Source organism: Netta rufina (genome assembly GCF_964035555.1).
Source record: "Netta rufina genome assembly, chromosome: 18".
NCBI lineage: Eukaryota > Metazoa > Chordata > Aves > Anseriformes > Anatidae > Netta > Netta rufina.
In genome coordinates this window covers 2,968,472-3,029,419 of record NC_140142.1, presented here as the reverse complement: position 1 = coordinate 3,029,419, position 60,948 = coordinate 2,968,472, and the positions used below count along the sequence as shown (strand labels likewise).

Below are 60,948 nucleotides of genomic sequence, written 5' to 3'. Positions count from 1 at the left end.
TGTTCCTACCATGTTGCTGCCTTGAGCTGTAGTGCATGACTGATTCTTCCATTGCCCACAGAAGAGCACTCTTCTCCCAGACAGACTCAGTATCAGCTGGAAGTCATTAAAGGGAACTTCAAAATAACTGCCTGCAAGTGGAAAATCTTTTTGATGGTTTTAAACGAGAAAATTGAATTTTCCTCTGATAAGTCTGCTGTACGTTATTACTATTCTTTCTCTTTGTGCAGGACCACTTCACAGAAATAACAGATGCCCAACAGCAGCTCAGTCACTGAGTTCCTCCTGATGGCATTCGCAGACACGCGCGAGCTGCAGCTCCTGCACTTCGTGCTCTTCCTGGGCATCTACCTGGCTGCCCTCCTGGGCAACGGCCTCATCCTCAGCGCCGTAGCCTGCCACCACCGTCTCCACAACCCCATGTACTTCTTCCTCCTCAACCTCGCCCTCCTCGATGTGGGCTGCATCTCCACCACTCTGCCCAAAGCCATGGCCAATGCCCTCTGGGACACCAGGGCCATCTCCTATAAAGCATGTGCTGCCCAACTCTTTCTCTTTGTTTTCTTTGTAGTAGCTGAGTATTGCCTCCTCACTGTCATGGCCTATGACCGCTACGTTGCCATCTGCAAGCCCCTGCACTATGGGAGCCTCCTGGGCAGCAGAGCTTGTGCCCAGATGGCAGCAGCTGCCTGGGGCAGTGACTTTCTCAATGCTGTCCTGCACACGGCCACTACATTTTCCCTGCCCCTCTGCCACAGCAGTACTTTGGACCAGTTCTTCTGTGAAATCCCCCAGATCCTCAAGCTTTCCTGCTCAGACTACTACCTCAGGGAAGTTGGGGCACTTGTGTTTAGTTTTTCTTCAGCCTTTGGTTGTTTTGTTTTCATTGTGCTGTCATACATGCAGATCTTCAGGGCAGTGCTGAGGATGCCCTTTGAGCAGGGCCGGCACAAAGCCTTTTCCACGTGCCTCCCTCACCTGGCCGTGGTCTCCCTCTTTGTCAGCACTGCCATGTTTGCCTACCTGAAGCCTAAATCAATCTCTTCCCCATCCCTGGACTTGGTGGTAGCATTTCTATACTCGGTGGTGCCTCCAGTATTGAATCCTCTCATCTACAGTATGAGGAACCAGGAGCTCAAGGAAGCCTTGTGGAGATTGATGACTTAATGTGTTTCAGGAGAATAAGTGGTCAGTCTGCTTCTGCAGATGAGTCATAATGTCACTTATTGGAACAGCCCATATTCTGTTCCTTTGTGTTTGTGTGTTTGTGTGCATTTTATTAATAGATTTCCTTAGTTTTAGTTCAGTTAATGTTACCCACTAAAATGATATTGGTCATCCCAATTCAACTTCAATATGTATTTTCATGTCTAGCTCAGTGACTATACACAAAGAGCCCGTCTGTCTGTGAACTTCAGGAAGGAGCCTGCACTGCCTGGTCTGACGTGCTTCCTCTGAGACCTGGCCTAGTTCTGCAGGGGCAGTGCCTGTGTGCAAGGGTGCAGAGGAAGAGAGTCCAATCCCAGCAGCACGGCCAGGGAGCACCAGTATTTGGGGCCTACCTGGCTGCCCTCTAGGCCACCAGGGCCATCTCTTATCAAGGATGTGCTGCACAGGTCTTCTTTTTTTTCTTCTTGGTTGGAGCAGAGTATTCCCTTCTCACCGTCTTGGCCTACGACCGCTACGTTGCCATCTGCAAGCCCCTGCACTACGGGAGCCTCGTGGGCAGCAGAGCTTGTGCCCAGATGGCAGCAGCTGCCTGGGGCAGTGGATTTCTCGATGCTGTCCTGCACACGGCCACTACATTTTCCCTGCCCCTCTGCCAAGGCATTGTTGTGGACCAGTTCTTCTGTGAAATCCCCCACATCCTCAAGCTCTCCTGCTCAGACTACTACCTCAGGGAAGTTGGGTTTATTGCATTTAGCTTTTGTTTAGGTGTTTCTTGCTTTGTTTTCATTGCGCTGTCCTATGTGCAGATCTTCAGGGCTGTGCTGAGGATGCCCTCTGAGCAGGGCAGGCACAAAGCCTTTTCCACGTGCCTCTCTCACCTGGCCGTGGTCTCCCTGTTTGTCAGCACTATCATGTTTGCCTACCTGAAGCCCAACTCAATCTCTTCCCCATCCCTGGATCTGCTGGTGTCACTTCTGTACTCCATGTTATCTCCAGCAGTGAACCCCCTCATTTACAGCATGAGGAACCAGGAGCTCAAGGATGCACTGAGGAAATTGTTTGAATACATATTTCTTAAGAAACAATAGTGTGCCTTTACATTCTGAGTTTATTTCAGAAACAGTTAGGAAAGTAATTTGGTGTTATTTTTCTTGATAAATATGTTCTTCAAGTTGTGGAGTGGATTTAATTAATGTCATTGTTAGCCTCCTACCTGTTCATTTATCTCCTTGCTTTTCCTAATCATCTCATGTGTATCTAAAGCCAGGCTTTCTGTGTAGCTATAGACAATAAAGAAACAAGCAGAAATTCATAGGTCTCAGCTGCAGTGTATTCCTATCTCCTGTGAACTACCAAAGAAACTATTAAAAAAAAAAATAGCAAAAGCTATTTGTGACAGTGATGCTTGACAACTTCCTTGAAACAGGGCCTCAATAGATATAGCTGATTTTTAGAAGGACAGACATTTTCATAATGGGAGCTCAGCTTTCCCCTCTCCTTCCATTTTCCACCTTCTATTGCTGAGTGTGACATCATATGATATGGAATATCTCTGTGGCTGGTTTAGGTCAGCTGCCCTAGTGATATCCCTTCTCTGTCTCTTGCACACCCACAGCCTGCTGGCTCTTTGGGGAGGGGGGACTAGAGGGATCCCTGATGCTGTGAAAGCATTGCTCAGCAGTAGACAAAACAGAACCGTGATACCAGTGCTGTTCTAGCTACTCAAGCAGAGCACAGCACTGGGTGGGCTTCTACAGGAAAAGGTAACTCTGTCCCAGACAGAACCAGTGCAGGACCACACACCGGACAAGAAGGCTCCTTCTGAGCTCTGTGGGGAGTCAGGAAGATCCTAATAAGCACCAGGATGATGAAGGAAGCCCAAAGGCCCTTCTGAAGGTTGACTTATTCCCACCTGGGAGGCAGTGCTGGGCAGTGGGAAGGGTTATGAGAAAGACATGCGAGAAGGCCGTGAGAAACAAGGAAATATCACTGCCATTAACCCAGGCCTGCAAAAAATCACTCTCTGGCCTCCTCTGTCAGGCCAGCGTGAGCCCAGGAGACAGCAGTGAATGGAGCCCACGGACCAAAAGCCTGTCTGAGGTGGGCTGACCAGAGCTCAAGTGCTCAATCCGCTGTGAGCAGGCAGAGGAGAGCTCTGCAGCCCCAGGGCACGCAGCAGCCCCAGCAAAGGAGCCTGGCGAGTGACTCCTTGCAGCCCTGGGGCAATGGCAGTGACCCCATGAGCTGGGTCTGCCTCCCAGCCTGCCCAGCATGGCCCTGCAGAGTGCCCCCGTGCCCCGGGCACCACAGCTCCCTCGCTCTGCAGAGCAGCACCTCTGGTTGTCATGTCAGAGATCTCAAATTTTGACTAAACTCATACCTCATAGGTGTTTTTAGTTTTCTCCATAGGGGTGGCTACTGCCTCCAAGATGCCTGAGAGGAGGTAAATCCTGCACGAAGGCCTGCAAAATGTTACCCTGGATCCATAGGAGTCATTCTGGAACCAATGCTTCTTCATAAGATGTACGCTTTTGTGGAGGTGTGGAGTGGATGGGAATGTGCAGGATGCTCCTACAGAACTTTGTGCCCTTTTCCCTACCGACTACAACACCACTTCTGTCTCAGGAACAGAGTAGCCAACAGAGTGAGACAGATACTGTGAGATTATGAAAGCCAACAGAAAGCTGATCCCAATAAGAAAACCAATATGAGGATGACAGGAGAAGCCTGGCCAAGAGGGAAGTGAGATTTAGGGGAGGGAAGAGGAGCTTGGGAAGCAGAAATTAACGATTTTGTAGAGGTAAGAGGTTTCATGCAATATTGATGGTGCTTTAAAACTGGCTTAAAACAGTCATGTAAAACCCTTACCCTGTTTTGACCAGTAACCCTAATCCCAAAACCTGAATGTTGCTCCAACACCTTGACAGAAATCCCCTGCAGTAATACCTGACCTCAGAGTATCCCTTCAAGCAGAACTCAGCCCATAGCCCCTTTCCTTACCTTTACTCTCTTGCTCATCCTAATCCCTTCCCTTAACACTAGCATTAAAACACTTTATTTAACCCTAGACGACTTCTTGGCAGACCTAAAGAAAACCATAAACCACAAAGCTTGTCCATACCCCAGTCACAGACCTGACACCCTATGCAGAACACCAAATCCTCCCAACAAACCGTTGCTTAAACTCTAACACAGATAGGTGAGCCCTAGTTCAAGGCCAGTTGGCAGGTGACTTTGGGCAACCTAATCTAATGGAAATTGTCCCTGTCCCTAGAAGAAGGTTTGACTAGACGATCACAGAATCACAGAATCATCTAGGATGGAAGAGACCTCCAAGATCACCTAGTCCAACCTCTGACCTAACACTAAGCAGTCCTCTACTAAAACATATCACTAAGCACTACATCTAAACATCTTTTAAAGACCTCCAGGGATGGTGACTCCACCACTTCCCTGGGCAGCCCATTCCAATGCCTAACAACCCTCTCAGAAAAGAAGTTTTTCCTAATATCCAACCTAAACCTCCCCTGGCACGACTTTAGCACATTCCCCCTCATCCGGTCACTGGGCACGTGGGAGAACAGACCAACCCCCACCTCGCTACAGCCTCCTTTGAGGTAGCTGTAGAGAGCAAAAAGGTCACCCCTGAGCCTTTTCTCCAGGCTGAACAATCCCAGCTCCGTCAGCTGCTCCTTGTAAGACTTGTTCTGGGTTACACGTACTTGGGTAGTGTCAGGCACAATGCAATTCTTTTTGCCTTCTGCATCTACAGCACAGGAAGTAGGACTGCCCTACTCTATTGACTGGACAATAGAGTAGGGTAAAAAAAGTAAATGTCTTTACTTTTCATCCTGAGTTTTCTACAGAAGACCCAAGAGAGACAATGGATGACCAGGTACCTACTAATATTTAGTCTGAATTTCTCTGGTTCCAATGGTCATTTCAATTTTCTTTTCTTTTCTTTTCTTTTCTTTTCTTTTCTTTTCTTTTCTTTTCTTTTCTTTTCTTTTCTTTTCTTTTCTTTTCTTTTCTTTTCTTTTCTTTTCTTTTCTTTTCTTTTCTTTTCCTTTCTTTTCCTTTCTTTTCCTTTCTTTTCCTTTCTTTTCCTTTCTTTTCTTTTCTTTTCCTTTCTTTTCTTTTCTTTTCTTTTCTTTTCTTTTCTTTTCTTTTCTTTTCTTTTCTTTTCTTTTCTTTTCTTTTCTTTTCTTTTCTTTTCTTTTCTTTTCTTTTCTTTTCTTTTCTGTTTTATTCTATTTATTTTATTTTATCCCCCCCAAAAAAAAACGTGACTTGTTTTAGAAAGGGTTTCATGTGCTGGGCTGGGCTGCACTTACAGGGACAAAGACCACTGCTGGCAGTGAAGGTGTCAGACCTCCAGACTCTGCTCTTCCTCCCTATGGAGGTCTCCAAAGAAGTCACCCTGGATGAATAGCAATAGGAGAATGATACTCAAAACTGAAATGCAACAAAATTCAGCCTTTGAAACAAGAAAATATTTTTATTATGTGCTTTGTGAAATCTTTTCCCTTAACTATGTTGTGCAAGCTCTGCAATTAGCTGCACAAGGCGTGAAACCTTAAAGAAAACTATGGAAGAGATGTTAGGAATTTCTGCATTTTAATGAGTTCCATGGTGTATTGTAGCGCTTAGTCTATGAAGCTCAGGTACTGAGAGGAGAACGATGCAACTGCTAGAGAAAGTAAAGTCAGGAGGAAAAGCTGAAGTGACTTGGAGTATTAATGGGCCCCACTGAGGGCTGTTACTAACGAAGCCTCCCCAGGGATTAGTTAAGGTAGATAATTGTTGCAGACAAGCAAAGCACTGTGCTGAGAAAAGTCTTTGTTGGTTTTAGTGAAGCAGAAGAGCCAAGGCCTGACCCCAGCCACTGGAAGGGGAGATCCTTCACCGCCATGTCTGGCTCAAGGCTTTTCCTGGGGTCTGTGAGATGTGGTGGGCAGTGTGATGCCATGAGAAGAACACTGGTATGACACCTCTGAGCTGCTGCATAGGTTTGCAAGGAATCAATGAGGCCCCATTGCAATGGGTATAACATCTCTCCTCATAAGCTACTGCCAAGGGGAAAAACCTTCAAGGCTGTTGGGCCTTCCCTTTTTACCAGCACCCTCTGCCTTCTCTGCAACCTTTCCAATACTGTCCCAGATATTGCCCTGTTTTCTTGAAGTCTGGAGACACACATCTCTGTTCACCACCTTGCTCTCATGCCTTACTTTCACCAATGTCTCGTCAGTCCTCCCCAGCTGTTCCTTGAAACACAAAGCCAGGGTCTGATCAGAGGGTGACCTCTGGCACCACAGCATGACCCTTTGAGGGATATATCTTACTCCTTGTGACCAGTGCCAGCCTTCCTGGAACACTTTGTGGCACTTTTTTCTCTCCTGCTCTTTCCTACTACCAAAGAAAGCTCCATCAGGGTGGAAACCCCTCTATCCCAACCCAGCAGGTTCCCTGCGGCCTCTCAGCCAACCAGACACAAGTCACCTCAGCAGCAGCTTCCAAGCCAGGGGCCTGCTGCTGGCCTTGCAGCTTCTTGGCTAGACACAGCCAAGCCTTGTGCCTCATAGTATCTGTCTCATAGTATCTGTCTCATAGTATCTGTCTCATATCTGTTGGCTACTCCTTTCTTGAGACTGACGTGGCACCTAAGTCAGGATGGAAAAGAACACAAAGGCTGTAGGTGAACCCTGCACAATGTGCCCAGCAGTTCTTGTACCACCCCAAAATTCTGTTTCCTGCCTCCAACTTTTGGATACAGAATGGCTTCTGTGCACCCAGGGTACCTTTTTCCAAACCCTCATGCATGGCTCAGTTTGCCCCAAGCGTCTTGGAGGCAGTGGCCCCCTCTGTGTCGAAAACTGAAAGCAGTCCTAAAGGATGACTTCAGGCAAAAGCTGACACCTCTGACATGACAACCCCTATCCAAGACCTCTTCCTCTATGGGGCCTACCAGCTACTTAGAAAGAGCCGATCTCAGAAACTACATGCACAGCAAGTGCCTTCTGCTGCCCTACCATGGACACTGGCAGATGTGAGCCTAAAGGCACAGATCCCAGCCAGGAGTCAAGGGTGACCTGTCAGCTACTTCAGAAAGCAGTCACCTCACAAGACGTTTAACAGCCATTTGCTTCCTGCTGGACTTAGTGTTTCTGACACACCACTGAGCTTATAATACCACACCTACAAAACACCCCCTTTTTGCCCCAGCCCCAGCCCCAGCCCCAGCTGGCGGTGCTGCTCTGCAGAGCGAGGGGGCTGTGGTGCCTGGTGCACAGGGGCACTCTGCAGGGCCGTGCTGGGCAGGCTGGGAGGCAGACCCAGCTCATGGGGTCACTGCCATTGCCCCAGGGCTGCAAGGAATCACTCCCCAGGCTCCTTTGCTGGGGCTGCTGTTTGCCGTGGGGCTGCAGAGCTCTCCTCTGCCTGCTCACACCAGATTGAGCACTTGAGCTCTGCTCAGTCCACCTCGGAGGAGATCCCCCTTTAGGAGGGAAGTGCTGCAGTGGAGGCCAGCTGTGCCACTGCCGTGCCCACTGCCTGTCCCTGCCTGCAGTCCCAGCTCAGCCCCACAGCAGCACTGGCACCAAGGAGCAGCCGGGACTGACCCTACCAGCAGGGCCCAGCAGGAGAGGGCAGCAGTGGCAAGAGAGCAGCTCTGCATGCCCCAAGCGCTGGTGCTCCCTGGCCGTGCTGCTGGGATGGGACTCTTTTCCTCTGCACCCCTGCACACGGTCACTGATCCTGCAGTGCCAAGCCTGGTCTCAGAAGAAGGATGTCAGACAAAACAGGCAGTTAAATCTTAACTTCCTTAAGGTTATATTCACAGAGAGCATGGCTTCATAATCATAGAGTCTATGAGCTATATTCAACAGGTACATCCATTTCATTTTAATGGGTGTTCATTAGCTGAATTAATTTTATAAGAATATGCACAAACACAACCACAAAACAAAACAAAACAAAACAGGTATACTGGCTATTATGCCAATTATTTGTATTACAAGACATGTGCAGAAGCAGATCAAAAATTTCTTGCATCCAAGACACATCTAGTCATCTATTTCCACAAGGCATGCTCGAGCTCCTGGCTCCTCATGCTACAGAGGAGCATATGCTCTGCTGGAGGCACCACCGCGTACAGAACTGCCACCACCAGGTCCAGGGATGGGGAGGAGATGGAAGGGGGCTTCAGGCAGGCAACCATGACAGGCCTGAGGAAGATGGACGCCATGGCCAGGTGAGGGAGGCACGTGGAAAAGGCTTTGTGCTGGCCCTGCTATAGAGACGACAGGACTGTCACCTACATCCACAAGGTCTAATCCAAATACACTGCTCCTAACCATGGCAGCTGGGATCTTGGCCCTGAGCCCCTCCTGGATGTTGGGGCTGCTCCCCCAGCTCGACAGAAGATGGGAAGAAAGGGATACTAAGACCAATGAATTTTTGCTGACATCTTTATTATCTTTATTTACCAAGGAAGTCCGGTTCTATATGTACATTAGATGATGTGGTCAAACCTAATACAAGAAGTAACATTCAGAATGGTAAGAATGAGATTATTAAAAACAAAATGAAATATTGTTCAAATACTAACAGAGAAAAATGATGTAAAAAATGTTGTGTCATTTTCCCAAATACCCTTTGATTTCTCTTGGGATTCTTATTAATGACAATGTTATGATAACACTAGTAATGATAAAAATGATATGATATAATGTGAATCAAAATATTTGCATATTATTAAGAATACATCTTCCAAACACATCATGGATGCTTAAGAAGAATGTATGGAAACAGTTTCCTCACTGCATCCTTGAGCTCCTGGTTCCTCATGCTGTAGGTAAGAGGGTTCAGAGCTGGAGGCACCACAGAATAGAGAAGTGCGACCACCAGGTCCAGGGATGGAGAGGAAATGGAGGGGGGCTTCAGGTTGGCAAACACGACAGTGCTGACAAACAGGGAGACCACGGCCAGGTGAGGGAGGCACGTGGAAAAGGCTTTGTGCCGGCCTTGTTCAGAGGGCATCCTCAGCACTGCCCTGAAGATCTGCACATAGGACATCACTACGAAGACGAAACAACAAAGGAGTAAAGAAACACTAAGCACAAGCGCCCGAACTTCCCTGAGAGAGGCATCTGAGCAGGAGAGCTTGAGGATCTGGGGGATCTCACAGAAGAACTGGTCCACAGCAGTGCCTTGGCAAAAGGGCAGGGAAAATGTGTTGGCCGTGTGCAGGACAGCATTGAGAAAGCCACTGCCCCAGGCAGCTGCTGCCATCTGGGCACAAGCTCTGCTGCCCAGGAGGCTCCCATAGTGCAGGGGCTTGCAGATAGCAACGTAGCGGTCATAGGCCATGATGGTGAGAAGGGAATATTCTGCTCCAATCATAAAAACAAAACAGAAGACTTGTGCAGCACATCCTTGATAGGAGATGGCCCTGGTGTCCCAGAGGGCATTGGCCATGGCTTTGGGCAGAGTGGTGGAGATGCAGCCCAGGTCCAGGAGGGCAAGGTTGAGGAGGAAGAAGTACATGGGGGTGTGGAGGTGGTGGTGGCAGGCTACAGCGCTGAGGATGAGGCCGTTGCCCAGGAGGGCAGCCAGGTAGATGCCCAGGAAGAGCGCGAAGTGCAGGAGCTGCAGCTCACACGTGTCTGCGAATGCCAGCAGGAGGAACTCGCTCACTGAGCTGATGTTGGGCATTTTCTGACTCTGGACACAGCTGTCTGCTGAAGACGAGAAGGGAGAACAAAGTTAGAAGAGGCTTCTCTGAGGAAAACCTATTGCAAATTTAGGAGCACCACCCAGCCAAACCCCTGTCTATGCAGCTGAACCTTTCTGCATCTCTCTTGCTTGAGCTGCAGCTGGTGCTGGCTGAGAGTGGCACTGGGAGCAAGGGCTTCTGTGGGCTGCACAGGACTCCTTCCTGTTGTGCAGCAGGGGGAAGCAGGAACATGGGGGAAACTCTAGTTCAGTCCATTTCTAGATCAGGTCAATGGAATTTGCAGTGCTGTTTCAAACAATGCATCTCAATGCAGAACAGAGCTTCAGATGCCACTGCTGAACACTGCCATTCTCAGCTGCCCTGTGTAACCCATCTGTGACCTTCAGGACTATCCCACACAGGTGTTTCCCTGAGAAGAAACTGAAGACAGTTGAGAGCAGAGAAGTCCCAGTCCCAGTGCAGATGGACAGAAGCCTCACCTTGTCAGTGGGTTGTGAGCAAGTTCTCAGCTCTTCCGTCCTAGCCAGAGGTTCCGAGGCTTCACTCCAGCCGCCCTGCATCCTTCTGGAGAGCAGCACGCAGCCCAGGAGGATGCCCCACAGACAGAGCTGGATATTCGCAATCTGGGGTGTCCCAATATCCAATCTGCATCCCCTGCAGTGTCTGACGGAGGCTTGGCCATCACACTCTTGGCTTACTAAGGGTAGCTAGGTTATTACACTCCAATGGCTTCTGCCAGACTTCCACACCTCGCACTGCAACCCAACAGGACTCTCAAAGCCTACTGCATTGCCCACTGCCCTCCCGGAAACAAGACCCAGCACAAGACCCTTCCAGGAGCTGCAGCTGCACGGCCCTGCAGCCAGACCCTTACCTTGTCAAGGGCTGTGCAGGTTTCTCCTGCAGGCAGCTCTCAGCATCCTCCCACTGCCAAGTGCCTCCAAGCCCTCTCTCCTTCTCTGCTCTCCCCATGCCAGCTGCAGTCAGAGCCCCCAGCCCTGCTGCGTTGTGCAGAGGAGCTGCTCCTGGGCACAGCTGTCTCTGTGCTTCGTGGGACTTTCTAAAATGTGTTTTCTCTGTCCCACGAGCCTGGCCCAGATCAGCAGCAGAGCACCAGACCAAGGCACTGCAATCACCCTTCTGGGGGCTTTGCTGATGAGCCCAAGAAACTCAGGCACTCAGAGACAATTGAAGACGTCTCTCCAGAAGTCCAAGTCAGAGGCAAGTTTCCTGCAGTGTCCCCCTGAGGGCCAGCACTGACACAGCCTCTCTTGGAGCTCGTTAGAGCAGAACCCTGGAGGCAGTGAGGACAAGGAGACAAAGGCAATGGGAAGGTGACACTGATGTGCAGGAAAACTGGATGTGTGTCACCAAGCAAAAGGGCCAGGCCTTGACTCCCTACTCAAGGAAGAGAGATCCTTTCCTTTACAGGTTGCTCCGGGCTCTTTGTGGAGCAGTAGGAGATGGGGATGTGCATGGCCAAGTGCAGGAGAATGGTACGACCCCTGCCTGGTTCATGGTGGGGGTGAGGAGGCAATGAGGCCCTGGTGCATTAAGAATAAGCTGTCTCCTCATAGGCCTCAGTGACAGTGACAAGAGCCATCACCATGGACACAAAGACCTCAATCCTGTTGGGACTTTGAGTCTTGCCATTCTCATTGCTCCTCACCACATGAGGATGTCCCAGTGACTCCCAGACCTGCACCTCTTTACTGGCTAGTTGTTGGCACTTGTTCGTGTGGTGTCCCAGGGGATCTGAGCTGAGTCTGATAACTCAGATCTTCTTGGTGGCCACGTTCCTCGTAAGGCAGCTCTGTAGGAAGCTGGTCTGGTTCCTCGTGAGCAGGCACCACTGCTCGTATGGTATCCCTCGTGGTGCCCAAGCCCTCCTCCACCTCGCCACTGCACACTCAGCAGGGTCCCAGTCTGCCCTAATGCATGAGGTTACTCTTCCTCTGGTGCAGGACAGGGTCCTTCTCCTTGTAAACATCAAGAAGTTACTTTAGGCAAAATCCTGCAGTTTCTCAACATTCCCCCACACTGATGCTCCTTTCTGTCAGCCGTTCATATCTGCAGGCAGATGCTTCAACCTTTGTGTGACTGTGCTATCTCTGACAAGATAGTAGCACTACGAGCATTATGAACGTTTGGATAATACAGGAGTAACCAGCTGAATGGAACTGTATCACAGAGTCACAGAAAAACAGTGGGTGGAAGGCTACCAGATTCTACTTTTTCTGTTCTTCGTTCTCATGCATGCTGTCAGTTTGTCTGGAGCTGTGTCCTGAATGTTATGGGGCTGTGCAGGTCAAAGTCGAAAGGCCAAAGCCCAGCTGGAGCTCCATCTGTCTATTACTGTCAAAGACAATAAAGACTGCTTATAGAAATACTTTAAATAAAAGAGAATTAAGCAGAATCATCATCCTTCATTGGACACGGGGGAAATCTGGTGAAGATCTAGAGATAAGGTAAAGGCTGTGGTACTTAATATCTTCTTTACCCCTGACTCTAACAGGCAGACCAGTTGTTCCCCTGGATATTTCTTCCTCCTCATGGCCAGTGCCAAAGTTCCAGGGCACGCTTCGTGAGTGTTTCTCCTCTCCTGCTCTTTCCTAATGCCACAGAAAGCTCCATCAGGGTGGAAACCCTTCCTTAAGTAGGCATCCCAACACACCAGGCTCCTTGAGGCCTCTCAGCCAACCAGACACACCTCAGTGACATCTTCCAAGCCAGGGGCCTGCTGCTGGCCTTGCAGCTTCTTGGCTAGACACAGCCAAGCCTTGTGCCTGCTGCTGCCCACTCATGGACTCAAGCAGAAGGGACAGGACAACCCATCTTGGGGCCTTCTTTCTGCCTGGGTCGTCCTGGCTCTGGAGGCAGAGGGGATCCCCCAGTCAGCATGCCAAGCAGGTGCCTTCTGCTGGCCTAGCAGGGCCACTGGCAGCTGTCAGCCCAAAAGTGCAGCTCCCAGGGAGAAGTCAAGGCTGACCTGCCACCTCCAGACACAAGTGACCTCACAGTCCCTTTCTGTGACACGTTCCTGCTGCTGCCCTATCAAGTGCAGAGACAGAAGTGACCTCACAGTCACTGTCATGGTCACATTCCTCCTGCTGGGGCAGAAGATCCTGAGGCAGAGCTTGCATCTCCCTAGTCCCTTAGGGACTCGGGCTCACTTTTCTGTGTTAGAGAGTAAACAGAGTTTTATTGGGAATGTTTGGTGTTCTTCTGTCGTTAGGGTATGGATAAGTTCTGTGGTTTAGGGTTTTATTTAGGTCTGCCAAGAAATCTAAGGATCAGTAGAGCATTTTAATACTAGTGTCCACGGAAGGCATTTGGGTGAGTAAGAGAATAAAGGAAAGAGAATGGGGCTATGGGCTTAATTTTGCTTGAAGGGATCCTTTGAATTCAAGCATTAGAGTAGGGGATTCCTGTCAGAGTGTTGGAGTAGCATTTAGGTTTCAGGATTAAAATTACTGCCTAAATAAGGTAAAGGGTCATACATGATTCATTCAAGTCATTGTTACTACAGCGTCAACATTACATGCACCTTCTTATCTCTATGAAATCATTAATTTCTGCTGGCCATGCTCATTTTCTCACCCCAAATTCTCACATTTCTCTTGTCCATGCTTCTCCTAACCTCCCCGTATCTTAGTGGGGTCAGCTTCCTGATGACATTCATGATCACAGAGTATCTTTTTCACTTCTGTTGGCTCCTCCATTCCTGAGAAGGAAGTAGCATTGTAGTCAGGAAAGAAAGGACACAAATGTCTTTAGGAGCATCCTGCACAATGTGCCCATCAGCTCTGCACCTCCACAAAACTGTGCTTCCTACCTACAAGTTTTGTTTCCCAAATGGCTTCTGTGGATCAAGAGTTACTTTTCCTAGGCCCTCTCACATGTTTCAGTTTTGGGTGTGCAGGGATGGGAAAAGGAAAGCCAAGGCATGAATGGAACCCAGCTTGGAAAGGGGTTCAAGGAATAATAGGAAGAGATTCTACAGGTATATTGCTCGGAAAAGAAAGGCCAAGAAGAGTGTACCCCCTCTGATGGATGACAAGGGTTAACTGGTAATGACAGACATGGAGAAGCCTGAAGGACTCAACAACTTCTTTTCTTCAATCTTCCCTGCCAGTCAGGCTTCCCAAGTCTTTCATTCCCTGAACCCATAGATAGAGGCTGGGGGGTGCAAATTCCCACCTGTTTTAAGTGAAGAGAAGGTTTGATGCCACCTGAAGAAGCTCAAGAAGTACAAGTCTATGGGACTTGATGACTTGCATTCCAGGGAGTGGAATACTTTTGCTGAGGCTGTGGATGTTCCATCCTTGGGGGTGTTCAAGGCCACGTTAGATGAGGCCCTGAGGAACCTGATCTAGGGGGTGGTGTCCCTGCCTCTGGCATTGGGGTTGGAACTAGATGATCGTCGAGGTGTTTTCCAACTCAACTGTTGTATGATTCTCTGATTCTGTGATTGTGCTTCAGAGGCAAAGTAATAATAACAGTAATAACAGTAATAACAATAACTATAATAATAATTATGTATAATTATTATAAGCATGGTATTGAATTTCAGAATACTCAGTGATCCTTTGTGATATGGTTTAGTGGAGGACTTGTTAGTGGTAGGTCAGAGGTTGGACTAGGTGATCTTGGAGCTCTCTTCAACCCTAAATGATTCTGGGATTCTGTGATCCAGTTCATCCATGTGACAAAACCCTGTAAGCAGCACGAAGGACACTGAAATGTGGCCTCACATGAAGGAGGCTCCAGATCTCTGGTGTAGAAACAGTATTTTTGTGCCATGACCAACGTGGTATATGCTGCAGGAAAAGGCCTACGTCTGAAGTAAAAGGCCTAGGGCAGCAGCAGTGTGGCACAGGCTTGAGATTTGGGTGTTTGTGAACCTTATGGAACCACATAGGATCTTTAAGGTCCCTTCCAACATGAGCAGTTCTGTGATTCTTTGCTTAGCAGCCCTTTACAGCCCCTGTAGGGCCTAGCCTCAGTTCATGCCCCTCAGCTTGCGCTCCAAAAGTGCTCCCTCTCGTCACTTGTCCCATCTGCGTTCCTTGGCTACCCCAGGGCATCCTGGAGGCAGTGGCCACCTCTGAATAGAGAATGGAAACCAGCCACGAAAGTAGGTCTAGGAAAAAATGGGAACCTGTGCATAAAAGGTCTCTAAGTAACAGCTGAAAGAGTCTTTTATGGCAACACCACCAGCTTTTTATTTTTCTATGAATTCTCTTGATTTAGTCTCATAGGTTTTTTATTATTATTATTTTATTTGTTTATTTATTTATTTTATTTATTATTGACAGCACTGTGGACAAGTATTATCTACCAAAGTAGGCTTTTTCTGTGAATAGTCTTATGCAAACATTTACCAAAAGACATTTCCCAACTTTTTTTTTTTTTTTTCCTTCTTCCTCCACCTCCCACTCTTCAAGCAGAACTCCAAGGGAAGAAGTCACTGAATTAAAGAATAACTCATGTTGAAAAGATCAAGACTTGGAAAAGTGCTCCATGACATCATAAAGGGAGATAAAAAAGAGGGTCAAGAGTGTTGGCCCAAGTGCCCATGACTGAAGGGTGCTGCTGGTAACTAGCTGGCAGGAGGACTTGGTATCACTAATGTCCCCCCCAACTTCATCCCCTTCTTCAGTGTGAATATCAGCAATGTGGCTAAAGGGAGACTCCAGGAGACTATGGCAAAGGCCTTGCTAAATCCAGGTTCACCACATTCCCTTCTCTCCCCTCCCCTACTGCTTCACCTGCGGCAGGACTTTCCCCATCACGTTCCCATGGGCAGAGGTGACAACTGCAAATCTCCCAGTCCTTTTTCTTGTCCTTCCTGAAGACAAGTTTGCTGTCTGCTTTTTCCAAGTCCCCAGAAATCTCTCTGATCCAAATGCTTGATGGCCTGGTCCAGAAAGGCAGGGTAGTGTGACATAGCAGAGAGGGGCATCTGTAATGAGCCTGTGAGAGGGAGGTTACAGAAATCTCACAGAGACACTGGGGGTTGGTTCTGGAGTCACACAGGGCAACGACAGCGCTCTGTGAGGTGTCCACATCTAAGATGGCCTCCCACGCTCCTCATACACACAGGACTGTTGCGAGACATGAGTCTCTGCCTTGCACACCACGCACAGTGCACTGCAGTGCCTGCAGTGTCCCTCTGGTTCCTACAGCCACTGCCAGAGGCTGGGAGGCACCTCAGCCCTGCAGTGCTTTGCCCTGCTCTGCCCTCCTCTGAGATGCCCCACGGCATGAGGAATGGTCACAGGGACCTTGCTTCAAGGAAGCACATCTCAGAGCAGGATTCAGGTGCCTTCCCAGGGCATGTTACTTAACCTCATGACACTGTCTGCCCCACTGGCCTTCATGAGACTTGTAGGAATGGCTGATGGCATTTGTGCTCACTCGTGTTCATCTCTCTGTGAGTGTATGATGTGCCTGCTGGCACCAGCAGCAATGGGTTTCCCTTTATACATCTCCCATGAACCTGCAGGGGGCCCTGCTCTTCTCCTGGACATCCTACTTCCCAGGGAGCCTTTATGAGATGAGCAATGAGCAGTGGACTGGCCAGCCATTGCTGAACCTTCTTCCCATGCAACCCATAGTTCTGAGCTGGTGGTGATGCCCTGCAGAGTAAGAAAAATGACAAAAAAAGATAATAGAACAAACCTTGAGCATGCACTGTATTGTGGGTCATATGCAGAAAAAAATAATCTATGTTTTTGATTGTGAAACATCTGCAGTCATCAGTCTCTTCAAGGCATCCTTGAGCTCCTGGTTCTTCATGCTATAGATGAGGGGATTCACTGCTGGAGGCACCACTGAGTATAGAACTGCCACGACAAGATCCAGAGACGGGGATGAGATGGAGGGGGGCTTCAGGTAGGCAAACATGCCAGTACTGACAAACAGAGAGACCACGGCCAGGTGAGGGAGGCACGTGGAAAAGGCTTTGTGCTTGCCCTGCTCAGAGGGAATCCTCAGCACAGCCCTGAAGATTTGCACATAGGACAATACAATGAAAATAAAACAACCAAATACAAAAGAAAGACTGAAAACAAGTAGCTCAACTTCCTGGAGGTAGGCATCTGAGCAGGAGAGCTTGATGATCTGGGGAATTTGACAAAAGAATTGGTCAACAGAGTTGCCTCGGCAGAGGGGAAGGGAAAATGTGTTGGCTGTGTGCAGGACAGCATTGAGAAAGCCACTGCCCCAGGCGGCTGCTGCCATCTGGGCACAAGCTCTGCTGCCCACGAGGCTCCCGTAGTGCAGGGGCTTGCAGATGGCAACATAGCGGTCGTAGGCCATGACAGTGAGAAGGGAATACTCTGCTGACATCAAGAAGATAAACAGAAAGACCTGTGCAGCACATCCTTGATAGGAGATGGCCCTGGTGTCCCAGAGGGCATTGGCCATGGCTTTGGGCAGAGTGGTGGAGATGCAGCCCACGTCGAGGAGGGCGAGATTGAGGAGGAAGAAGTACATGGGGGTGTGGAGGCGGTGGTCGTAGGCTATGGCGCTGAGGATGAGGCCGTTGCCCAGGAGGGCAGCCAGGTAGATGCCCAGGAAGAGCGCGAAGTGCAGGAGCTGCAGCTCGCGCGTGTCTGCGAATGCCAGCAGGAGGAACTCACTCACAGAGCTGCTGTTGAGCATTTTCTGACATTGAACACGGCTGCCTATTTGAGAGAAAATGGTAGAAAAAGTTATAAAAGATTTCTTTGTGGAAGAACTATTGCAAGCCTTAGAGTACACCCCAGTCCAAGGCTCAGTATGTGAAGACATTTTCTGCAGCTCTCTTGCTTGAGCTGTGGCTGGTGCTAGCTGAGAGTGACACTGGAAGAATGGGTAGTTGTTGGCTCCCTAGCATTCCTTCCTCCTGTGCAGCAAGAGGAAAGCAGGAACATGAAGGAACCTCAAGTGCCTTCTACTTTTTAGTTGTCGCAAACAACTCATCTGAGTGCAGAGCTGAGCTGTAGGTATTTTGTTTGCTTTATTCTATCCCAGTAGGCCTGGCAAAGCTTAGGATAGGAATTGGGTTGCTGAATGTCCTCAAATTTCCTGTGCATTCCTCTTGATACCCTGTGGGAGTGTCCCTTGGTGAAGATCAAGCAGAGCAGCTCTGCCCAGCAGTCCTGTTCTTAGCTGCCCTGTGTCACCCCTATGTGAGTTGCAGGACCATCCCGTTAGACTGTTTCCCTGAAAAAACGGAGAAGACACTGGAGAAGGCTGCTGAGGGAGGAGCGCCACAGAAAGCCAGATGGAGCTTGTGAGCTTGTCTTCTTTTCCATGGCTGCAAGAACTATGAGGCAGCTGACAGAGAGCCTGACATGGCCTGCTCGAGCAGGGTGTTCTGGGCAGACCAGGGAGACCTGGCCTATGGCAATACTTGAGGTTTCTGCCAGACTTCCTCACCTCGCACTGCAGCCCAGCAGGACTCTCAAAGCCTACTGCATTGCCCACTGCCCTCCCAGAAACAAGCAGGAGGAGACCCCTCCAGGACCTGCAGCTGCATGGCCCTGCAGCCAGACCCTTACCTTGTCAAGGGCTGTGCAGGTTTCTCCTGCAGGCAGCTCTCAGCATCCTCCCACACCCAGCTGCCTCCAAGCCCTCTCTCCTTCTCTCCTCTCTGTGTGCCAGCTGCGGTCAGAGCCCCCCAGTCCTGCTGCGCTGTGCAGAGGAGCTGCTCCTGGGCACAGCTGTCTCTCTGCACCAGGGTCCTCTTGCCACAAGCTCTCTCTGTCCCACGAGTCCGGCCCAGCTCAGCAGCACAACACCAACCAAAGGCACTGCAATCACCCCTCTGGGGGCTTTGCTGATGAGCCCACGAACCTCAGGCACTCAGAGACAATTGAAGACATCTCTCCAGAAGTCCAAGTCAGAGGCATGTTTCCTGCAGTGTCCCCCTGAGGGCCAGCACTGACACAGCCTCCCTTGGAGCTCGTTAGAGCAGAACCCTGGAGACAGTGAGGACAAGGAGACAAAGGCAATGTGAAGGTGACACTGAGGTGTAGGAAAACTGGATGTGTGTCACCAAGCACAAGGGCCAGGCCTTGACCCCTGTCCTCTGGGAAGGAAGATCCTTTCCCTTAACATCTTCCACAGGACGCTTCCTGGTCAGTAGGAGATGGGGATGTGCATGGCCAAGTGAGGAGAATGGTATGAGCCCTGCCTAGTTCATGGGTGGCAGCAAGGAGGCAATGAGGCCCTGGTGCTTTAATGAGAAGCTGTGTCCTCATAGGCCTGAGTAACAGAGACAACAGCCATAGCTGCCCCTTTGGCTAGAGCTTAGGAGAAGATATGTTATAATCATTGTGATGGGGCATCATTGATTCATTTCAACGTTGTACAGAACCTCAGAAGTTTCATACCACTGCTCTTCTCATGGCATCACACTGCCCACCCCATCCCACAGACCCCAGGAAGACCCTGACACAGATGTCGGAGTGCAGGATCTCCTCTCCCACTTCCAGGGATGAGGCCTCTTCTCCTTCATTAGAAGAATACAAGACTTTTTTCAGCACAGTGCCTTTGCCTGTCTGTAACCATGGCCTCCAATTATCTGCCCTAACAAGGCCCTGGGGAGGCTTCATTAGTAACAGCCCTCCGTGGGGCCCATTAATACTCCAAGTCACTTCAGCTTTTCCTCCTGACTTCACTTTCTCTAGCAGTTGCATGATTCTCCTCTCAGTACCTGAGCGTCATAGCATCAGACCAAAATACACCATGGTACTCATTAAAATGCAGAAACTCCTGACATCTCTTCCATAGTTTTCTTCATGACTTCAAGACTTGTACAGCTAATGGCAGAGCTTGCATGAAGTAATTAAGGAAGAAGATTTCAAAAAAGCAGCTAATACAAATATTTTTTTTGTTTTAAAGGCTGAATTTTACTGCATTTCAGTTTTGAGCATCATTCTCCTATTGCTATTGATCCAGGGGGACTTCTTTGGAGACTTTCATTGGGAAGAAAAACAGAGTCTGGAGGTCTGACACCTCCACTGCCAGCAGTAGTCTTTGTTCCTGTAACTGTAGCACAGTTCAGCACATGAAAAGCTTTCTAAGATAATCAGGGAAAATATAAAAAATAATGAAATAAAATAAAAAAAAATAAAAAAAATAAAATAAAGAAAAGAAAAGAAAAGAAAAGAAAAGAAAAGAAAAGAAAAGAAAAGAAAAGAAAAGAAAAGAAAAAAGAAATTTGAAATGACCGTTTGATCCTGAGAAATTCTAAATGAATCTTAGTAGACAACTGGACATCCATGGTCTCTCTTTGGTCTTCTGTGGAAAACTCAGGGTGAAAAGTGAAAAAAAAAATCTTCCTGTGGCTGTAGCTGTACCCATGAGCTTGGCTTCTTTTGGGAAATTGTCCCCCTCCAGCCACACAAACCTAAACTGAGTAAAGTGAAAAGAGCTGCCCAGTCAATAGAGCAGGGAAAAATCCTACCTCCTGTGCTGTAGATGCAGAAGGCAAAAAGAATTGCATTGTGCCTGACACTACTCTGGGACGTGTCACCCAGGTCAGGCAACTTTACTTTAGTGCTGACAAGTCCATCACTAAACCACGCTCCCAAGCTCTGCATCTACACCTTGGCTCTCCAGTCGATGACTCAGCTCATGGATGGCAATCAGGGACTCTCGGTTAGCGTGACGCTGCCTCAGGTGCGCCACCATGGTAGCCATTGGCACCTGCTGTTCTTCACCCCTCAGCAAACCCCCAACAGAAGGATTCTGTGGAAGGCCAAGCAAGGTAGACAACTGTTTCATGTCCTTTGTCTCCAAGACAGCTATGTCAAAGCCCCACCTTGGAACTTTGAAATTCCCTCTCCTGAAGCAGCCTATGTCGAGGACGCACGTAGCCTCTGGGCCAGTCCCAGTGGGGTGCTTTTGCCATTCCTTCCCAGTTAGACTCACCTCAGCCTCCAGTACAGTTATGTATTGGGTTCCCCCTGTCACTCCAGATATACAGGTGGGTTCTACCTCTTTCTAGCTTGATGGCACTAGGGTACACTGTGCACTGGTGTCTAGTAGAGCCTGATACATTTTGTGGGTCTGATGTGCCAGGCCATAATAATAATTATATCTCTGTCTATAATAATAATAATAATAATAATAATAATAATAATAATAATAATAATAATAATAATGATGATGATGAAATATATAATAACAATTTATTGCTATTGTTGTTGTTATCATTATTTCCTTTGTGTCCTATTAATCTGCTTTTATATCAACTCATAAACTTTTACTTTTTTTTTTTTTTTCTCCCTCTTCTCTCCTGCAGTCCATTGGATGAATATCTGTACAGTTCTGAGCTGTCTGCTGGGTCAAACCACAGCAAGGCTTTTTGGTGCTTAGCATGGAGCACAAAGGTTGAGATGACAGATCTGACCACAGCGTTTTAAAAGTAAATTGTGATAAGCATTAGATCAGTTTAACAATTGCTGATCACAGCATTGATATTTTTGACCTGGGGTCTGTGGTGCTTGTTTTCAGAATTGTGTTGTACAGCACATTACTAATTGTCATCCATGGTGTGCTCTTTGTCAGTTCTGGGGGCTGGTTTAAGGTTACTGTTTTGCTGTATTGGATAACGCTGACTTATGACAGGATAAAATAATTGCTGCCTCCATACCTCAGGAACCATCTCTTCATCTCTTAGAAATTATTTAGAATTACACTCTTTTAAACTCTTTGCCTTTTCTCCTTGGGGAGTAAACCTATGCAGGGTGGGTGGAACTGGGATGGACAGTGGGGGATGCTTTTCACCACTTCTTCCCTCTCCCTTTCTCCTGCACCTCCCCCTTCTCCTCCAGGACAGGCATATGGCCTGTCCAAAGCCACTCCAAACCCTGCAACAGGCCCTGCAGGCACTCCAGCTCCTGAGGTGGGCCCAAAGTTAAATTGACACTCGTGACAGGCCCTATAGCTACTCCCAAACCTGCGATAGGCCCTGCAGCCACTCCAACTCATCCAAAAGGCCCTGCAGCCAGAACAACTCCAGTGATGGGCCCTGCAGCCACTCCAGCACCTGCAATGGGCCCCATGGCTGGGCCAGAGAACCAGCCTGTGCCAGTATCGGTTGCGTCTTTATGCAGGAGAAAACAATGGGTGTAAAAGTCAGTTTTTCTTTAGAAAGGAAAGAAACCCAGGCACCCAGACAAGAAAGGAGGAGGAAGAAGAGGAAGGTTTCTCCTAAGTTGGTCCATCATGGAGGCAGGATGACCAAGAAGAAGAGGTCATATAAGCATCAGAAACCATGTGATCCCTATCCCAGTGTAAGCTACGAGACATGGGAAAATATTTTAGCCATCATCTCGGTGAGCACATTGTCAGCTGGCTGCTCCAGTGCTGAGAGAAGGGGGCTAACAGTCTGGATTTAGAGGGCAGGGAAGCCAAGCAGCTGGGATCCTCCTGTAGGTGAGGGGTGATTGAGAAAGCCAGTGGAAAAGGGCACAAGGAACTTAATCCTCTCAGGCCTGAAAGAAAGGTATCCCGTGAAGGAAGATCTTCTATGTCAACCAGGCAAGTGGACCACCATGCAGAGCGGTATCCTGTACCTGAGGGAATTACCCATGCTGAAGGCGATTTGTAGAAACCTAGAAAACTAACAGCTGTCCAAAGATCCCAATGAAGTCAACTGCACATGACCCATGTGACAGAAGTTTGTAGAGAGCGCACCATAATCATATGCCAATTCGTTGGCAGTAATGACCAGGAAAGACCAAGAGGAACCCATGGTGGATGAATCAGCTAGCCAGCTATGGCATTACAAAGAAAGTCTCTCTTCTTCCCTACAAACCTGTGTCTCGTCTATGGAGAAACTGTCTGAGTAGGTCCAAGAACTACAAGAGAATACATCTTCCTCCCCACTTGTACGAACCAATACCTCAGCTCTCAGGTGTAAGTGTCCCTCTGCTCAAGAAAGGTGATATAGTGGGTACATACCACGTGCAGCTCTGTGGTTTTAACTGTGTGATCACGGAGAAGCCATGAGTAAATGGGATGGAAAATCTACCTCCATCCTAGAGGCATGGATACATGAAGCGCAAGGAAAAACATTCACAAAAAGTGGTTCTTCTGAGAAAATTGCTGCTCCTGTTTCTAGTGGGCAGTCCTCCAAACAGAGTAATGAATACTATGAGCGGGACTAGAGGGGTTCTACCTCCATCTGCGGGGAGGAAGGAGGCAACTGGGTGTATTGGACTTTGAGGATTACTCGCTTGGCACATCAGACCCACAGCAGGTGTTAGGTTTTAAAGGACACCAATGCACAGTGTAGTGTAATGCCATCGAGCTAAAAGGGCCAGAACCCAATTGTATTTCTGGAATGATGGGAGAATCCCAGTAGTTAACTGTATTGGAGGCTGATGTGAGTCTAATGGGAAAGAGTGGCAAAAGCAACCCCTTGAGACTGGCCCAGAAGCTCTGTGCATCCTTAGTATAGACTCCTTCAGGAAAGGGTACTCCAAAGATCCAAAGGCTTACCTTTAAACAGTTGTCTACCTTGCCCACTCTCTCACAGGACCTTTCTGCTGTGGAGGTGCTGATGGCCAATGAGCAGCAGGTGCCAATCGCTACCACAACAGCGCATATGAGGCAGTATTGCACTGACAGAGGCTCCCTGATTCCCATGCATGACCTGGTTCATTGACTGGAGAGCCAACGAGTGATCAGCAAGGCTCTCACTCTTTAACAGGCTCATATGGACAGTGCAAAATTCTAATGGGGAGTGGAAGATAATGGTGGATGTCTGTGGCCTGAATGAAGTCCCACCACCGCTGATTTTGACATAAAACAAAAGAAGGTCAAAGGACCTACACAGGAGATCCTGAGGCAGGCTGCCAAGGTTCAGGGGGACCCCTGCTTGGGGACGGGCTGGGTATCGGTCAGTGTGTGGTGAGCAATTGCACTGTGCAACGCTTGATTTACTAAACTACATTATCACCATCATCATCAGCAGCAGCAGCAACATCTCTTCCTTTCCTTTGCTATCAAACCATCCTTATCTCAACAAATGAGCATTTTGGGGGTAAGGATGAGCTAAATGGTGCTGAGTTGTCTGCCAGGATAAAGCACAACATACTTGACAACCAGAGTCCAACAGCACAAATCACACTTTCAAAAGTCAGTCTCTGACATCTACAGAGAGAAGCCTTCCTCTGAGACCAGGCCTGGCTCTGCAGGGGCAGTGCCCGTGTGCAGGGGTGCAGAGGAAAAGAGTCCCATCCCAGCAGCACGGCCAGGGAGCACCAGCGCTTGGGGCATGCAGAGCTGCTCTCTTGCCACTGCCGCCCTGTCCTGCTGAGCCCTGCTGGTGGGGTCAGGCCCGGCTGCTCCTATCACTTGGTGCCAGTGCTGCTGTGGGGCTGTGCTGGGACTGCAGGCAGGGACAGGCAGTGGGCACGGCAGTGGCACAGCTGGCCTCCACTGCAGCACTTCCCTCCTAAGGGGGGATCTCCTCCGAGGTGGACTGAACAGAGCTCAAGTGCTCAATCTGGTGTGAGCAGGCAGAGGAGAGCTCTGCAGCCACAGGGCACACAGCAGCCCCAGCAAAGGAGCATGGTGAGTGATTCCTTGCAGCCCTGGGGCAATGGCAGTGACCCCATGAGCTGGGTCTGCCTCCCAGCCTGCCCAGCACAGCCCTGCAGAGTGCCCCATGCCCACGGCACAACAGCCCCCTTTCTCTGCAGAGCAGTACCGCCAGCTGGGGCTGGGGCTGCAAGGATGCTTCCCGTGAGTGTCTTGTAGGCTGGCTTCAGGCACACAACTTCTGGATGTGAGCGTGATCTTCACTGTGCACAAGGAGCTGAGAGACCACCAACAGGCATGGGGCTGGAACATTGCCTGCAAGGTCCCTCCTGCCGTAGCACCTCACAGGACTGGCACAGAACTGGCTCCTGAGTGTCAGAGAGGCTGGGAGCCCAGCAAGTGTGCCATGGGCTTGGAGGATCACAACCAGATCACTTCCACCTGGGCAGGTCCTGGCCCAAAAAGGGGGTGTTTTGTAGGTGTGGTATTATAAGCTCAGTGGTGCGTCAGAAACACTGAGTCCAGCAGGAAGCAAATGGCTGTTAAATGGCCTGTGAGGTGACTGCTTTCTGAAGTAGCTGACAGGTCACCATTGACTCCTGGCTGGGATCTGTGTCTTTAGGCTCACATCTGCCAGTGTCCATGGTAGGGCAGCAGAAGGCACTTGCTGTGCATGTAGTTTCTGAGATCGGCTCTTTCTAAGTACCTGGTAGGCCCCATAGTGGAAGAGGTCTTGGATAGGGGTTGTCATGTCAGAGGTGTCAGCTTTTGCCTGAAGTCATCCCTTAGGACTGCTTTCAGTTTTCTACACAGAGGGGGCCACTGCCTCCAAGACGCTTGGGGCAAACTGAACCATGCATGAGGGTTTGGAAAAAGGTACCCTGGGTGCACAGAAGCCATTCTGTATCCAAAAGTTGGAGGCAGGAAACAGAATTTTGGGGTGGTACAAGAACTGCTGGGCACATTGTGCAGGGTTCACCTACAGCCTTTGTGTTCTTCACCATCCTGACTTAGGTGTCACGTCAATCTCAAGAAAGGAGTAGCCAACAGATATGAGAAAGATACTCTGAGATCATGAAAGCCATCAGAAAGCTGCCCCTAGGAAGATGACTGATATGGCGAAGTCAGGAGAAGCCTGGCCAGGAGAGATGTGAGATTTGAGGGAGGGAAGAGGAGTTTGGCCAGCAGAAATTAATGATTTCTGTGAGGTTCGAACATTCAGGCAATGTTGATTCTGCTGTAATGCTGGCTTAAAACAGTCATGTAAAGCCCTTCCCCTATTTTAGCCACTGACATTAATCGTCAAACCTAAATGCTACTCCATACCCTGACAGGAATCCACTGTTCTTATGCCTGACCTCAAAGTATCCCTTCAAGCCAAAACACAGCCTATAGTTGCTTCCCTTTATCTTGAGTCTTTTGCTCACCCTGATCTGATCAGCTTGTGGGCCGCAAGGAGGAGATGGGTGGGAATGCTGTGATGAGCTCAGCTCTGCCTCAGCATCTCCTGCCCCAGCAGGAATAATGTGACTGTGGCAGTGACTGTGAGGTCACTTCTATCTCTGCACTTGATAAACCTGCAGCAGGAATGTGTCAGGGAAAGGGACTGTGAGGTCATTTCTGTCTGGAGGTGGCAGGTCAGCCTTGACATAGACCTGGGATCTGCACTTTTGGGCTGACATCTCTCAGTGGCCCTGCTAGGACAGCAGAAGGCACCTGCTTGGCATGCTGACTGGGGGATCCCCTCTGCCTCCAGACCCAGATGGACCCAGGCAGAAAGAAGGCCCCCAGATGGGTTGTCCTGTCCCTTCTGCTTGAGTCCATGACTGCACAGCAGCAGGCACAAGGCTTGGCTGTGTCTAGCCAAGAAGCTGCAAGGCCAGCAGCAGTTCCCTGGCTTGGAAGCTGCTGCTGAGGTGACTTGTGTCTGGTTGGCTGACAGGCCTCAAGGAGCCTGCTGGGTTGGGATGCCTACTTCAGGAGAGGTTTCCACCACAGGGATGCCATACGAGCAGTGGTGCCTTCTCACAAGGAACCAGGGAAGCTTCCTACAGAGCTGCGATATGAGATATTTGGGTCCATGGCTATGGCTATTGTCTCTGCCACTGAAGTTTTTGAGGAGACAGCTAATCATTAAAGCACCAGAGCCTAATTGACTCCTTGTGGGCTCATCAGCAAAGCCCCCAGAGGGGTGATTTCAATGCCTTGGGCTGGGCCTCTGTTATTGAGCTGGGTCGGTCTTATGGGACAGAGAAAACACATTTCAGAAAGTCCCATGAAGCAGAGAGACAGCTGTGCCCAGGAGCAGCTCCTCTGCACAGCGCAGCAGGGCTGGGGGCTCTGACTGCAGCTGGCAGTGGGAGAGCAGAGAAGGAGAGAGTGGCTGAAGGCAGTTGGCAGTGGGAGGATGCTGAGAGCTGCCTGCAGGAGAAACCTGCACAGCCCTTGACAAGGTAAGGGTCTGGCTGCAGGGCCATGCAGCAGGTCCTGCGAGGGTCTCCTGCTGGGTGTTGTTTCTGGGAGGGCAGTGGGCAATGCAGGGGTGCAGCTGGGATATGGGACAGTCCAGCTTGCGAATATCCAGCTCTGTCTGTGGGGCATCCTCCTGAGCTGCAGGCTGTTCTCCAGCAGGATGCAGCTCTCTCGTGGCATCCTTGTGTTATCCAGGTGCCTGAAGGAGAAGACACCTCCTTGCTAAGGCCATGTCCGTGCTGCTGGATGGCTGTCTGTGGGAAGCTGGTTTGAGGCTTCTGCACTCCTATCTAGGAGGGAAGAGCTGAGATCCTGATCACACATCTGGAGATAAGGTGAGGATTCTGTCCATCTGCATTTTGAGTCGGGCTTCTCTGCTCTCAGCTGTCTCCAGTTTCTTCTTATGCCCAAGCTCACTGCTGGGCAGATCTGCTCTGCTCAGTCTTCACCAAGGGACAGTCCTTTTGCCTCCTGGCATCTGCGAGATTTCACCAGGAGCACGCATGAAAAGTCACAGAGTTCAACTATCCAATAATTCACCTAAGCGTTACAGGGGCAACCGAATAACATTAAAGCAAGTAAAACACTGCTCTAAATGCAGCTCTGCTCTGCATTCAGATGAGTTGTTTGCAAGAAAACGCTGCAAACTCATTGACCTAACAAGTGGACTGAACTTGAGTTTCCCTCATGTTCCTTCTTCCCTCCTGCTGCAGGTAGGACTCCTCTGCAGCCCACAGCAGCCCCAGCTCCCCGTGCCACTCTCAGGCAGCACCAGCCACAACTCAAGCAGGAGAGCTGCAGAAAGGTTCTGCTGCAAAGAGAGAGGCTCTGTTTGGGGGTTCTCTAAGATGTGTAATAGGTTTTCCTCATCCAAATCAGTTCTAACTTTGTTCTACCTTTTTCTCTCCAACAGAGAATGTCAGAAAATGCCCAACATCAGCTCTGTGAGCGAGTTCCTCCTGCTGGCATTCACAGACACGCACGAGCTGCAGCTCCTGCACTTCACACTCTTCCTGGGCATCTACCTGGCTGCCCTCCTGGGCAACGGCCTCATCCTCAGCGCCGTAGCCTGTGACCACCGCCTCCACACTGCCATGTATTTCTTCCTCCTCAACCTGGCCCTCCTTGACCTGGGCTGCATCTCCACCACTCTGCCCAAAGCCATGGCCAATGCCCTCTGGGACACCAGGGCCATCTCGTATCAAGGATGTGCTGCACAGGTACTCCTGTTTCCCTCCTTGGTTGGAGCAGAGTTTTTTCTTCTCACTGTCATGGCCTACGACCGCTACGTTGCCATCTGCAAGCCCCTGCACTACGGGAGCCTCGTGGGCAGCAGAGCTTGTGCCCAGATGGCAGCAGCTGCCTGGGGCAGTGGCTTTCTTATTGCTGTCCTGCACACGGCTAACACATTTTCCCTGCCCTTCTGCCAAGGCAATGTTGTGGACCAGTTCTTCTGTGAAATCCCCCAGATCCTCAAGCTCTCCTGCTCAGATGCCTACCTCAGGGAAGTTGGGCCACTTCTGTTTAGTTTTTCTTTAGGCTGTGGTTGTTTTGCTTTCATTGTGTTGTCCTATGTGCAGATCTTCAGGGCTGTGCTGAGGATACCCTCTGAGCAGGGCCGGCACAAAGCCTTTTCCACGTGCCTCCCTCACCTGGTCGTGGTCGCCCTGATGGTCAGCACTGGCATGTTTGCCTACCTGAAGCCCCCTTACATCTCCTCCCCACATCTAAATCTGGTGGTGGCTGTTCTGTACTCCTTGGTACCTCCAGCAGTGAACCCCCTCATCTACAGCATGAGGAATAAGGAGCTCAAGGAGGCACTGAGGAGGTTATTGCAATATTCAGTATTTCAACGAGGAACCGATCTTCTGCATGTGACTCCCTGAAGTATACCTGGACAAGGCAGAAACACCTTTGTTCACATATTTCAAAAACTGTTCATTCTTTTCAGTATTATTCCCATATGCTAAACATGTCTTTATACTCTTATTTTATAAATTTAATATATTTTTCTTCTTCTGTGTCCTTCTACCTTTTCTTCTAAGCCAAAGACTTCATGTAGAGGTGCTGCTAAGCTCTTTGTAACTAACTAAATAAAGGAACCAGCAGGTAGGCAGTTTCTGTGGATCTCATTTCTCATACACTCTTCTCAGGTACAGCAGTGGTTGTGGGATGAAGATCCCTGCTGCAACGTGGTGAAAAGCCCTGGTGTTGTTTGGGGCTGCCCTTTTCTGCCCTGGCAGGCACTCCTTGCCTGCAGCCTTTGAGTAAGGGTTGCCACTTTCTTGGACCCACAAACACTGACAGCAGCAAGACATGGGCATTTTAGTGCTGGTCTCACTTCTCTTCCACACTGCTGTCTTGTAGCACCACTGAATCAGAACTGGCCTTCCAGCTAACACCCCTAGGAGTACGGCTTTCAAAAGTGAGGAGGAAGAAGCACTGAGGAAGCAGCCTGATCTGATGTGAAAGTTCTCCCTGCTCAGAGCAGATCTTAGCACTGGAAACCTCCAGAGCTCCCTTCTGGCTCTAATCCTGAAGGAAAGAAGGGCAGGACAGGGAGATAGGGGGAGGAAATACTGTGGTGGGTTGAGGTATTGCTGACATATGTAGTCCTTGCTCCACATTGTCCTCAGGGTTACATCATGAATGAGTTCATCCCCAAAAGATCCTCTGCCCCATGAGCACCCGGTGTCCAGCTGGTTTGGAGATACTGCAGAGACGTTCTTCTGATGCTTGTGTAACCAGATTGGTGATGGCAGGAAAAGACTGTTCCTTCACCAGTGATCAACTTTCTTCTTCATGTTAGGCCACAACTGAACATCCCTCACAATTCTTAGAGTGTTTGCTTTATGTCAGCGATGAACTGCATTAGGTCTCCTTGATTAGTCTGAGGCACAATGCAATACTTTTTCCCTTCTGCCACTCCAGCACAAAACCTCTGAGTATTTTTTCCACATTGACCTGCTGGGGCATTTCACATTTCTTACTTTCATATCCCTGATGGAAGGGGATGATTCCCAAACAAGGATAAGCAGATGGGTTCTGCTTCAGCCATTTGAGGTGTCCTGTTCTTGAGTATTTCCGCCTGAGTTTTGCCACAACTCCTGCACTGTAATGCATCCCTTGTCTGGCATTACCCTGTTCCCTGTACTGTGGGATGACTGTGCTGTGGTGGGACGTGTTTCCAGTGGTTCGTCTACCAGACACTGTAAAGAATACTATAAGCAGGACTAGAGGGGTTCTGCTTCCAGCCATGGGGAGGCGGGGAAGAAAGGAACAATCGGGTTTACTGGACTGGGTATAGTTAATGGCCTGGTACATCACACCCATAAATGTATCAGGCTCTACTGACACATCAGTACTCACCGGTGCACAGAGTACCCTAATGCCATCAAGCTAGAAAGAGGTAGAACCCACCTGTATTTCTGGAGTGACAGGGGGAACCCAATACATAACTGTACTGGAGGCTGAGGTGAGTCTAACTGGGAAGGAATGGCAAAAGCACCCCACTGGGACTGGCCCAGAGGCTATGTGCATCCTCGGCATAGACTGCTTCAGGAGAGGGAATTCAGAGTTCCAAGAGGGCACCACCGGTGGGGCTTTGGCAGAGCTGCCTTGGAGACAAAGGACATGAACCGGTTGTCTACCTTGCTTGGCCTTCTACAGAACCCTTCTGTTGGGGGTTTGCTGAGGGCTGAAGAACAGCAGGTGCCAATGGCTACCGTGGTGGCGCACCTGAGGCAGCGTTGCACTAACCGAGACTCCCTGATTGCCATCCATGAGCTGGGTCATCCACTGGAGAGCCAAGGTGTAGACGCAGAGCTTGGGAGTGTGGCTTAGTGATGGACTTGTCAGCACTAAGGTAAAGTTTCCTGACCTGGGTTACACTTCCCAGAGTAGTGTCAGGCACAATGCAACTCTTTTTGCCTTCTGCATCTACAGCACAGAAAGTATGACTTTGCCCTACTCTATTGACTGGCAGGTATTTTCACATTACTCAGTTTAGGTTTCCGTGTCTGGAAGGGGACAATTTCCCAAAAGAGGCCAATCTCATGGGTACAGCTACAGCCAACGAAGATATATTTTCTTTAGTTTGCATCTTGAGTTTTCCACAGAAGACCCAATAGAGCATAGATGTCCAGTTGTCTGCAAAGATTCTAGCAGAATTTCACAGGTTCCAATGGTCATTTCAATTATTTGTTAATTTAATTTATTTTATTTTATTTTATTTTATTTTATTTTATTTTATTTTACTTTATTTTATTTTATTTTATTTTATTTTATTTTATTTTATTTTATTTTATTTTATTTTATTATTTTATTTCATTTTTTTCCCTAGGAACTCCTGACTTCTCTTAGAAAGGGTTTCATGTGCTGGGCTGGGCTGCAGTTACAGGGACAAAGACTACTGCTGGCAGCAGATGTGTCAGACCTCTAGACTCTACTTTTCCTCCCGATGAAGGTTTCCAAAGAAGACACCGTAGAAAAATAGCAGAAGAAGAAAGATGCTCCAAACTGAAATGTAGCAAAATTCAGGATTTATAAACAGAAAATATTTTCATTAGTTGCTTTTTGAAATCTTCTTCCTTAACTACATCATGCAAGCTCTGCAATTAGCTGCACAAGCCGTGAAGACTTTCTAAAACTATGGAAGAGATGTCAGGAGTTTCTGCATTTTAATGAGGTCCATGATGTATTTTGGCACTGATGCTATGGAGCTCAGGTACTATAGAAGAGAGCGATGTAACCGCTTGAGCAAGTAAAGTCAGGAGGAAAAGTTGAAGCGACTTGGAGTATGAATGGGCCCAACTGAGGGCTGTTACTAAGAAAGCCTCCTCAGGGATATGTTAGGGTAGATAATTAGAGACCATGATTGCAGACTGGCAAAGTCCTGTGCTGAGAAAACTCTTGGTTGATTTTAGTGAAGCAGAAGAGCCAAGGCCTGACCCCAGCCACTGGGAGAGGAGATCCTGCATCCCCATGTCTGGCTCAAGGCTCTTCCTGGGATCTGTGGGATGGAGTGGGCAGTGGGATGCCATGAGAAGAACAGTGGTATGACACCTCTGAGCTGCTGCTCAGAGTTGAAAGAAATCAATGAAGCCTCATCAGAATTAATATAACATATCTCCCAACAAGCTCTAGCCAAGGGGACAAAAACCTCAGGGCTCTTGGGGCCTTCCCTTTTTACCAGCACCCTCTGCCTTCTCCTCTGCAGGCTTTCCTATGCTGTCCCACACTTTGCCCTATTTCCTTCAAGTCTACAGACACCCATCTCTGTCCACAACCTTGCTCTCATCCTTTGTTTCACCCATGTCTCGCCAACTCTCACCAGGTACTCCTTGAAAGACAAAGCCCAGGTCTGATCAGACACAAGCCACCTCAGCAGCATCTTCCAAGCCATGGGCCTCCTGCTGCTGGCCTTGCAGCTTCTTGTGGAGACACAGCCAAGCCTTGTGCCTCCTGCTGCCCACTCATGGACTCAAGCAGAAGGGACAGGACAACCCATATGGGGGCCTTCTTTCTGCCTGGCTCCTCCTGGGTCTGGAGGCAGAGGGGATCCCCCAGTCAGCATGCCAAGCAGGTGCCTTCTGCTGGCCTAGCAGGGCCACTGCCAGATGTCAGCCCAAAAGTGCAGCTCCCAGGGAGAAGTCAAGGCTGACTTGCCACCTCCAGACAGAAATGACCTCACAGTCCCTTTCCTTGACAGGTTCCTGCTGCTGCCCTATCAAGTGCAGAGACAGAATTAACCTCACAGTCACTGCCACAGGCACATTATTGCTGCTGGGGCAGGAGATGCTGAGGTAGAGCTGAGCCCTTCAGAGCACTCCCATCCATCTCCTCTTTGCGGCCCACAAGCTGATCAGACCCATGACCCCTCACATCCATCTTTGCATGCCATGTGACTGCAGAGTAACCTCACAGTTCTTGGCCTGCACTAAGGGCCACACCCAGTACGGTACCTAAAGGTAAGGGTTAGGAGAGGGGCTGAAGGTGAGGAAGTCAATGCACAGGAACAGGGGAATCAGATATTGACACCCAGAATAAGGGTAACTTTTCCACTCACTTCCCCAGGCCACACCACTCTTGCCTGCAGGCTCCATGTGTCTCTCCAACCCTCCCCTCTCCTCCTGCAGTAGTGGCACCTCAGCGCAGCAGGTTGGTGCATCTCCAGGCTCAGGGGTGTTTCCTGAGGGCCTGCCCCATGTGGGGAGTGGTGGGGAGGAAGAGAGCAAGGTCATCTCCTGGGTCATGGCCTTAACCACAGACCTGATACCACTAGCAGGACAACACACACTCCCACTAAAACTTTGCTTAGTCTCTAATCTAGAAAGAGAAAAACAGGTACCTAGGGAGCAAGAGAGAGGTCAGTTCTACCTCGTGATCTGATGGCCCAGCAGGAGGAATGTGACTGTGGCAGGGACTGTGAGGTCACTTCTGTCTCTGCAGCTGATAGGGCAGCAGCAGGAACGTGTCACGGAAAGGGACTGTGAGGTCACCTGTGTCAGGAGGTGCCAGGTCACCCTTTACTTTTGAGAAGTCAAGGCACTTGCTTGGCATGTTGACTGGGGGATCCCCTCTGCCTACACACGCAGGAGGACCCAGGCAGAAAGAAGGCCCCCAGATGGGTTGTCCTGTCCCTTCTGCTTGAGTCCATGAGTGGGCAGCAGCAGGCACAAGGCTTGGCTGTATCTAGTCAAGAAGCTGCAAGGCCAGCAGCAGGCCCCTGGCTTGGAAGCTGCTGCTGAGGTGACTTGTGTGTGGTTGGCTGAGAGGCCGCAAGGAGCCTGCTGGGTCGGGATGCCTACTTCAGGAGGGGTTTCCACCCTCATGGAGCTTTCTGTGGTAATAGGAAAGAGCAGGAGAGAAAAAACAGCCACAAAGTGAAACTTGAAGTGTAGCTCTGACTTTGAGCTGGAAGAAATATCCAGGGGAACAACTGGTCTTGCTGGTAGAGACTGAGGAAAAGAAGGCATTATGTTCCTCAGGTTTTGTCATCAGGTTTTTCCATACACCCATTAAAGATGATCATTCTTCTAAATCCTCTTTTATAAAAGTATTTATATACACTTTTTTTTTTTTTTTTTTTTTTTTTTTGTCTTTGACAGTAGTAGATGGATTGAGCTCCAGCTGGGCTTTGGCCCTTCTAATTTTCACCTGCACAGCCCCATAACATTCAGGACACAGCCCCAGACTAACTGTCAGCATGCATGAGAAGGAAGCACAGAATTGGTGGAGCCTGGCAGCCTTCCATCCCCTACTCTCCTGTGATTCTATGCTACGCTTTTATTCAGCTTCTTACTCCTCTATTATCCAAACGTTCCATGCAGCTCCTGATGCTGCTATCTTGTCAGAGACAGCATAGACACGGGAAGGTTGAACTATCTGCCTGCAGACATGAACACCTGACAGAATGGAGCATCTGTCCAGTGGAATCTTGAGAAACTGCAGTAGTTTGCCTAAAGGAACAACTTGAACAATAAGTGCCTAGTCCTGTGCCAGAGGAATAGGAACTACACATCAGGGCAGACTCTACTGAGTGAGCAGTGCCCAGGAGGAGGAGGGCCTGGGCACCACAAGGGATGCCTTATGAGCTGTGGTGCCTGCTCACCAGGAACCAAGCCAGCTTTCTACAGAGCTGCCTTACGAGGAGCAGGACCTCCAAGAAAATCTGAGTTATCATACTCAAGCTCAGATCCAGTATGGCACCACACAGAAGAGGGTCTGCAACCCTCAGGAGGTACAGGTCTGGGAGTCCCTAGGACAGCCTGGTGTGGAAAGGATCAAGGGCTCTACGAGGGCTCAAAGTCACAACCCAGGTCTTTGTGTCCATGGCTATGGCTGTTGTCTCTGCCACTGAGGCCTATGAGGAGACAACTGATAGTTAAAGCACCAGGGCCTCATTGCCTCCTCGCCCCCAACCATGAACCAGGCAGGGGTCTCGGTTAGCATGACACTGCCTCAGGTGCGCCACCACGGTAGCCATTGGCACCTGCTGTTCTTCAACCCTCAGCAAACCCCCAACAGAAGGATTCTGTGGAAGGCCAAGCAAGGTAGACAACTGGTTCATGTCCTTTGTTTCCAAGGCAGCTCTGCCAAAGCCCCACCGGTGGTGCCCTCTTGGAACTCTGAATTCCCTCTCCTGAAGCAGTCTATGCCGAGGATGCACATAGCCTCTGGGCCAGTCCCAGTGGGGTGCTTTTGCCATTCCTTCCCAGTTAGACTCACCTCAGCCTCCAGTACAGTTATGTATTGGGTTCCCCCTGTCACTCCAGAAATACAGGTGGGTTCTACCTCTTTCTAGCTTGATGGCATTAGGGTACTCTGTGCACCGGTGAGTACTGATGTGTCAGTAGAGCCTGATACATTTGTGGGTGTGATGTACCAGGCCATTAACTATACCCAGTCCAGTAAACCCGATTGTTCCTTTCTTCCCCGCCTCCCCCTGGCTGGAAGCAGAACCCCTCTAGTCCTGCTTATAGTATTCTTTATGATGTCTGGTAGACGACTCACTGGAAACACGTCCCACCACAGCACAGTCATCCCACAGTACAGGGGACAGGGCGATGCCAGACAAGGGATGCATTACAGTGCAGGAGTTGTGGCAAAACTCAGGCTGAAATACTCAAGAGCAGGACAGTTCAAATGGCTGAAGCAGAACCCATCTGTGTATCCTAGTTTGGGAATCATCCCCTTCCATCAGGGATATGAAAGTAAAAAATGTGAAATGCCCCATCAGGTCAATGTGGAAAAAATATTCAGAGGTTTTGTGCTGGAGTGGCAGAAGGGAAAAAGTATTGCATTGTACCTCAGACTAATCAAGGAGACCTAATGCAGTTCATCCCTGAGATAAAGCAAACACTCTAAGAATTGTGAGGGATGTTCAGTTGTGGCCTAACATGAAGAAGAAAGTTGATCACTGGTGAAGGAACAGTCTTTTCCTGCCATCACCAATCTGGTTACACAAGCATCAGAAGAACGTCTCTGCAGTATCTCCAAACCAGCTGGACACCGGGTGCTCATGGTGCAGAGGATCTTTTGGGGATGAACTCATTCATGATGTAACCCTGAGGACAATGTGGAGCAAGGACTACATATCTCATCAATACCTCAACCCACCGCAGTCTTTCCTCCCCCTATCTCCCTGTCCTGCCCTTCTTTCCTTCAGGATTAGAGCCAGAAGGGAGCTCTGGAGGTTTCCAGTGCTAAGATCTGCTCTGAGCAGGGAGAACTTTCACATCAGATCAGGCTGCTTCCTCAATGCTTCCTCCTCCTCACTTTTGAAAGCCGTACTCCTAGGGGTGTTAGCTGGAAGGCCAGTTCTCATTCAGTGGTGCTACAAGACAGCAGTGTGGAAGAGAAGGGAGACCAGCACCAAAACGACCATGTCCTGCTGCTCTCAGTGTTCGTGGGTCCAAGAAAGTGGCAACCCTGACTCAAAGGCTGCAGGCAAGGAGTGCCTGCCAGGGCAGAAAAGGGCAGCCCCAAACAACACCAGGGTTTTCCACCACGTTGCAGCAGGGATCTTCACCCCACAACCACTGCTGTACCTGAGAAGAGTGGATGAGAAATGAGATCCACAGAAACTGCCTACCTGCTGGTTCCTTTATTTAGTTAGTTACAAAGAGCTTAGCAGCACCTCTACATGAAGTCTTTGGCTTAGAAGAAAACGTAGAAGGACACAGAAGAAGAAAAATATATTAAATTTATAAAATAAAAGTATAAAGACATATTTAGCATATGGGAATAATATTGAAAAGAATGAACAGTTTTTGAAATATGTGAACAAAGGTGTTTCTGCCTTGTCCAGGTATACTTCAGGGAGTCACATGCAGAAGATCGGTTCCTCGTTGAAATACTGAATATTGCAATAACATCCTCAGTGCCTCCTTGAGCTCCTTATTCCTCATGCTGTAGATGAGGGGGTTCAGTGCTGGAGGTACCATGGAGTACAGAACAGCCACCACCAGATTTAGATGTGGGGAGGAGATGGAGGGGGGCTTCAGGTAGGCAAACATGCCAGTGCTGACCATCAGGGAGACAACAGCCAGGTGAGGGAGGCATGTGGAGAAGGCTTTGTGCCGGCCCTGCTCAGAGGGCATCCTCAGCACTGCCCTGAAGATCTGCACATAGGACAACACAATGAAAGCAAAACAACCAAATGCTAAAGAAAAACTAAACACAAGTGGCCCAACTTCCCTGAAGTAGGCATCTGAGCAGGAGAGCTTGAGGATCTGGGGGATTTCACAGAAGAACTGGTCCAAAACATTGCCGTGGCAGAGGGGCAGGGAAAATGTGTTGGCCGTGTGCAGGACAGCAATAAGAAAGCCACTGCCCCAGGCAGCTGCTGCCATCTGGGCACAAGCTCTGCTGCCCAGCAGGCTCCCGTAGTGCAGGGGCTTGCAGATGGCAACATAGCGGTCGTAGGCCATGACAGTGAGAAGATAAAATTCTGATATAATCAAGAAGACAAAGAGAAAGACCTGAGCAGCACATCCTTGATAGGAGATGGCCCTGTTGTCCCACAGGGATATGGCCATGGCTTTGGGCAGAGTGGTGGAGATGCAGCCCACGTCGAGGAGGGCGAGGTTGAGGAGGAAGAAGTACATGGGGGTGTGGAGGCGGTGGTTGCAGGCTACGGCACTGAGGATGAGGCCGTTGCCCAGGAGGGCAGCCAGGTAGATGCCCAGGAAGAGCATGAAGTGCAGGAGCTGCAGCTCGCGCGTGTCTGCGAATGCCAGCAGCAGGAACTCGCTCACAGAGCTGATGTTGGGCATTTGCTGGTTCTGGCCATGGGGTTCTACAAGGAGGGAAAAGGCAATAAGAAAATACTACACAACTATCTGTTGATATCTGATTCAATATTGGCCTTTTAAGCAGACATTAGGCATGTCCATTTCATGAGCCCTGACTGATGCTGCCTAAGGTAGTCCGTGGGAACAGGGGACTCTGCTGCGGGCAGTGTAGTTAACAGTCCTTATCTATAAAAAAAAAAAAAAAAAAGTAAAGAGGAACATGGGGTATTCTCAGATCAATTTAACTCTTCATATGAAGAAATTTTTACTCCCAAATCACCCAATGGCAGAGAAGGGCTGTGGCAATTTCTTTTTCCTATACTGTCATTCCCGCTGTACTACAAGCAAAACCTCGTGGATCCTCAGAGTAACAGATACTATTCCTCTAGTGCAGAGTGTACTACAGAGAGCACAGCCAGTCTGTCCATCCGTTCTGGTCTCAGCTGCCCTGTGCTGGTGGGAGAGAAGAGCAGCGATTGTCCCAGGGAAGTGCCTGAGCCCTCCCTCACACAGCATTTCTGGCAGGAGCTGCCTCTCACTGCCTGCCCCTGTCCTTGCTGGGAACTGGTTCTCTGTCCCCACATCTCTTCCCTGTCCATGCTAACAGACCCCATACCACAAGCTGTGTGCTCACATTCACTCAAATTCCCCTCCACTGCAAGAATCTTAGGGCACTGAATCCAAAAAAGCCTTCCTTTTCAGACTAACCAAGCCTCAGCCTTCCTCCTGAAATGCCCATTCATAAACGCCATTCTCTAAAGTTTCTCCTAGTCCAAATTACAAGAAGAGTGAGACCCATCCTGACAGATGCTATCAGCCATTGGATGTGCCAGCTGTAGAAGACCCCTCTGGCAACCCCACCTGCAGTGCCCTGCTGCCAGAGCCTCACGGTGTCAGGAGCCTGCAGATGTGTCCTGCCACACGCTGCCTTCCGTTGTTGCGTTCCTCAGTGCCTCCAAGCCCTCTCTCCTTCTCTCCTCTCTGTGTGCCAGCTGCGGTCAGAGCCCCCAGCCCTGCTGCACTGTGCAGAGGAGCTGCTCCTGGGCACAGCTGTCTCTCTGCACCACGGCCCTCTTGCCACCAGGGCCTCTCTGTCCCACGAGCCCGGCCCAGATCAGCAGCACAGCACCAGACCAAGGCACTGCAATCACCCCTCTGGGGGCTTTGCTGATGAGCCCACGAACCTCAGGCACTCCGAGACAATTGAAGACATCTCTCCAGAAGTCCAAGTCAGAGGCAAGTTTCCTGCAGTGTTCTCCTGAGGGCCAGCACTGACACAACCTCTCTTGGAGCTCGTTAGAGCAGAACCCTGGAGGCAGTGAGGACAAGGAGACAAAGGCAATGTGAAGGTGACACTGAGGTGTAGGAAAAATGGATGTGTGTCACCAAGCACAGGGGCCAGGCCTTGACCCCTGGTTCCTAGGAAGGGAGATCCCTTCCCTTCACACCTTGCTCAGGCCTCTTTGTGGGGCAGTAAGAGATGGGGATGTGCATTGCCACGTGCAGGAGAACAGTACGACCCCTGCCTGGTTCATGGGTGGGGGCGAGGAGTCCTCTTTAATATCTTTATCAATGATCTGGATGAGGGGATCGAGTGCACCCTCACTAAATTTGCAGATGACACCAAGTTAGGTGCGTGTGTCGATCTGCTCGAGGTTAGGAAAGCTCTGCAGTAAGATCTGGATAGGCTGCACCGATGGGCTGAGGTCAACTGTATGAAGTTCAACAAGGCCAAGTGCTGGGTCCTGCACCTGGGGCGCAATAACCCCAAGCAGAGCTACAGGCTGGGAGATGAGTGGTTGGAGAGCTGCCAGGCAGAGAAGGACCTGGGAGTATTGGTGGATAGTCGGCTGAATATGAGCCAGCAGTGTGCTTATGTGGCCAAGAAGGCCAACGGCATCCTGGCTTGTATCAGAAGCTGTGTGGCCAGCAGGGCTAAGGAAGTGATTGTCCCCCTGTACTCGGCTCTGGTGAGGCCACACCTCTAGTACTGTGTTCAGTTTTGGTCCCCTCACTACAAGAAGGACATCGAGGTGCTCCAGCAAGTCCAGAGAAAACACAAAGCTGGTGAGGGGTCTGGAGTCCCACGAGGAGCAGCTGAGGGAGCTGGGCTTGTTCAGCCTGGAGAAGAGGAGGCTCAGGGGTGACCTTTTAGCTCTCTACAGCTACCTCAAAGGAGGCTGTAGTGAGGTGGGGGTGGCCTGTTCTCCCACATGCCCAGTGACAGGATGAGGGGGAATGGGCTAAAGTTGCACGAGGGGTGTTTTAGTTTGGATATTAGGAAAAACTTCTTTACCGAGAGGGTTGTGAGGCATTGGAATGGGCTGCCTAGGGAAGTGGTGGAGTCACCATCCCTGGAGGTCTGCAAAAGATGTTTAGATGTTGAACTTAGTGGTATGGTTTAGTGGAGGACTGGTTAGTGTTAGGTCACAGGTTGGACTCAATGATCTTGAGGTCTCTTCCAACCTAGACAATTCTGTGATTCTGTGATTCTGTGGGAAGAAGAGCTTGGCCAGCAGAAACTTATGATTTCATAGAAGTAAGAGGGTTTATGTAATGTAGATGCTGCGGTACAACTGACTTAATACAGTCACATATGGCCCTTTCCTTACTTGAAACACTCATTTTAATCGCTAAACATAAATGCTACTACAGTACTCTGAAAGGAATCTTTTTTTTTTTTTTTTCTCTTGCAAACCATAATGCCTTCCCTTAACACTAACATGAAAATGCTCTATTTAACCCTAGACTCCTTGGCAGACCTAAAAAACCCTAAACCGTAGATCTTGTCTATGCCTTAACCACAGACCTGACACCACTAGCAGGACAACACACACTCCCACTAAAACTTTGCTTATTCTCCAAACCAGAAAGAGAAAAACAGGTACCTAGGGAGCAAGAGAGAGGTCAGCTCTCCCTCAGGATCTGATGGCCCAGCAGGAGGAATGTGACTGTGACAGGGACTGTGAGGTCACTGCTGTCTCTGCACTTGAGAGGGCAGCAGCAGGAATGTGTCACGGAAAGGGACTGTGAGGTCACTTGTGTCTGGAGGTGCCAGGTCACCCTTGACTTTTGAGAAGTCAAGGCACTTGCTTGGCTTGCTGACTGTGGGATCCCCTCTGCCTACACACCCAGGAGGACATGGACTTCTGCTTGAGTCCATGACTGGACAGCAGCAGGCACAAGGCTTGGCTGTGTCTAGCCAAGAAGCTGCAAGGCCAGCAGCAGGCCCCTGGCTTGGAAGCTGCTGCTGAGGTGACTTGTGTCTGCTTGGCTGACAGGCCGCAAGGAGCCTGCTGGGTTGGGATGCCTACTTCAGGAGGGGTTTCCACCCTCATGGAGCTTTCTGTGGTAGTAGGAAAGAGCAGGAGAGAAAAAACAGCCACAAAGTTAAACTTGAAGTGTAGCTCTGACCATGAGCTGGAAGAAATATCCAGGGGAACAACTGGTCTTGCTGTTTGAGACTGAGGAAAAGAAGGCATTATGTTCCTCAGGTTTTGTCATCAGGTTTTTCCACACACCCATTAAAGATGATCATTCTTCTAAATCCTCTTTTATAAAAGTATTTATATACAATTTTTTTTTTTTTTTTTTTTTTTTTTTTTGTCTTTGACAGTAGTAGATGGATTGAGCTCCAGCTGGGCTTTGGCCCTTCTAATTTTCACCTGCACGGCCCCATAACATTCAGGACACAGCTCCAGACAAACTGACAGCATGCATGAGAAGGAAGTACAGAAGAGGTGGAACCTGGCAGCCTTCCATCCCCTACTCTCCTGTGATTCTATGCTGCACTTTTATTCAGCTTCTTACTCCTGTATTATCCAAACGTTCCATGCAGCTCCTGATGCTGCTATCTTGTCAGAGACAGCACAGACACGGGAAGGTTGAACTGTCTGCCTGCAGACATGAACACCTGACAGAATGGAGCATCTGTCCAGTGGAATCTTGAGAAACTGCAGTAGTTTGCCTAAAGGAACATCTTGAACAATAAGTGCCTAGTCCTGTGCCAGAGGAAGAGGAACTACACATCAGGGCAGACTCTACTGAGTGAGCAGTGACCAGGAGGAGGAGGGCCTGGGCACCACGAGGGATGCCTTATGAGCTGTGGTGCCTGCTCACCAGGAACCAGGCCAGCTTCCTACAGAGCTACCTAATGAGGAGCAGGACCTCCAAGAAAACCTGAGTTATCATACTCAAGCTCAGATCCAGTGTGGCACCACACAGAAGAGGGTCTGCAGCCCTCAGGAGGTACAGGTCTGGGAGTCCCTAGGACAGCCTGGTGTGGAAAGGATCCAGGGCTCTACGAGGGCTCAAAGTCACAACAGGACCCAGTTCTTTGTGTCCATGGCTATGGTTGTTGTCTCTGCAACTGAGGCCTTTGAGGAGACACCTGATTGTTAAAACACCAGGGCCTCATTGCCTCCTCACTCCTACCCATGAAGCAGGCAGGGGTTGTACCATTCTCCTGCACTTGGCCATGCACATCCCCATCTCCTACTGCTCCACAAAGAGCCCTGAGCAAGGTGTGAAGGGAAAGGATCCCCCTTAAAATGGGTTGGATGTCAAGTCCTGGCCCTTGTGCTTGGTGAAACACATCCAGGTTTCCTACACATCAGTGTCACCTTCACATTGCCTTTGTCTCCTTGTCCTCACTGCCTCCAGGGTTTGGCTCTAACGAGCTCCAAGGGAGGCTGTGTCAGTGCTGGCCCTCAGGGGGACACTGCAGGAAACTTGTCTCTGACTTGGACTTCTGGAGAGATGTCTTCAATTGTCTCTGAGTTCCTGAGGTTCGTGGGCTCATCAGCAAAGCCCCCAGAGGGGTGATTGCAGTGCCTTGGGCTGATTCTGTGCTGCTGAGCTGGGCTGGGCTCGTGGGACAGAGAAAACTCATTTCAAAAGTGTTCTTGTTGCAGAGAGACAGCTGTGGCCAGGAGCAGCTCCTCTGCACAGCGCAGTAGGGCTGGGGGCTCTGACCGCAGCTGGCACACAGAGAGGAGGGAAGGAGAGAGGGCTCGGAGGAAGTTGGCAGTGGGAGGATGCTGAGAGCTGCCTGCAGGAGAAACCTGCACAGCCCTTGACAAGGTAAGTGCCTGGCTGCAGGGCCATGCAACTGCAGGTCCTGGAAGGGTCTCGTGCTGGGTCTTGTTTCTGGGAGGGCAGTGGGCAATGCAGTAGGCTTTGAGAGTCCTGCTGGGTTGCAGTGCAAGGTGAGGAAGTCTGGCAGAAGCCCCTTGGAGTGTCATAACCCAGCTGCCCTTTTTAGCCAAGAGTTGGGTGTCCAAGTCTCCTCCAGACACTGCAGGGGATGCAGATTGGGTATTGGGACGCCCCAGATTTCGAATATCCAGCTCTGTCCATGGGGCATTGTCCTGGGCTGCATTCTTCTCTCCCGCAGGATGCAGCTCTCTCCTGGCATCCTTGTGTTATCCAGGTACCTCAAGGAGAAGACACGTCTGTACTAAACCCATGTCTGTGCTGCTGGATGGCTGTCTGTGGGCAGCTGGAATGAGGCTTCTGCACTCTTGGAGAAGAGGGAAAAGCTGAGATCCTGCTCATGTACCTGGAGATAAGGTGAGGATTCTGTCCATCTGCACTGGGGTTGGGGCTTCTTTGATTTAAGCTGTCTCCACTTCTTTGGAAACGCAAGAGTGTGATTGTTCTACTAAGCATAATAAAATCTGACTCGCTCTACAGTGTGGTTGGAGGTGTTTTTTGCAACAACCCTGCAAAGTTCATGGATCCCATAAGTGGACTGAACTTGAGTTTCCCCCTTGTTCCTGCTTTCTGACTGCTTCACAGAAGGAAGGACACCTCTAAAGTCCCCAGTACTGCATGCTTGCAGTGCCAGTCTCACCCAGCATCAGCTGGGACTCAAGCGATGGAGCTGCAGAAAGCTCCTTTTGCAAAGAGAGGCTTCAGATGAGAGTGCTCTAAGGCTTGCAGTAGGTTTTCCTCAGAGAATTGTCTTCTAAAATTTTTCTGCCTTCTCATTCTCTACAGACAGCAGTGTTCAATGTCAGAAAATGCCCAACATCAGCTCTGTGAGTGAATTCCTCCTGCTGGCATTCGCAGACACGCGCGAGCTGCAGCTCCTGCACTTCGTGCTCTTCCTGGGCATCTACCTGGCTGCCCTCCTGGGCAACGGCCTCATCCTCAGCGCCGTAGCCTGCCACCACCGCCTCCACACCCCCATGTACTTCTTCCTCCTCAACCTTGCCCTTCTTGACCTGGGCTGCATCTCCACCACTCTGCCCAAAGCCATGGCCAATGCCCTCTGGGACACCAGGGTCATCTCCTATCAAAGGTGTGCTGCACAGCTCTTTTTCTTTCTCTTCTTTATATCAGCAGAATATTTTCTTCTCACTGTCATGGCCTATGACCGCTACGTTGCCATCTGCAAGCCTTTGCACTATGGGAGCCTCGTGGGCAGCAGAGCTTGTGCCCAGATGGCAGCAGCTGCCTGGGGCAGTGGCTTTCTCAATGCTGTCCTGCACACGGCCAACACATTTTCCCTGCCCCTCTGCCAAGGCAATGCTGTGGACCAGTTCTTCTGTGAGATCCCCCACATCCTCAAGCTCTCCTGCTCAGATGCCTACCTCAGGGAAGTTGAGGCACTAGTTTTTAGTGTTTCTTTAGCCTTTTGTTGCTTTGTTTTCATCATGTTATCCTATGTGCAGATCCTCAGGGCAGTGCTGAGGATGCCCTCTGAGCAGGGCCGGCACAAAGCCTTTTCCACGTGTCTCCCTCACCTGGCCGTGGTCTCCCTGTTTGTCAGCACTATCATGTTTGCCTACCTGAAGCCCCCCTCATTCTCCTCCCCATCCCTGGACCTTGCAGTATCTTTTCTGTACTCCATGTTACCTCCAGCAGTGAACCCCCTCATCTACAGCATGAGGAACCAGGAGCTCAAGGATGCACTGAGGAAATTGTTTGAATACATATTTCTTAAGAAACCATCATGTGCCTTTACATTCTGAGTTTATCTCAGAAATAGTTAGGAAAGTAATTTGGTATTATGTTTCTTGATAAATATGTCCTCCATGTTGTGGAGTCGATTTAATTAATGTCATTGTTAGCCTCCTACCTGTTCATTTATCTCTTTACTTTTCCTAATCATCTCATGTATATGTAAAGCCAGGCTTTCTGTGTAGCTATAGACAATAAAGAAGTGAGCAGAAATTCATAGGTCTCAGCTGCAGTGTATTCCCATCTCCTATGAACTAGCAAAGAAGCTATTAAAAAAAAGAAAAAAAAAAAAAAAAAGCTATCTGTGACAGTGATGCTTGACCACTTCCTTGAAATAGGGCCTCAATAGATGCAGCTGATTTTTAGGAGGACAGACGTTTTCACAACGGGAGCCCACCTCTCCCCTCTCCTTCCATTTTCCACCTTCTATTGCTGAGTGTGACATCATATGGTATGGAATATCTCTGTGGTTGGTTTAGGTTAGCTGCCCTGGTGATGTCCCCTCTCTGTCTCTTGCGCACCCGCAGCCTGCTGGCTCTTTGGGGAGGGGGAATTAGAGGGATTCCTGATGCTGTGACAGCATTGCTCAGCAGTAGACAAAACACAACCGTGATACCAGTGCTGTTCTAGCTACTCAAGCAGAGCACAGCACTGTGTGGGCTTCTACAGGAAAAGTTAACTCCATCCCAGCCAGACCCATAACGGTCACATATTGAAAACACAGCACCACAGGGGCTGCTCTTCAGAGAATTACTTCGTCACAGTCAGAGCCAATGCAGGTCCACACTCTGGACAAGAAGGCTCCTTCTGAGCTCTGTGGGGAGTCAGGAAGATCCTAATAAGCACCAGGATGATGAAGGAAGCCCAAAGACCCTTCTGAAGGTTGACTTATTCCCACCTGGGAGGCAGTGCTGAGCAGTGGGAAGGGTTATGAGAAAGACATGTGAGAAGGCTGTGAGAAACAAGGAAATATCACTGCCATTAACCCAGGCCTGCAAAAAATCACTCTCTGGCCTCCTCTGTCAGGCCAGCGTGAGCCCAGGAGACAGCAGTGAATGGAGCCCACGGACCAAAAGCCTGTCTGAGGTGGGCTGACCAGAGCTCAAGTGCTCAATCTGCTGTGAGCAGGCAGAGGAGAGCTCTGCAGCCCCAGGGCACACAGCAGCCCCAGCAAAGGAGCCTGGTGAGTGACTCCTTGCAGCCCTGGGGCAATGGCAGTGACCCCATGAGCTGGGTCTGCCTCCCAGCCTGCCCAGCATGGCCCTGCAGAGTGCCCCCGTGCCCTGGGCACCACAGCTCCCTCGCTCTGCAGAGCAGCACCTCTGGTTGTCATGTCAGAGATCTCAAATTTTGACTAAACTCATACCTCATAGGTGTTTTTAGTTTTCTCCTTAGGGGTGGCTACTGCCTCCAAGATGCCTGAGAGGAGGTAAATCCTGCACGAAGGCCTGCAAAATGTTACCCTGGATCCATAGGAGTCATTCTGGAACCAACGCTTCTTCATAGGATGTACACTTTTGTGGAGGTGTGGAGTGGATGGGAACGTGCAGGATGCTCCTACAGAACTTTGTGCCCTTTTCCCTACTGACTACAACACCACTTCTGTCTCAGGAACAGAGTAGCCAACAGAGTGAGACAGATACTCTGAGATCATGAAAGCCATCAGAAAGCTGATCCCAATAAGAAAACCAATATGAGGATGACAGGAGAAGCCTGGCCAAGAGGGAAGTGAGATTTAGGGGAGGGAAGAGGAGCTTGGGAAGCAGAAATTAACGATTTTGTAGAGGTAAGAGGTTTCATGCAATATTGATGGTGCTTTAAAACTGACTTGAAACAGTCACGTAAAGCCTTTACCCTTTTCTGACCAGTAACCCTAATCCCAAAACCTGAATGTTGCTCCAACACCTTGACAGAAATCCCCTGCAGTAATACCTGACCTCAGAGTATCCCTTCAAGCAGAACTCAGCCCATAGCCCCTTTCCTTACCTTTACTCTCTTGCTCATCCTAATCCCTTCCCTTAACACTAGCATTAAAACACTTTATTTAACCCTAGACGACTTCTTGGCAGACCTAAAGAAAACCATAAACCATGAAGCTTGTCCATACCCCAGCCACAGACCTGACAACCGATGCAGAACACCAAATCCTCCCAACAAACCGTTGCTTAAACTCTAACACAGATAGGTGAGCCCTAGTTCAAGGCCAGTTGGCAGGTGACTTTGGGCAACCTAATCTAATGGAAATTGTCCCTGTCCCTAGAAGAAGGTTTGACTAGACGATCACAGAATCACAGAATCATCTAGGTTGGGAGAGACCTCCAAGATCATCTAGTCCAACCTCTGACCTAACACTAAGCAGTCCTCTGCTAAACCATATCCCTAAGCACTACATCTAAACACCTTTTAAAGACTTCCAGGGATGGTGACTCCACCACTTCCCTGGGCAGCCCATTCCAATGCCTAACAACCCTCTCAGAAAAGAAGTTTTTCCTAATATCCAACCTAAACCTCCACTGGCACGACTTTAGCCCATTCCCCCTCATCCGGTCACTGGGCATGTGGGAGAACAGACCAACCCCCACCTCACTACAGCCTCCTTTGAGGTAGCTGTAGAGAGCAAAAAGGTCACCCCTGAGCCTCCTTTTCTCCAGGCTGAACAAGCCCAGCTCCGTCAGCTGCTCCTTGTAAGACTTGTTCTGGGTTACACATACTTGGGTAGTGTAAGGTACGATGCAATTCTTTTTGCCTTCTGCATCTACAGCACAGGAAGTAGGACTGCCCTACTCTATTGACTGGACAATAGAGTAGGGTAAAAAAAGTAAATGTCTTTACTTTTCATCCTGAGTTTTTTACAGAAGACCCAAGAGAGACAATGGATGACCAGGTACCTACTAATATTTAATCTGAATTTCTCTGGTTCCAATGGTCATTTCAATTTTCTTTTCTTTTCTTTTCTTTTCTTTTCTTTTCTTTTCTTTTCTTTTCTTTTCTTTTCTTTTCTTTTCTTTTCTTTTCGGTTTTATTTTATTTATTTTATTTTATCCCCCCCAAAAAAAAACGTGACTTGTTTTAGAAAGGGTTTCATGTGCTGGGCTGGGCTGCACTTACAGGGACAAAGACCACTGCTGGCAGTGAAGGTGTCAGACCTCCAGACTCTGCTCTTCCTCCCTATGGAGGTCTCCAAAGAAGTCACCCTGGATGAATAGCAATAGGAGAATGATGCTCAAAACTGAAATGCAACAAAATTCAGCCTTTGAAACAAGAAAATATTTTTATTATGTGCTTTGTGAAATCTTTTCCCTTAACTATGTTGTGCAAGCTCTGCAATTAGCTGCACAAGGCATGAAACCTTAAAGAAAACTATGGAAGAGATGTTAGGAATTTCTGCATTTTAATGAGTTCCATGGTGTATTGTAGCGCTTAGTCTATGAAGCTCAGGTACTGAGAGGAGAACGATGCAACTGCTAGAGAAAGTAAAGTCAGGAGGAAAAGCTGAAGTGACTTGGAGTATTAATGGGCCCCACTGAGGGCTGTTACTAACAAAGCCTCCCCAGGGATTAGTTAAGGCAGATAATTGTTGCAGACAAGCAAAGCACTGTGCTGAGAAAAGTCTTTGTTGGTTTTAGTGAAGCAGAAGAGCCAAGGCCTGACCCCAGCCATTGGAAGGGGAGATCCTTCACCACCATGTCTGGCTCAAGGCTTTTCCTGGGGTCTGTGAGATGTGGTGGGCAGTGTGATGCCATGAGAAGAACACTGGTATGACACCTCTGAGCTGCTGCATAGGTTTGCAAGGAATCAATGAGGCCCCATTGCAATGAGTATAACATCTCTCCTCATAAGCTACTGCCAAGGGGAAAAACCTTCAAGGCTGTTGGGCCTTCCCTTTTTACCAGCACCCTCTCCCTTCTCTGCAGCCTTTCCAATACTGTCCCAGATATTGTCCTATTTTCTTGAAGTCTGGAGACACACATCTCTGTTCACCATCTTGCTCTCATGCCTTACTTTCACCAATGTCTCGTCAGCCCTCCCCAGCTGTTCCTTGAAACACAAAGCCAGGGTCTAATCAGAGGGTGACCTCTGGCACCACAGCATGACCCTTTGAGGGATATATCTTACTCCTTGTGACCAGTGCCAGCCTTCCTGGAACACTTTGTGGCACTTTTTTCTCTCCTGATCTTTCCTACTACCGCAGAAAGCTCCATCAGGGTGGAAACCACTCCTGAAGTAGGCATCCCAACCCAGCAGGCTCCTTGCGGCCTCTCAGCCAACCAGACACAAGTCACCTCAGCAGCAGTTTCCAAGCCAGGGGCCTGCTGCTGGCCTTGAAGCTTCTTGGCTACACACAGCCAGACCTTGTGCCTGCTGCTGCCCACTCATGGACTCAAGCAGAAGGGACAGGACAACCCATGTTGGGGCCTTCTTTCTGCCTGAATCCTCCTGGCTCTGGAGGCAGAGGGGATCCCCCAGTCAGCATGCCAAGCAGGTGCCTTCTGCTGGCCTAGCAGGGCCACTGCCAGATGTCAGCCCAAAAGTGCAGATCCCAGGGAGAAGTCAAGGGTGACCTGCCACCTCCAGGCACAAGTGACCTCACAGTCCCTTTCTGTGACACGTTCCCGCTGCTGCCCTATCAAGTGCAGAGACAGAAGTGACCTCACAGTCCCTGCCACAGTCACATTCCTGCTGCTGGGGCAGGAGATGCTGAGGCAGAGCTGAGCTCCTCAGAGCATCCCCACCCATCTCCTCCTTGTGGCCCACAAGCTGATCAGATCAGGGTGAGTGAGAGAGTAAAGATAAAGGAAAGCGGCTATAGGCTGTGTTTTGGCTTGAAGGGATACTTTGAGGTCAGGCATAAGAGTAGTGGATTCCTGTCAGGGTGTGGAGTAGCATTTAGGTTTGGGGATTAATGTCACTGATTAAAGTAGGGGAAGGGCTTTACATGACTGTTTTAAGCCAGCGTTACAGCAGAATCGACATTGCCTGAATGTTCTAACCTCACAGAAATCATTAATTTCTGCTGATCTCTCCCCTCCCTCAAATCTCACATCTCTCCTGGCCAGGCTTCTCCTGACTTCCCCATATCAGTCATTTTCTTAGGGGCAGCTTTCTGATGGCTTTCATGATCTCAGAGTATCTGTCTCATATCTGTTGGCTACTCCTTTCTTGACACTGATGTGGCACCTAAGTCAGGATGGAAAATAACTCAAAGGCTGTATATGAACCCTGAACAATGTGCCCAGCAGTTCTTGTACCACCCCAAAATTTTGTTTCCTGCCTCCAACGTTTGGATACGGAATGGCTTCTGTGCACCCAGGCTATCTTTTTCCAAACCCTCATGCATGGTTCAGTTTGCCCCAAGCATCTTGGAGGCAGTGGCCCCCTCTGTGTAGAAAACTGAAAGCAGTCCTAAAGGATGACTTCAGGCAAAAGCTGACACCTCTGACATGACAACCCCTACCCAAGACCTTGTCGTGGTTTAACCCGGCTGGCAGCTAAACACCACACAGCCGTTCGCTCCCCCTCCCCCTCCCTCTCTGGGACGGGGGAGAGAAATGGAAAGTGAAGCCCGTGAGTTGAGATAAAGACAGTTTAATAAGACAGGAAAATAATAATAACAATAAAATAATAATAATAATAATAATAATAATAATAATAATAATAATAATAATAATAATAATAATAATACAATGGTGATAATAGTACTACTACTAATAATATGTACAAACAAGTGATGCGCAATGCAATTGCTCACCACCCGCTGACCGATGCCCAGCCTAACCCCGAGCAATCCGGCCCCCCTCCCACCGGCTAGCCACCCCTATATATTGTTTAGCATGACGTCAGATGATATGGAATACCCCTTTGGCTAGTTTGGGTCAGCTGTCCTGGGTCTGTCCCCTCCCAGCTCTTACTGCACCCCCAGCCTGCCTGTTGGCAGGACAGAGCAAGAAGCTGAGATGTCCTTGGCTTGGTATAAGCACTGCTCTGCAACAATTAAAACATCGGGGTGTTATCAGCACTCTTCTCATCCTAAGCCAAAACACAGCATTCCACCAGCTACTAGGAAGGAAATTAATTCTGTTCTAACTGAAACCAGGACAGACCTCTTCCACTATGGGGCCTACCAGGTACTTAGAAAGAGCCGATCTCAGAAACTACATGCACAGCAAGTGCCTTCTGCTGCCCTACCATGGACACTGGCAGATGTGAGCCTAAAGGCACAGATCGCAGCCAGGAGTCAAGGGTGACCTGTCAGCTACTTCAGAAAGAGCTCACCTCACATGCCATTTAACAGCCATTTGCTTCCTGCTGGACTTAGTGTTTCTGATGCACCAGTGAGCAAAGAATACCACACCTACAAAACACCGCCTTTTTTGCCCAGGAGCTGCCCAGGTGGAAATAATCTGGCTGTGATCCTCCAAGCTCATGGCACACCTGCTGGGCTCCCAGCCTCTCTGATGCACAGGAGCCAGTTCCGTGCCAGTCCCGGGAGGTGATATGGCAAGAGGGACCTTGTAGACAATGTTCCAGCCCCATGCCTGTTGGCGGTCTGTCAGCTCCTTGTGCACAGTGAAGATCACACTCAAGTCCGGAAGCCTGAAGCTGGCCTAGCAGACATTCAGGGGAAGCACCCTCTCAGCCCCAGCTCCAGCCCCAGCCCCAGCCCCAGCCCCAGCTGGCGGTGCTGCTCTGCAGAGTGAGGGGGCTGTGGTGCCCGGGCACAGGGGCACTCTGCAGGGCCGTGCTGGGCAGGCTGGGAGGCAGACCCAGCTCATGAGGTTACTGCCATTGCCCCAGGGCTGAAAGGAATCACTCCCCAGGCTCCTTTGCTGAGTCTGCTGCATGCCCTGTGGCTGCAGAGCTCTCCTCTGCCTGCTCACACCAGATTGAGCATATGAGCTCTGTTCAGTCCACCTCGGAGGAGATCCCCCCTTAGGAGGGAAGTGCTGCAGTGGAGGCCAGCTGTGCCACTGCCGTGCCCACTGCCTGTCCCTGCCTGCAGTCCCAGCACAGCCCCACAGCAGCACTGGCACCAAGCTCCAGGAGCAGCCAGGCCTGACCCCACCAGCAGGGCTCAGCAGGACATGGCGGCAGTGGCAAGAGAGCAGCTCTGCATGCCCCAGGCGCTGGCGCTCCCTGGCCGTGCTGCTGGGATGGGACTCTTTTCCTCTGCACCCCTGCACACAGACCAGGCAGTGCAAGCTCCTTCCTGAAGTACACAGACAGACATGATCTTTGTGTACAGTTGCTGAGCTAGACTTGAAAAATATATACCAAAGTGGAATTGGGATGACCAATATCATTTTAGTGGGTAACATTAACTGAACTAAAACTAAGGAAATCGGTTAATAAAATGCACACACAGAAACAAAAAGAAACAGAATATAGGCTGTTCCTATAATGAGTGACATTAAGACTCATCTGCAGAAGCAGACTGAGCACTTATTCTCCTGAAACACATTAAATCATCAATCTCCACAGGGCTTTCTTGAGCTCCTGGTTCCTCATACTGTAGATGAGAGGATTCAATACTGGAGGCACCACCGAGTATAAAAATGTCACCACCAAGTCCAGGTATGGGGAAGAGATTGATTTAGGCTTCAGGTAGGCAAATATGGAAGTGCTGATAGTCAGAAAGACAACTGCCAGGTGAGGGAGGCACGTGGAAAAGGCTTTGTGCCTGCCCTGCTCAAAGGGAATCCTCAGCACTGCCCTGAAGATCTGCATGTAGGACAGCACAATGAAAACAAAACAACCAAAGGCTGAAGAAAAACTAAACACAAGTGCCCCAACTTCCCTGAGATAGGCATGTGAGCAGGAGAGCTTGAGGATCTGATGGATTTCACAGAAGAACTGGTCCAAAACATTGCCGTGGCAGAGGGGCAGGGAAAATGTAGTGGCTGTGTGCAGGACAGCATTGAGAAAGCCACTGCCATAGGCAGCTGCTGCCATCTGGGCACAAGCTCTGCTGCCCAGGAGGCTCCCATAGTGCAGGGGCATGCAGATGGCAATGTAGCGGTCATAGGCCATGACAGTGAGAAGATAAAATTCTGATGCAATCAAGAAGACAAACAGAAAGACTTGAGCAGCACATCCTTGATAGGAGATGGCTCTCGTGTCCCAGAGGGATATGGCCATGGCTTTGGGCAGAGTGGTGGAGATGCAGCCAAGGTCGAGGAGGGCGAGGTTGAGGAGGAAGAAGTACATGGGGGTGTGGAGGCGGTGGTGGCAGGCTACGGCGCTGAGGATGAGGCCGTTGCCCAGGAGGGCAGCCAGGTAGATGCCCAGGAAGAGTGTGAAGTGCAGGAGCTGCAGCTCGTGCGTGTCTGCAAATGCCAGCAGGAGGAATTCACTCACTGAGCTGATGTTGGGCATTTGCTGGTTCTGGCCATGGGGTTCTCCCAAGGAGGGAAAAGGCAATAAGAAAATACAACACAACTATCTGTTGATATCTGATTCAATATTGGCCTTTTAAGCAGACATTCGGCATGTTCATTTCATGAGCCCTGACGGATGCTGCCTAAGGTAGTCCATGGGAACAGGGGACTCTTCTGCAGGCAGTGTAGTTAACAGTCCCTACCTATAAAAAAAAAATAAATAAATTAAGAGGAACATGGGGTATTGTCAGATCAGTTTAACTCTTCATATGAAGAAATTTTTACTCCCAAATCACCTAATGGCAGAGAAGGGCTGTGGCAATTTTTTTTTTCTATGCTGTCGTTCCTGCTGCACTACAAAAAAAGCCTTGTGGATCCTCAGAGTAACAGATACTATTCCTCTAGTGCAGAGGGTACTTCAGAGAGCACAGCCAGTCTGTCCATCCATTCTGGTCTCAGCTGCCCTGTGCTGGTGGGAGAGAAGAGCAGCGATTGTCCCAGGGAGGTGCCTGAGCCCTCCCTCACACAGCATTTCTGTCAGCAGCTCCCTCTCACTGCCTGCCTATAGCCCTGCTGGGAACTGGTTCTCTGTCCCCACATCTCTTCCCTGTCCATGCTGAGACCCCAGACCACAAGCTGTGTGCTTACAATCACTCAGATTCCCCTCCACTGCAAGAATTTGGCACTTAGGGCACTGAATCCAAAAAAGCCTTTCTCCTCAGACTAAGCGAGCCTCAGTCTTCCTCCTGAACTGCCCATTCATAAATGCCATTCTCTAAAGTTTCTCCTAGTCCAAATTACCAAAAGAGTGAGACCGACCCTGACAGATGCTATCAGCCATCAGATGTGCCAGCTGTAGAAGACCCCTCTGGCAACCCCACCTGCATGGCCCTGCTGCCAGAGCCTCACGGTGTCAAAAGCCTGCAGATGTGTCCTGCCACACGCTGCCCTCTGTTGTTGCGCTCCTCAGTGCCTCCAAGCCCTCTCTCCTCTCCTCTCCTCTCTGTGTGCCAGCTGCGGTCAGAGCCCCCAGCCCTGCTGCGCTGTGCAGAGGAGCTGCTCCTGGGCACAGCTGTCTCTCTGCACCAGGGCCCTCTTGCCACGAGCCCTCTCTGTCCCACGAGGCCCTGCCCAGCTCAGCAGCACAGCACCAGCCCAAAGCACTGCAATCACCCCTCTGGGGGCTTTGCTGATGAGCCCACGAACCTCAGGCACTCAGAGACAATTGAAGACATCTCTCCAGAAGTCCAAGTCAGAGGCAAGTTTCCTGCAGTGTCCCCCTGAGGGCCAGCACTGACACAGCCTCCCTTGGAGCTCGTTAGAGCAGAACCCTGGAGGCAGTGAGGACAAGGAGACAAAGGCAATGTGAAGGTGACACTGATGTGTAGGCAAACTGGATGTGTGTCACCAATCACAAGGGCCAGGTCTTATTGCATGGCACACATGAAGGGAGATCCTTTCCCTTGACAGGTTGCTCAGGGCTCTTTGTGGGGCAGTAGGAGATGGGGATGTGCATTGCCAAGTGCAGGAGAATGGTACGACCCCTGACTGCTTCATGGTTGGGGGCGAGTAGGCAATGAGGCCCTGGTGCTTTAACGACCAGCTGTCTCCTCATAGGCCTCAGTGGCAGAGAAAACAGCAATAGCCATGGACACAAAGACCTGGGTTGTGACTTTGATCCCTCGTAGAGCCCTTGATCCTTTCCACACCAGGCTGTCCTAGGGACTCCCAGACCTGTACCTCCTGAGGGCTGCAGACCCTCTTCTGTGTGGTGCCACACTGGATCTGAGCTTGAGTATGATAACTCAGATTTTCTTGGAGGTCCTGCTCCTCATAAGGCAGCTCTGTAGGAAGCTGGCCTGGTTCCTGGTGAGCAGGCACCACAGCTCATAAGGCATCCCTCGTGGTGCCCAGGCCCTCCTCCTCCTGGTCACTGCTCACTCAGTAGAGTCTGCCCTGATGTGTAGTTCCTCTTCCTCTGGCACAGGACTAGGCACTTATTGTTCAAGATGTTCCTTTAGGCAAACTACTGCAGTTTCTCAAGATTCCACTGGACAGATGCTCCATTCTGTCAGGTGTTCATGTCTGCAGGCAGACAGTTCAACCTTCCTGTGTCTGTGCTGTCTCTGACAAGATAGTAGCATCAGGAGCTGCATGGAACGTTTGGATAATACAGGAGTAAGAAGCTGAATAAAAGTGTAGCATAGAATCACAGGAGAGTAGGGGATGGAAGGCTGCCAGGCTCCACCAATTCTGTGCTTCCTTCTCATGCATGCTGACAGTTAGTCTGGGGCTGTGTCCTGAATATTATGGGGCTGTGCAGGTGAAAATTAGAAGGGCCAAAGCCCAGCTGGAGCTCAATCCATCTACTACTGTCAAAGACAAAAAAAAAAAAAAAAAAAAAAAAAAAAGTGTATATAAATACTTTTATAAAAGAGGATTTAGAAGAATGATCATCTTTAATGGGTGTATGGAAGAACCTGATGACAAAACCTGAGGAACATAATGCCTTCTTTTCCTGTCTCTACCAGCAAGACCAGTTGTTCCCCTGGATATTTCTTCCAGCTCATAGTCAGAGCTACACTTCAAGTTTCACTTTGTGGCTGTTTTTTCTCTCCTGCTCTTTCCTATTACCACAGAATTCTCCATGAGGGTGGAAACCACTCCTGAAGTAGGCATCCCAACCCAGCAGGCTCCTTGCGGCCTCTCAGCCAACCACACACAAGTCACCTCAGCAGCAGCTTCCAAGCCAGGGGTCTGCTGCTGGCCTTGCAGCTTCTTGTGGAGACACAGCCAAGCCTTGTGCCTGCTGCTGCCCAGTCATGGACTCAAGCAGAAGGGACAGAACAACCTATATGGGGGCCTTCTTTCTGCCTGGGTCCTCCTGGGTCTGGAGGCAGAGGGGATCCCCCAGTCAGCATGCCAAGCAAGTGCCTTGACTTCTCAAAATCAAGGGTGACCTGCCACCTCCAGACACAAGTGACCTCACAGTCCCTTTCTGTGACACATTCCTGCTGCTGCCCTATCAAGTGCAGAGACAGCAGTGACCTCACAGTCCCTGCCACAGTCACATTCCTCCTGCTGGGCCATCAGATCCTGAGGGAGAGCTGACCTCTCTCTTGCTCCATAGGTACCTGTTTTTCTCTTTCTGGTTTGGAGAATAAGCAAAGTTTTAGTGGGAGTGTGTGTTGTCCTGCTAGTGGTGTCAGGTCTGTGGTTAAGGCATAAACAAGACCTACGGTTTAGGGTTTTTTAGGTCTGCCAAGGAGTCTAGGGTTAAATAGAGCATTTTCATGTTAGTGTTAAGGGAAGGCATTATGGTTAGCAAGAGGAAAAAAAGAAATGATTCCTTTCAGAGTACTGTAGTAGCATTTATGTTTAGTGATTAAAATGACTGTTTCAAGTAAGGAAAGGGCCATATGTGACTGTTTTAAGTCAGTTGTACCACAGCATCTACATTACATAAACCATCTTACTTCTATGAAATCATAAGTTTCTGCTGGCCAAGCTCTTCTTCCCACAGAATCACAGAATCACAGAATTGTCTAGGTTGGAAGAGACCTCAAGATCATCGAGTCCAACCTGTGACCTAACACTAACAAGTCCTCCACTAAACCATATCACTAAGTTCAACATCTAAACACCTTTTAAAGACCTCCAAGGATGGTGACTCCACCACTTCCCTAGGCAGCCCATTCCAATGAGTAACAACCCTCTCGGTAAAGAATTTCTTCCTAATATCCAACCTAAAACACCCCTCGTGCAACTTTAGCCCATTCCCCCTCATCCTGTCACTGGGCATGTGGGAGAACAGACCACCCCCACCTCGCTACAGCCTCCTTTGAGGTCGCTGTAGAGAGCAAAAAGGTCACCCCTGAGCCTCCTCTTCTCCAGGCTGAACAAGCCCAGATCCCTCAGCCGCTCCTCGTAGGACTCCAGATCCCTCACCAGCTTTGTGTTTTCTCTGGACTTGCTGGAGCACCTCGATGTCCTTCTTGTAGTGAGGGGACCAAAACTGAACACAGTACTAGAGGTGTGGCCTCACCAGAGCCGAGTACAGGGGGACGATCACTTCCTTAGCCCTGCTGGCCACACTGCTTCTGATACAAGCCAGGATGCTGTTGGCCTTCTTGGCCACATAAGCACACTGCTTACTCTTGTTCAGCCGACTATCAACCATCACTCCCAGGTCCTTCTCTGCCTGGCAGCTCTCCAACCACTCATCTCCCAGCCTATAGCTCTGCTTGGGGTTATTGTGCCCCAGGTGCAGGACCCGGCACTTGGCCTTGTTGAACTTCATACAGTTGGCCTCAGCCCATCAGACCAGCCTATCCAGATCCTCCTGCAGAGCTTTCCTACCCTCGAGCAGATTGACACACGCACCTACCCTGGTGTCATCTGCAAATTTAGTGAGGGTGCACTCGATCCCCTCATCCAGATCATTGATAAAGATATTAAAGAGGACTGGCCTTAGTACTGAGTACTCATGCTAAATCCAAAACACAGCTTCATACCAGCTACTAGGAGGAAAATTATCTGGATCCTAGCCAACTCCAGGACACTCACAGACTAAGGACATGATATATCTGTGTGTATATCATCTGAGAAAACGTGGTGGTGATTAATTGGAAAGTACTGGAGCTGAGCATGGTGCAGATGGTATGGAATATAGGGTGGATATTGTCCATGTGTTGGCTGGGATAGACTTAATTTCCTTCTTATTAGATAATACAGTGTTGTATTTTGTATATAGAACACAGTTCCAGATAAAGTAACAGTATGCATGAGAAGGAAGAACAGAAAAGTGGAATCTGGCAGCCTTCTATCCCCCACCCTTCACTGATTCTGTGCTGTAATTCCATTCAACTAGTTCCTGCTGTATAATCCAAACTGTCCTGCAAACTCCTGTTACTGTTATCTTGTGAGAAACAGCATAGTCAGGGTGATCCATATGCCTGCAGACATTAACAGCTGACAGAATGGAGCATCAGTGTGGGGCAACCTTGAGAAACTGCGGGATTTTGCCTACACAAACCTCCTGACATTTACACGGAGAAGAGCCCAATCCTGCACCAGAGGAAGAGGAACCCCATACATGGAGGCAGACTGGGACTCTGCTGAGTGAGCAGTGTCCAGGAGGAGGAGGGCCTGGGCACTACAAGGGATGCCATATGAGCAGTGGTGCCTGCTCAGCAGGAATCAGGCCAGCTTCCTACAGAGCTCCCTTCTGAGGAACAGGAACACCAAGAAGATCTGAGTTATCAGACAGCTCAGATCAAATGTGACACTACCCACAGAAGGGTCTGCATCTGGCAGTGGAAGATTAGGAAGTCCGGGAGTCTCTCAGACAGCCTGGTGTGGAGAGGAGTAATGGCTGTGGCAAGGCTGTAAGACCCATCAGGACTCAGGTCTTTGTGTCCATGGCTATGGCTGTTGTCTCTGCCACTGAGGCCTAGGAGGAGACGGCTGATCGTTAAAGCACCAGGGCCTCATTGCCTCCTCACCCCCACCCATGAACCAGGCAGGGGTCGTACCATTCTCCTGCACTTGACAATGCACATCCCCATCTCCTACTGCCCCACAAAGAGCCCTGAGCAAGGTGTGACTGCTAAGGATCTCCCTTTCCAGGGAACATGGGTCAAGGCCTGGCCTTTGTGCTTCGTGACACACATCCAGTTTTCCTACACCTCAGTGTCACTTTCACATTGCCTTTGTCTCCTTGTCCTCACTGCCTCCAGGGTTCTGCTCTAACGAGCTCCAAGGGAGGCTGTGTCAGTGCTGGCCCTCAGGGGGACACTGCAGGAAACTTGCCTCTGACTTGGACTTCTGGAGAGATGTCTTCAATTGTCTCTGAGTGCCTGAGGTTCGTGGGCTCATCAGCAAAGCCCCAGAGGGGTGATTGCAGTGCCTTGGGCTGGTGCTGTGCTGCTGAGCTGGGCAGGGCTCGTGGGACAGAGAGAGCTCGTGGCAAGAGGGCCGTGGTGCAGAGAGAGAGCTGTGCCCAGGAGCAGCTCCTCTGAACAGCGCAGCAGGGCTGGGGGCTCTGACCGCAGCTGGCACACAGAGAGGAGAGGAGAGAAGGCTTGGAGGCACTGAGGCGTGCAACAACAGAGGGCAGCGTGTGGCAGGACACATCTGCAGGCTTTTGACACCGTGAGGCTCTGGCAGCAGGGCCATGCAGGTGGGGTTGCCAGAGGGGTCTTCTACAGCTGGCACATCTGATGGCTGATAGCATCTGTCAGGGTCGGTCTCACTCTTTTGGTAATTTGGACTAGGAGAAACTTTAGAGAATGGCATTTATGAATGGGCATTTCAGGAGGAAGACTGAGGCTCGCTTAGTCTGAGGAGAAAGGCTTTTTTGGATTCAGTGCCCTAAGTGCCAAATTCTTGCAGTGGAGGGGAATCTGAGTGATTGTAAGCACACAGCTTGTGGTCTGGGGTCTCAGCATGGACAGGGAAGAGATGTGGGGACAGAGAACCAGTTCCCAGCAGGGCTATAGGCAGGCAGTGAGAGGGAGCTGCTGACAGAAATGCTGTTTGAGGGAGGGCTCAGGCAAATCCCTGGGACAATCGCTGCTCTTCTCTCCCACCAGCACAGGGCAGCTGAGACCAGAATGGATGGACAGACTGGCTGTGCTCTCTGAAGTACACTCTGCACTAGAGGAATAGTATCTATGACTCTGAGGATCCACAAGGCTTTTTTTGTAGTGCAGCAGGAACGACAGCATAGAAAAAAAATTGCCACAGCCCTTCTCTGCCATTAGGTGATTTGGGAGTAAAAATTTCTTCATATAAAGAGTTAAACTGATCTGACAATACCCCATGCTCCTCTTTACTTTTTTTTTTTTTTATAGGTAGGGACTGTTAACTACACTGCCTGCAGAAGAGTCCCCTGTTCCCACGGACTACTTTAGGCAGCATCCGTCAGGGCTCATGAAATGGACATGCCTAATGTCTGCTTAAAAGGCCGATATTGAATCAGATATCAACAGATAGTTGTGTTGTATTTTCTTACTGCCTTTTCCCTCCTTGTAGAACCCCATGGCCACAACCAGCAAATGCCCAACATCAGCTCTGTGAGCGAGTTCCTCCTGCTGCCATTTGCAGACACGCGCAAGCTGCAGCTCCTGCACTTCGCGCTCTTCCTGGGCATCTACCTGGCTGCCCTCCTGGGCAACGGCCTCATCCTCAGCGCCGTAGCCTGCGACCACCGCCTGCACACCCCCATGTACTTCTTCCTCCTCAACCTCGCCCTCCTTGATGTGGGATCCATCTCCACCACTCTGCCCAAAGCCATGGCCAATGCCCTCTGGAACACCAGGGCCATCTCCTATCAAGGATGTGCTGCTCAGGTCGTTCTGTTTGTCTTCTTGATTGCATCAGAATTTTATCTTCTCACTGTCATGGCCTACGACCGCTATGTTGCCATCTGCATGCCCCTGCACTACGGGGGCCTCGTGGGCAGCAGCTGCCTGGGGCAGTGGCTTTCTCATTGCTGTCCTGCACACGGCCAACACATTTTCCCTGCCCCTCTGCCACGGCAATGTTTTGGACCAGTTCTTCTGTGAAATCTCACAGATCCTCAAGCTCTCCTGCTCAGATGCCTACTTCAGGGAAGTTGGGCCACTTGTGTTTAGTTTTTCTTTAGCATTTGGTTGTTTTGCTTTCATTGTGCTGTCCTATGTGCAGATCTTCAGGGCAGTGCTGAGGATGCCCTCTTCTCAGGGCCGGCACAAAGCCTTTTCCACGTGCCTCCCTCACCTGGCTGTTGTCTCCCTGATGGTCAGCACTGCCATGTTTGCCTACCTGAAGCCCCCTTACATCTCCTCCCCACATCTAAATCTGGTGGTGGCTGTTCTGTACTCCATGGTACCTCCAGCACTGA

General features: G+C 49.8%; 6 protein-coding genes across 6 annotated transcripts; 3 read left to right on the top strand and 3 right to left on the bottom strand.

The window, feature by feature from the left end:
• Positions 1 to 252: 252 nt before the first annotated feature.
• Positions 253 to 1,167, top strand: LOC311216568 (olfactory receptor 14C36-like; the record flags this gene model as incomplete). The annotated part of the gene is made up of 1 exon (XM_084298098.1): positions 253 to 1,167. The coding sequence occupies one exon, from the start codon at positions 253 to 255 to the stop codon at positions 1,165 to 1,167; it is 915 nt and encodes a 304-aa protein (XP_084154224.1).
• A 7,782-nt stretch (positions 1,168 to 8,949) lies between these two features.
• On the bottom strand, positions 8,950 to 9,885 carry LOC311216179 (olfactory receptor 14C36-like; the record flags this gene model as incomplete). Its single annotated transcript, XM_084297724.1, has 1 exon — positions 8,950 to 9,885. The coding sequence occupies one exon, from the start codon at positions 9,883 to 9,885 to the stop codon at positions 8,950 to 8,952; it is 936 nt and encodes a 311-aa protein (XP_084153850.1).
• A 6,751-nt stretch (positions 9,886 to 16,636) lies between these two features.
• On the bottom strand, positions 16,637 to 17,575 carry LOC311216178 (olfactory receptor 14I1-like; the record flags this gene model as incomplete). The annotated part of the gene is made up of 2 exons (XM_084297723.1): positions 16,637 to 16,913; positions 17,274 to 17,575. The coding sequence occupies 2 exons, from the start codon at positions 17,573 to 17,575 to the stop codon at positions 16,637 to 16,639; spliced, it is 579 nt and encodes a 192-aa protein (XP_084153849.1).
• Positions 17,576 to 27,852: 10,277 nt separating this feature from the next.
• Positions 27,853 to 28,812, top strand: LOC311216177 (olfactory receptor 14A16-like; the record flags this gene model as incomplete). The annotated part of the gene is made up of 1 exon (XM_084297722.1): positions 27,853 to 28,812. The coding sequence occupies one exon, from the start codon at positions 27,853 to 27,855 to the stop codon at positions 28,810 to 28,812; it is 960 nt and encodes a 319-aa protein (XP_084153848.1).
• Positions 28,813 to 36,744: 7,932 nt separating this feature from the next.
• On the bottom strand, positions 36,745 to 37,704 carry LOC311216176 (olfactory receptor 14A16-like; the record flags this gene model as incomplete). The annotated part of the gene is made up of 1 exon (XM_084297721.1): positions 36,745 to 37,704. One exon carries the CDS (start codon positions 37,702 to 37,704, stop codon positions 36,745 to 36,747), a length of 960 nt encoding a protein of 319 aa, XP_084153847.1.
• A 6,074-nt stretch (positions 37,705 to 43,778) lies between these two features.
• LOC311216175 (olfactory receptor 14C36-like) lies at positions 43,779 to 44,699 on the top strand (the record flags this gene model as incomplete). Its single annotated transcript, XM_084297720.1, has 1 exon — positions 43,779 to 44,699. The coding sequence occupies exon 1, from the start codon at positions 43,914 to 43,916 to the stop codon at positions 44,697 to 44,699; it is 786 nt and encodes a 261-aa protein (XP_084153846.1). The 5' UTR covers positions 43,779 to 43,913.
• Positions 44,700 to 60,948: the final 16,249 nt, after the last annotated feature.